Source organism: Arachis hypogaea, chromosome 15 (genome assembly GCF_003086295.3).
Source record: "Arachis hypogaea cultivar Tifrunner chromosome 15, arahy.Tifrunner.gnm2.J5K5, whole genome shotgun sequence".
NCBI classification, from domain to species: domain Eukaryota; kingdom Viridiplantae; phylum Streptophyta; class Magnoliopsida; order Fabales; family Fabaceae; genus Arachis; species Arachis hypogaea.
In genome coordinates, this window is record NC_092050.1 from 18,646,412 (window position 1) to 18,718,500 (window position 72,089).

At 33.1% G+C, this 72,089-nt stretch overlaps 6 protein-coding genes, 2 long non-coding RNA genes and 1 pseudogene across 11 annotated transcripts in view; 5 read left to right on the forward strand and 4 right to left on the reverse strand.

Annotated features, from left to right (window-relative positions):
* LOC112749801 (4-coumarate--CoA ligase 2) overlaps positions 1-882 on the reverse strand; it is a 5,207-nt gene extending 4,325 nt beyond the window's left edge. The window contains exon 1 of the mRNA XM_025798192.3: positions 1-882. This exon is cut by the window's left edge and continues 571 nt beyond it. Within this exon, the coding sequence (XP_025653977.1) occupies positions 1-512 (512 nt within the window). The 5' untranslated portion in view covers positions 513-882.
* A 3,932-nt stretch (positions 883-4,814) lies between these two features.
* LOC140179477 (uncharacterized) lies at positions 4,815-7,150 on the forward strand. The gene is made up of 4 exons (XR_011872952.1): positions 4,815-4,993; positions 5,086-5,140; positions 5,229-5,357; positions 6,860-7,150. It is a non-coding gene; the product is annotated as an uncharacterized lncRNA (long non-coding RNA).
* A 296-nt stretch (positions 7,151-7,446) lies between these two features.
* Positions 7,447-7,875, reverse strand: LOC112746912 (uncharacterized). The gene has a single exon (XM_025795027.2). The coding sequence runs from the start codon at positions 7,800-7,802 to the stop codon at positions 7,617-7,619; it is 186 nt and encodes a 61-aa protein (XP_025650812.1). The 5' UTR covers positions 7,803-7,875; the 3' UTR covers positions 7,447-7,616.
* Positions 7,876-12,810: 4,935 nt separating this feature from the next.
* On the reverse strand, positions 12,811-14,778 carry LOC140179615 (uncharacterized). The gene is made up of 2 exons (XR_011873207.1): positions 13,714-14,778; positions 12,811-13,349 (listed from the first exon to the last, which is right to left on the reverse strand). It is a non-coding gene; the product is annotated as an uncharacterized lncRNA (long non-coding RNA).
* A 7,533-nt stretch (positions 14,779-22,311) lies between these two features.
* LOC112748034 (protein LPA3-like) lies at positions 22,312-25,698 on the forward strand (annotated as a pseudogene).
* A 426-nt stretch (positions 25,699-26,124) lies between these two features.
* On the reverse strand, positions 26,125-31,470 carry LOC112749803 (putative cyclic nucleotide-gated ion channel 7). 4 transcript variants are annotated; one of them, XM_025798199.3, is made up of 8 exons: positions 31,261-31,470; positions 30,724-30,878; positions 29,697-30,276; positions 29,346-29,558; positions 28,615-28,916; positions 28,089-28,200; positions 27,129-27,365; positions 26,125-27,006 (listed from the first exon to the last, which is right to left on the reverse strand). In XM_025798199.3, exons 2-8 carry the CDS (start codon positions 30,780-30,782, stop codon positions 26,290-26,292), a joined length of 2,220 nt encoding a protein of 739 aa, XP_025653984.1. In that variant the 5' UTR covers positions 30,783-30,878; positions 31,261-31,470; the 3' UTR covers positions 26,125-26,289. The 4 variants fall into 4 exon arrangements, with proteins under 4 accessions (XP_025653984.1, XP_072074899.1, XP_072074900.1 ...); XM_072218798.1 differs by lacking the exon at positions 31,261-31,470 and having other exon boundaries at positions 30,724-30,908; XM_072218799.1 differs by lacking the exons at positions 30,724-30,878; positions 31,261-31,470 and adding an exon at positions 30,621-30,721.
* Positions 31,471-32,957: 1,487 nt separating this feature from the next.
* On the forward strand, positions 32,958-38,641 carry LOC112749804 (probable fucosyltransferase 8). The gene is made up of 5 exons (XM_025798200.3): positions 32,958-33,223; positions 33,822-34,133; positions 34,696-34,756; positions 36,621-37,528; positions 37,837-38,641. Exons 2-5 carry the CDS (start codon positions 33,843-33,845, stop codon positions 38,449-38,451), a joined length of 1,875 nt encoding a protein of 624 aa, XP_025653985.1. The 5' UTR covers positions 32,958-33,223; positions 33,822-33,842; the 3' UTR covers positions 38,452-38,641.
* A 1,836-nt stretch (positions 38,642-40,477) lies between these two features.
* On the forward strand, positions 40,478-53,286 carry LOC112749808 (uncharacterized). Its single transcript, XM_072217780.1, has 8 exons — positions 40,478-40,592; positions 41,666-41,721; positions 50,112-50,472; positions 50,678-50,879; positions 51,020-51,085; positions 51,189-51,300; positions 51,836-52,008; positions 52,965-53,286. Exons 1-4 carry the CDS (start codon positions 40,478-40,480, stop codon positions 50,845-50,847), a joined length of 702 nt encoding a protein of 233 aa, XP_072073881.1. The 3' UTR covers positions 50,848-50,879; positions 51,020-51,085; positions 51,189-51,300; positions 51,836-52,008; positions 52,965-53,286.
* A 17,017-nt stretch (positions 53,287-70,303) lies between these two features.
* The window catches only part of LOC112749805 (cyanidin 3-O-galactoside 2''-O-xylosyltransferase FGGT1), a 1,795-nt gene continuing 9 nt past the window's right edge, over positions 70,304-72,089 (forward strand). The window contains exon 1 of the mRNA XM_025798201.2: positions 70,304-72,089. This exon is cut by the window's right edge and continues 9 nt beyond it. Coding sequence (XP_025653986.1) covers positions 70,528-71,928 — 1,401 coding nt within the window. The 5' untranslated portion in view covers positions 70,304-70,527 and the 3' untranslated portion in view covers positions 71,929-72,089.

The following is a 72,089-nucleotide window of genomic DNA, read 5'->3' on the forward strand; positions in this document are numbered from 1 at the left end:
GCGGAATCGCTGTCTCGGAGCTTGTCAACGTACATTGCCTGCGTGATGACGAGCTTGGCCTTGGAGGCGGTGATCTGCTTGAAGATCTCGGCGGGAGTGTAGAACGGGTTGGCGGTGGTGGCGACAGCGCCGATCATGGAGGCGGCGATGAAGGAGAAGACAAACTCCGCTGAGTTCTGGAGGAGGATCATGATGACATCGCCCTTGGTAATTCCGATGGCGGACATGCCGGCGGCTAGTCTCCGGGAGGCGTGGTATGTTTCGCCGTAGGTGTAGGTTTTTCCGGCGGAACCGACGATGAGACATGGACGGTCAGAGATTTCATTGAGTCTTTGGAAGCAGAAAGAGTGGAGAGGAAGGTGGTTGGAGAGGGGTATATCGGGTAATTTAGACTTGAAGATGTGGACATTTTGGGGAGAAGAATTGGGTTGTTGGGTTGGGTCAGCCGTCCTTTGCTGCTGCTGTTGTTGTTGGGTTTGGGTGCTGTCAAGAGAAGGAGCTACTGACAACATGGTGTGTTAATTTGTTATTGCAACAATGAGAGAGAAAAGGAGAGAGGAAGTAGTGAAATAAACGAGTATAGGTGTATGTATATGAATATGAATAAGAATAAAAGTGTTGAAGAGCAGAGAAGGGTGTTAGGTGAGAATGAGTGATGGCACAAGCTAAGAGAAGAGAAGAGAAGAGAAGAGAAGGAGACGTAAGTAGACGAGGGAATGGAGATGGGGCAGCCACGCTACCATTTGTTGTTCAATATTGGCGCACACACACCCCTACCTACCCCCTTTTCCCTGTCTTTTTCTCTCTCACTCCCCTCCCCATCTACTTCCAGATTTCAAGTTCTCAACTACCTCCCCTAGGGGTGTCAAACTATCAATATGAATTAAGTTTCTCTTATTATAGTATGTAATCAAAATTTATTATTATTATTATTATTATTATAATAAAGTTGATAGATATTAAACTCATATTTTTTTATTTTTATAATTTTAACAAGAATTTTATTATAATTTTATTATTTTTAATTTTAATATAAATTTAATTTAATTTTTTTATTTTATCAATATATTTATAAATTATAAAATAATTAAATATTTTTTGATTAAAAAATTAATTTATTGTAGTTCAAGTTGAATAGAGACGACTCTAAAATTTTAGAGTATGAATAGAATTAAAATTAAAAAGTTTTCAATCGACAAATAAATAAAATTAAATTTTAAAAATAATTTAAATTTACGGATAAAATTAGAGTGGAATTTAAATTCTACCTTATATCAATTTTTTCTCTCCTTCCACTCCAAATCATTTCTCATCTTTATTACTAATTCAATAAATATTTCTTGAATTTATTTCTATAAATAAATAAAAATATAAAGTGAAAAAGTAAAAAAATAATATTATTAGAATAATCTTTTTTTTTTAATGATAGGTTCTAATCCGTACTCAAATAATTTAGAAACAACGTTATACCTCGAAACTATTAGGTCAAAGTCGGCATAACTAATCCAAAGAGAAAGATCCGCGATATACTTTTATACTGGCCGCAGGAATCTCGGAAGCACAATGGATGGATACTTGATGCATTTTCGAGATAAATTCCAATGCAGACGACCTATATAAGCGTGTGGGGGGTTTTCACCCACATGAAGGGGAGACTGTGTACTTATATTCTTTTAATGAAGGATTAATGTTGCAAATCTTCAAACAATAAAATTTACCTACATCCCTGGATATCAAAAATCTGATTTGAGTCCATTTCATTTAGAGTTGCCATTGTGGTCATCAGAGAGTGATTCAGATTTCAGAACTTTTTCTTTTAGTCATAGTTTATTATTTGGTAGATTTTATATCTTGAATAATTTGATTGTACTTTACTGTAGATTTACATGTATTATCATATGATACGATGTAGTAAATAAATGATGAGAAAGGACCAAATCTTTTTGAGTTGTATTTCGCCTACTTATTTTTTCATGTAGAAAAGACGACATTAAACATAAGATTAGGTGACTACTTAATTAAGATTTATTGAGGGATAAATGATAAATAATTATTAGATATTTTTATTTTATATTAAGTTCTCATTTTAATTTTACACAAGTATCAAGACAATCATTGTATTTAATTGAAAATATAAACAATCAAAAGATAAAGACAAAATTATCCTAAATTCTATCTTTTAAATTTTTCTTCATATCTAATATTAGAAGATATAATATATAAAAAATAATTGATGACTTCTTGAAGTTAGAAAATGATACTTTATTTGTAACAAAACTAAAAATAAAAAGAAATTGAAGGAATAGATCACAACTGATTTTTTTTAATAAGTGCTTTTGGAATTATACATTAAAAAGAAAACTTGATTTTGTCATCGATATTTATTTCAGAGATAACAAGATGAGATCTCTTAAATATGGTCTTCTAGAAACCAAAATACCAAACGGAAGCTACTCCAGAACCCTAGTCCAAGTGAAGAGTGAGGCAAGTCACTAACTGTTGAGGAATGATTCCGAAGCTCTAATGTTTTTGTGCCCATATGTTACCTTTATTCCTATTGGACAAGTTAATTATCGGCCGTCACCACCTTAACTTTATGCGAGTGATCTCGTGTTGAGGAATGATTCCGAGACTCTAATGTTTTTGTGCCTATATGTCACCTTTTTTTCTATTGGATAAATTGATTATCGGTCGTCACCACCATAACTTTATGCGAGTGATCTCGGAAGTATCGCCAGTTGCCGCCTTAACTTTATGCAAGTGATCTCGAAAGTATCACTAGTCGCCGCCTTAACTTTATGAGAGTGCCACCTTAACTTTATGCGAGTGATCTCGAAAATATTGCCAGTCGCCGCCTTAACTTTATGAGAGTGATCTCGAAGGAAAACCCGTACCGTGAGATTAAATGTGAAGAGTATTTGGGTTTGTTGTGTGGTACTTAGGATGAGGAGTTGTTCAATCCATCTGACAAAAAAAAAATTTGCAAGTGATACGTTTCATGGTAATTTCAGTTCCACGTTTTGGTCCATGCCCAAGGTCCCATGTGCTCTGTTTCATCCAATTTGTGATTCCAGATTTACATTAAACTATCATGTTTCCACAAAGGGGTAAACATGGGATAGATAGTAGAAAACACTAGAGACAAAAATTGAGTTATTCTTATTTTAAAATGCATAGTATACCAAAGAGACTTGAAAGCTTAAACTATGACCCTATGACTATGAGACATAAATGCTTCACCCATTCATTTCCTTGACTTTCATCACCTTGTAACTTTATGCGAGTGATCTCGGGAGAATACGGCGGTATGAGATTAGTATTTGCAGAAAGATAAAGGCTAAAAACTACTAGATACAAATGAAGACAGATTTAAGATATTTTTGTCCTTGGCACTTTAGAAAAATATCTTCACACGTCACCACGAGTGACAAGCACCATATGAATGGCATTCAAGAACCATCTAAAATTATACAATAGAGTGGTTGGTAACTGTTGAGAGATGGTTGTGAAACTAGACAATTTTATTCTCAAGTTTTCTTAATTCGTGCCTTCTTGAAACTTCATGCAAGTGATCCCCACAATTGAGTTCACGCCGTCTTGAGACTTCATGCCGGCAATCCCAGAGGGAATTTCGTAACCAGTAACATAAGATTAATGCTTCAACAAATTTAAATCTGCAAGCTAGCTAGTGTTCGCCAACAGATTTTGGCCAAAATTATCACACACACTCGTATGGTTTAATTTTGATGCACTATCAAAAATAAAAAGTTTGAACAGGTGTTCAAGTTTCTCTTGTCAAATCATTTGAAGTGTTTTGAGTGAATCACCCAATACCTTGAAAATCTTACCAATAGAAATATGTGGTTGAATGGCAATGTAAGACTCGTACACTGAACTAATGAAAAGAAAAATGACATATTCAATTCTGATATTACTTTATGTTCTGTCTTTAGAATAGAGCCTCTAAATGCTTGAGGTATTTTTACATGCCACCACAAGTAAAAAGGAAATATCCTAATAACACTCTAAAGCTTAACTAAGAATGCATATCAATCAATGAACCGAGAGATGGTTGTAACTTAAATATTCAGCCACCATGTTTCCTTAATTCTTGCAGTCTTGTAAGTTCATGGGGATGATTTCAAAGGAAATTCCAAGTTGCTTTAAAAAATATATATATCTAAGCTCATTTGTTAGATGAAGCAGACAAACGACACATCTAATGGGAATGTTTATTAACGATACATAGATAGACACACCAGGAGATAATGTGAATTATTACAACTATAGGTGCATCAACATGACTAAATATATAGTTAATATTATTCCCAAAAGTGTTTTATCTTTGTGTCAAAATTGTGCACCAACAATGGAACTGTATAATTAACAAGCCACAATAAGATGATGACTATATCAAGAATAGGTAAAGTACCATTAAAATTTATAGGCATAAAATTCCAGGTATATTACATAATTCTGACGACCTTAAAAACAGATTTCTTGTCCAGTCCCAAAATCTATTCAAGATTAATGAATGAGTATATTATACATTTCTTTAATTTGTAATTTCTATAAACCCTGGTTAAATTAGTAGATAATTAGTCAATAAATTAGTTTTTAATAAGGAGGATTAGAAATGCGAATATTATATCAAATTAGGGTAGAGCTCATCAAAACGAGAATTTTGACACTAATTTCGAAGAAAACGGTTTAAGATTGGGCCGAACAGGCCGAACCGATTGAACCGGGCCCAAACCGGGCCGTAGATCCAACCGAACCAATATATTAAATGAACCCAAGCCCTTCTCTCCCTCATTTCAGCAGAAAATGAAGCAGAAGGCTTCCAGGGGAGAAGAGCGACGAAAGTTTCCCGAACCTTTACGGTGAATTTCAAAATCCCGTAATTCCTCCGTTCGAGCTCCGATCGCCGCACCGTTTGCGGCCATACGTTCACCGCGTCGAGCTCTACATTTCTACTGGAACAATTTCATTGGTAAGCTACTAAACACCCCCATCCACTCCTTTCCCCCAATTTTCACTAAATTAAGTGGAGGTATTGAATTTCTTTGCTTTTTGATGTTTTAGGATCCAATTAGCTTGAGAAAAATGTTCACTCTTGCTTATGTGAAGCTTGGGTAAGGTGAGGATACGATAATTCTATTTTATTTTTATTGAATTTGAGCTTTGAGTATTAAATTGGATATATATGTGTTATGAATGTGTATTAGGTTGTGAATAAATAATTGGAGCTTGAAATTGTAAATATTGGAACTTGGAGGAAGCAGATTAGTTGAGTTTTGAGGGGCTGCCTTAGTTTTGAATAAATAGCTTTGGTCGTTACGTGGAAATCGGCCAAGGTATGGTTTAGGTTTCTTGCATTTAATATATAATGTTCTGTGAAAACTTAGGCTAGATAACCATAGGATAAGTTGGAATGCAGGTGTATGTTTAATGTTTAGTAATTTGTCGATGAATATATTTGGTTGAAGTTTATTGGATAATTAGTTATTAATTTTGGATGGTGAATGTTGTTATGTTAATTTGGAGAGAATTATGGTTGAATGTTATTGTTGATGAACATGGTTGGTTTGGTGCTTGTTGATTAACTAATGATTTGGTAAATTATTGATTTGAGGTATAACTATTGTGGAGGTTGTTGTGATAATGAGGTATTTTGTGTTAGAAGCCTAGGATTAGTGAACTATGATCTTTAGTTAAATTTTGATTGTTGGATTTGAATATTGTATGAGTATAATTGTTGATCTAAGGTAGATTTATTGTGGTGACTGTTATGATGATGAGGAAGGGTATGTTGAATTAAAAAAAAAGCAGGTTTGGACCCAAAAAGGGTGGAAAAGTCCGAGTTTTAGAGGAGATGTTGTCGAAATTTTATAAAATTTAGAGATTTTGTTTATATGATTATTTAAAAATATTTAGATTCAAAGGTTATATGGTTTGATTTAGAGTTATTAAGAAAATGAGCATGTTTTAATTTTGATTTATTTAGAAAAGAATGAATTATATTTTGAATTGGAACTATTGATGGACGGAATGGGAGGTGTGATAATGAAGGATAATGATTGAATATGATTGACGTATAATGATGAATGAGATGCGATTGAGAATGATGTGGATGTTGATGAATTATAATTGAATTATTTATATGGCTTATGAATTTGAATAATTTGAGATATGAGATTCCCTGGATCAAGTGCCGTGGCTTGCCACCACGTGTACCAGGTTGAAAACGCGATACTCTGTTGACCCTACGACGTAAGTGTGACCGGACACTATATAAATTCTCGGGAATGTTACCCCCATTGAGCAATATTGATTATTTGAGAAAAAGCTATGCATAGACTCTTGGGGATGCACGTCGGGGGACAGTCTAAGGACAATTCAGACTTGTCGGGTTGGCTAGATAACCGACAGATGAGCCTCATCAGCTATAGGACAGGCATGCATCATATGCATATTACTTGAATTACTTGCTTGTGTATTAACTGTGTGTGCCTAAATGTACTCGCCATGTTAAACGTATATTTGTTACCTGCAGTACTTGTAACCTTCTTGTGCATGCCTTTGTCTGTTTAGTTATCTGTGAAAATGCATGATGGAGTTGGAGGTATGGAGGAATGGCAGAATGGGATTTAGATTTAAGGTTAAGTTAAGTTAGGTTTAAATATCCTTAGTAAACCACCTTTTATGGCTTCTGTTAATACTTTAAGCTCTATAATCTGGGTGTCGGCGTTCTAGGATTGCCTCTGGCATTTCCAGGACCTTATATATTATGTGTGTGGCACCTTTACCATACTGAGAACCTCCAGTTCTCATTCCATACTATGTTGTTGTTTTTCAGATGCAGGTCGAGAGGCATCTCGTTAGGCGTCTGGACCCTTGAAGCGAAGTGGTTACAGGGTTATTTTGTTATGCTATGATGTGTATATATGTACTTGGTTTTCTCTCCGCATAACTTGTTCTTTTGATCCTCCTAGAGGTTTATAGAGAGGCAAGATTGTGTATATATATTTTTTGGTTTTGGGATATGTATGTATATATGTGTAAATATTCTCCGGCCAGTCTTGACTTTGCAGGCTGAGTTAGGAGCTTGTTATTTTGTATCTTTGTCATTCTATTCCTACTTCTGTCATCTTATGTTTAGTAGTTATGATTTTCTTAGCACGCAAGTCAACTCGTTCCTTGAGCGTTGCGCTTTTATTTTGCGATTTTTATTCCCTCTATTCTTCAAGGCTCCTAGCATATTATAATTCTTCTGCTATTATATATACTCATTTTATTTTAGAGGTCGTAATACCACATCACCTCTGTTTTACGACTTAAGCGTAAAGCTTTGTGTGGTAGGATGTTACAATTTCAATGTAGGATTCCAAACATGGAAGACAAAGGAAAGATAACACTTCCCATTAAAAGAGTGAAAAAAGCTCTTATAAATGCTAAGAAATATCCTCTAACACCCTTCCATTCATTTCGATATACCATATACTTTTGTTAACAAATTTATTTGACCCTAAATATCATTGAGGAAAACAAAACAAAGAAGAGATTATCATCACAGCAATATGAACCTGATTCTGGAGTAGCGCCATATAGGGGAACTAATCGTAGTTATCATCATCAAAACCCTTCTTCTTAGGCTTGCGATATGTTTCCTCAACTTGCTTTGCCTTGTGCAAGGTAGTGTCAATTAGCTTGGTAATGTTAGGAACTTGATAATTTTGAGCCACATAAATGCCACAGACTGTCCCTGCTATGAATGAGAAGCAACTCCTGATTATACCCATCAGTACCGGCTCAAGCGATTTTCTGCTGTTTAAATATCCAATATCTACAAAAATCACTGCCAGAAATCGCCATATCAGATACAATGTCCAAAACAGACTCACTTTTGTTTTTCCAAAATACATTTACACTAATAAAGCATACAATTCAATTCAGAAAAGAATTCCAAAATCTTTACAAAAAAGTAAAGCCGTCGATTGCAACTCATGATACCATCTGAATTTTACCTACACGCTTTAATATTAGAGGTTCAAATCCTGAAGTTGCTTGGTGAGATTTTCACCTTATAATTACCTATTACCCCAAAATTTCATGATCATCTTTTCAAACCAAGGTAATAATATTTATTTTTCTTTAAAATAAAGTGTATTTAGGCAATGTTTATACTATATACACCAAATCACAAATACAATGTCCATAATATTAGACCTGTGTAAAACACAATATAGAAGAGATGCTCTTTGAATCCCTATCTTCCCAAATAACCCTTCTATTTGCATAAATTGAAATGATTTATCAAGTATGAAATTCGACTGTACCAGAACATCTTTTTCTTTTCAACTTTCACTCAATCCGAAAAATAAGAAAAATTATACTGTACAATGACTGAAAAAACAAAATAAGGAACAAAGAAAAAACCGTACCGTAGCTGAGGATATTGAGTTGGATTTGAAAACTTGGGCGAAATTCCAAAACCCTAAAGGCGATGAAGGGAAGAAAGATAGTGACGGAAAACTTATGCACCGCCCTGTGAATCCCTGAATGAATTTCTGATAGTCTGATTTGATTTTCAACTTGTTTCGAAACGCACCGTTTTAGAACTTTTTATTTTTAAGAAAAATATAAGTAACAAACAACATTTTTGAATAATGTGTGAACAATGTAAATTAACATGGTTAAAAGAGCAAATTATAGTTTTAAATTTAATTAGTAGTATTAAAATAGGATGTAGTGTATTTTTATTTGATTGGTGATTGTTCATGTTCAAAATAGTTATTGTTTACCTAGCACTCTCTTTTTTTTAATATTGAGATTATGGTGGTGTTTTTAAATAACATGAAGAGTTGGCGTATTTTTTTTTGTATGGATGATCACAAATTTAAAGCGTGAATTTTAATTTCTTTTTTTTATACCACAAATCTGAGGGTGATTTGTGGTTTTATTTTTTTTTTTAAAAAAATACAAATTTGTGGTTTATAATTTTTTTTCACAAAGCTGACTCACCGATTTGTTTATCCCTTAAAAAAAGCTTCAGTTCACACAAATTTGAGAATCAGATTTTTCTATTATCCCAAATCTAATCCTAAGTTTTGTTTTCAAAACAAAACTGATCCTTCAATTTGTGAATTTCAATTTTTTTAAAAAAATTATCTCCATATCTATAAAAAACAATATTTTTTTACAATTGAGCATAATACATTTTAAATTTCCATAACTAAAAAAATTACCCACCGTTTTAATCGTGTAACGGTCAAAAAGTCAAAACTATTTTTGCTTGCGGTGCACGTTACTATACATGTGGCCAAGTTTGGTTCATGGTATGCCAACTTATCGGGGGTGCACTATAATATCTTTTCTATGCTTGATCACCCATGCTCCATCAGCGTCAAGATCACTTTTTCTTTTATTTATTTATTTTTTATAAAGTATATCTTTAATTATGGAAATACAATATATTTTATGATTGGTGGTTCATAACTTCATATTGCGACTTATTTTATTATGGTGAAAACTCATGTGCAGTTAACTTCACGTGAATTTGATAGTTGAAAACCATTAAATAATTTGACTGATTTAACTATATTTTTCAACTTTACGTAAAGTTGACTGTATCTGAATTTCTACCTTTAGTTATTTTGTACCAATGAATACCTTAACTGTATAGAGAAATTCTAATTGTCAACCGATTAAATAATAATCACAAAATTAACTAGACATTATAACTTAACTTTAACCTTAAGAGACATCATTGATTTATAATTCTTAAACCAAACTTAAAAATTAAAATATATAAAATGTACAATTCTCATTTGAAATACCAATAAAAAAAGGTAAATAAATATACACCTACAATATTACAAAAGAAGAAAAGAAAATGAACCTACAAGCTAGATAAGAAATTAAGAATTAATGAACTACACCATCACCCAACTTCACTCCATGGTAATAATTCTTGCATTCAAACATATGTGGGAAAGAAGTAGCAAAATGTTCTTTGGGGTTTCAACTACACTGATGCTAAGGTAGAAAATGGTAATAAGGCTTAGGTGATAAGTCCCTAAGACAAAATTATCCCAAATTCGATCCTCAAAATTTTTCTTTCTATCTAATAATAGAAGATATAATATATAAAAAATAATTGATGAATTCTTGAAGTAAGAAAATGATACTTTATTTGTTACAAAACTAAAAATGAAAGAAATTGAAGGAATAGGTTACAAGTGATTTTTTTATTAGCTGCTTTTGGAATAATACATTAAAAAGAAAATTTGATTTTGTCATCGATATTTATTTCAGCGATAATAAGATCAGTTCTCTTAAATGTGGTCTTCTAGAAACCAAAATATCAAACGAAAGGTATTCCAGAACCCTAGTCCAAGTGAAAAGTGAGGCAAGTCATGACACCATCTGAATTTTACCTACATGCTTCAATATTAGAGGTTCAAATCCTAAAGTTGCTTGATGAGATTTTTACCTTATAATCACCTATTACCCCAAAATTTCATGATCATCTTTTCAAACCAAGGTAATAATATTTATTTTTTTTAAAAAATAAAGTGTATTTAGGCAATGTCTATACTATATACACCAAATCACAAATACAATGTCCAGAATCTTAGCCATATGTAAAACAGAATACAGAAGCAATGCTCTTTGAATCCCTATCTTCCCAAATAACCGTTCTATTTGCATAAATTGAAATGATTTATCAAGCATGAAATTTGACTATACCAGAACATCTTTTTCTTTTCAACTTTCACTCAATCCGAAAAATAAGAAAAATTATACTGTACAATGACTGAAAAAACAAAATAAGGAACAAAGAAAAAACTGTACCGTAGCTGAGGATATTGAGTTGAATTTGAAAACTTGGGCGAAATTCCGAAACCCTAAAGGCGATGAAGGGAAGAAACATAGTGATGGAAAACTTATGCACTGCCCTGTGAATCCCTGAGTGAATCTCTGATAGTCTGATTTGATTTTCAACTTGTTTCGAAACGCACCGTTTTAGAACTTTTTATTTTTAATATTGAGATTGTGGTGGTGTTTTTAAATAATGTGGAGAGTTGGTATATTTTTTTTTAGTACTGTTAGGGAGTCAATGGTCTAAGTGTACAATGTATACAATGGGCTAAATCTTTGACCCAATATGAATAAAATGAACATTACCTATACTATTTAGAATAACCATTCGGGTATGGAGATAATAAACATCTCATGTCACATTGTCATGAAATCACTCATCCCAAAAACTTAAGCTTTATTTTGGGATTCACCAAAGATCGAATTCTTGATCTCTCGGCTCTAGAGCTTTGATACCATATTATGAAATCACTCATCCCAAAAGCTTAAGCTAATAGGAAAAGATAACACTAATGATTATATCTCTAATACTGAATCGAACATCTCTAAACCCCATTGTACACATTGTACAAATATTCTATTGGCTCCCTATACTTTCTCATTTTTTTTTTGTATGATGGTCACAAATCTGAAGGTGATTTGTGATTTTATTTTTTTTAAAAAAATATATAAATTTGGGGTTTATAATTTTTTTTAACAAAACTGACTCCCCAATTTGCATATCCCTTAAAAAGAACTTCAGTCCACACAAATCTAAGACTCAGATTTCTCTATTACCCCAAATCTAACCCTAAGTTTTGTTTCCAAAACAAAATTGATCCTTCGATTTGTGAATTTCAATTTAAAAAAAAATTATCTCCATATCCATAAAAAACACAATATTTTTTTAGAATTGAGCATAACACATTTTAAACTTCCATAACTAAAAAAATTATCCACCGTTTTAATCGTGTAACGGTCAAAAAGTCAAAACTATTTTTGCTTGCGGTGTACGTTACTATACACGTGGCCAAGTTTGGTTCAAGGTGTGCCAACTTATCGGGGGTGCACTATAATACATTTTCTCTGCTTGATCACCCATGCTCCATCAGCATCAAGATCACTTTTTTATTTATTTATTTAGTTTTTATAAATTATATCTTTAATTATGGAAATACAATATATTTTATGACTGGTGGTTCATAACTTCATATTGCGACTTATTTTATTATGGTGAAAAGTCATGTGCAGTCAATTTTACGTGAAGTTGATAATTGAAAGCTATTAAATAATTTGATTGGTTTGACTATATTTTTGAACTTCACATAAAGTTGACTGCATCTGAATTTCTACCTTTAATTATTTTGTACCAATGAATACCTTAACTGTATAGAGAAATTCTAATTGTCAACCGATTAAATAATAAACACAAAATTAACTAGACATCATAGCTTAACTTTAACCTTAAGAGACATCATTGGTTCATAATTCTTAAACCAAACTTAAAAATTAAAATATATAAAATGTACAATTCTCAATTGAAATACCAACAAAAAAAAAGGTAAATAAATATACACCTACAATATTACAAAAGAAGAAAAGAAAATGAACCTACAAGCTAGATAAGAAATTAAGAATTAATGAACACCATCACCCAACTTCACTCCAAGGTAACAATCCTTGCATTCAAACATATGTGGGAAAGAAGTAGCAAAATGTTCTTTGGGGTTTCCACTACACTGATGCTGAGGTGGAAAATGGTAACAAGGTGGAAAATGGTAACAAGGCTCATGTGCAAGTCCCTAACACAAAATTATCCCAAATTCTATTCTCTAAATTTTTCTTTCTATCTAATAATAGAAGATATAATATATAAAAAATAATTGATGAATTCTTGAAATTAGAAAATGATACTTTATTTGTTACAAAACTAAAAATGAAAAGAAATTGAAGGAATAGATCATAAGTGATTTTTTTTATTCAGTGCTTTTGGAATCATACATTGAAAAGAAAATTTGATTTTGTCATCGATATTTATTTCAGAAATAATAAGATGAGGTCTCTTAAATGTGGTCTTCTAGAAACCAAAATACCAAACGAAAGGTATTTCAGAACCTTAGTCCAAGTGAAGAGTGAGGCAAAAACCCTAGTCCAAGTAAAGAGTGAGGCAAGTCACTAACCGTTGAGGAATGATTCCGAAGCTCTAATGTTTTTGTGTCTATATGTCACCTTTTTTTCTATTAGACAAGTTGATTATCGGCCGTTACCACCTTAACTTTATGCGAGTGATCTCGAAAATATTGCCAGTCCCCACCTTAACTTTATGAGATTGACCTTAACTTTATGCGAGTGATCTCGAAAGTATCGCCAGTCCCCACCTTAACTTTATGAGAGTGATCTCGGAGGAAAACCCATACCGTGAGATTAAATGTGAAGAGTGTTGGGTTTGTTGTGTGGTACTTTGGATTGGAGGTTGTTCAATCCATCTAACAAAAAAATAAAAAGTTTGCAAGTGTTACGTTTTATGGTAATTTCAGTTCCAGGTTATGCCCCATGCCAAAAGTCCCATGTTCTCTGTTTCATCCAATTTGTGATTCCAGATTTACCTTAAACTATCATGTTTCCACAAAGGGGTAAACATGGGATAGTCAGCAGAAAACACTAGAGACAAAAATTGAGTTATTCTTATTTTAAAATGCATAGTATACCAAAGACACTTGAAAGCTTAAACTATGACCCTATGACTATGAGGCATAAATGCTTCACCCCTTGATTTCCATGACTTTCATCACCTTGTAACTTTATGCGAGTGATATCAGGGAAATAATGCGACATGAGATTAGTACTTACAGAAATGCTTCACCCTTTGATTTTCGTGATTTTCATCACCTTGTAACTTTATGCGAGTGATATCGGGAGAATATTGCGGCATGAGATTAGTACTTGTAGAAATGCTTCACCCCTAGAGGCATAAATGCTTCACCTCTTGATTTCCGTGACTTTCATCACCTTGTAACTTTATGCGAGTGATATCAGGAGAATACTACAGCATGAGATTAGTACTTGATTTTCACCTACTTATTTTTTCATGTAAAGAAGAATACATTAAACATAAGATTATGTTACTACTTAATTAAGATTTATCGAGGGACAAATGATAAATAATTATTAGATATTTCCATTTCATATTAAGTGTCTCATTTTAATTTTACACAAGTATTAAGACAATCATTATATTTTATTGAAAGTATAAACAATCAAAAGAAAAAGACAAAATTATCCTAAATTCTATCTTCTAAATTCCCCTTTCTATTTAATAATAGAAGATATCATATATAAAAATTAATTGATGACTTCTTGAAGTTAGAAAATGATACTTTATTTGTAACAAAACTAAAAATGAAAAGAAATGATCACAAGTGATTTTTTTAATAAGTGCTTTTGGAATCATACATTAAAAAGAAAACTTGATTTTGTCATGGATATTTATTTCAAAGATAACAAAATAAGGTCTCTTAAATGTGGTCTTCTAGAAACCAAAATACCAAAGGGAAGGTATTCCAGAACCCTAGTCCAAGTGAAGAGTGAAGCAAATCACTAACCGTTGAGGAATGATTCCGAGACTCTAATGTTTTTGTACCCATATGTCAACTTTTTTTCTATTGGACAAGTTGATTATCGGCCGTCGTCACCTTAACTTTATGCGAGTGATCTCGGAAGTATCACTAGTCACCACCTTAACTTTATGAGAATGATCTCGGAGAAAAACCCGTACCGTGAGATTAAATGTGAAGAGCGTTTGGATTTGTTGTGTGGTACTTAGGATCGGGAGTTTTTCAATCCATCTGACAAAAAAAAAAGTTTGCAAATGCTACATTTCATGATAATTTCAGTTCCAGGTTTTGGCCCATGCCCAAGGTCCCATGTGCTCTGTTTCATCCAATTAGTGATTCCAGATTTACCTTAAACTATCATGTTTCCACAAAGGGGGTAAACATGGGATAGACAAAGAGAAAACACTAGAGACAAAAATTGAGTTATTCTTATTTTAAAATGCATAGTATGCCAAAGACACTTATGACCCTATGACTGAGGCATAAATGCTTCGCCCCTTCATTTCCTTGACTTTCATCACCTTGTAACTTTATAGGAGTGATTTTGGGGGAATACTGCGGCATGAGATTAGTACTTGCAAAAAGATAAAGGCTAAAAACTACTAGATACAAATGAAGACAGATTTAAGATATTTTTGTCCTTGGCACTTTGGAAAAATATCTTCACACGTCACCACGAGTGACAAGCAGCATATGAATGGCATTCAAGAACCATCTAAAATTATACAATAGAGGTTGGTAACTGTTGAGAGATTGTTATGAAACTAGACAATTTTGTTCTCAAGTTTCCTTAATTCGTGCCTTCTTGAAATTTCATGCAAGTGATCCCCACATTCGAGTTCACACCGTCTTGAGACTTCATGCCGGCAATCCCGGAGGGAATTCCGTAACCCGTAACATAAGATTAATGCTTCAACAAATTTAAACCTGCAACCTAGCTAGTGTTCGCCAACAGATTTTGGCCAAAATTATCACACACACTCGTATGGTTTAATTTTGATGCACTATCAAAAATAAAAAGTTTGAACAGGTGTTCAAGTTTGTCTTGCCAAATCATTTGAAGTGTTTTGAGTGAATCACCCAATACCTTGAAAATCTTACCAATAGAAATATGTGGTTGAATGGCAATGTAAGACTCTTACACTGAACTCATAAAAATTAAGTTCAAAATGAAAAGAAAAATAACATATTCAATTCTGATATTACTTTATGTTCTGTCTTTAGAATAGAGCCTCTAAATGCTTGAGGTATTTTTACATGCCACCACAAGTAAAAAGGAGATATCCTAATAACACTCTAAAGCTTAACTAAGAATGCACATCAATCAATGAACCGAGAGATGTTTGTAACTTAAATATTCAGCCACCATGTTTCCTTAATTCTTGCAGTCTTGTAATTTCATGGGGATGATTTCAGAGGAAATTCCAAGTTGCTTTAAAAAAGATATGTATCTAAGATCATTTGTTAGATGAAACAGGCGGACGACACATCTAATGGGAATGTTTATTAACATTACATAGATAGACACACCATGAGATAATGTGAATTATTACAACTATAGGTGCATCAACATAACTAAATATATAGTTAATATTATTTGCAAAAGTGTTTTATCTTGGTGTCAAAATTGTGCACCAACAATGGAACTGTATAATTAACAAGCCATAATAAGATGATGACTATATCAAGAATAGGTAAAGTACCATTAAAATTTATAGGCATAAAACTCCAGGTATATTACATAATTCTGACGACCTTAAAAACAGATTTCTTGCCCAGTCCCAAAATCTATTCAAGATTAATGAATGAGTATATTATACATTTCTTTAATTTGTAATTTCAATGTAAGATTCCAAACATGAGAGACAAAGGAAAGATAACATTTCCCATTAAAAAGAGTGAAAAAAGCTCTTATAAATGCTAAGAAATCTCCTCTAACACTCTTCCATTCATTTCGCTATACCATATACTTTTGTTAACAAAATTTATTTGACCCTATATATCATTGAGGAAAACAAAACAAAGAAGAGATTATCATCACAGCAATATGAACCTGATTTTGGAGTAGCGCCATATAGGGGAACTAATCGTAGTTATCATCATCAGAACCCTTCTTCTTAGGCTTGCGATATGTTTCCTCAACTTGCTTTGCCTTGTGCAAGGTAGTGTCAATTAGCTTGGTAATGTTAGGAACTTGATAATTTTGAGCCACATAAATGCCACAGACTGTCCCTGCTATGAATGAGAAGCAACTCCTGATTATACCCATCAGTACCGGCTCGAGCGATTTCCTGCTGTTTAAATATCCAATATCTGCAAGAATCACTGCCAGAAATCGCCATATCAGATACAATGTCCAAAACAGACTCATTTTTGTTTCTCCAAAGTACATTTACACTAATAAAGCATACAATTCAATTCAGAAAAGAACCCCAACATCTTTACAAAAAAGTAAAGCCGTTGATTGCAACTCATAACACCATCTGAATTTTACCTACACGCTTCAATATTAGAGGTTCAAATCCTGAAGTTGCTTTGTGAGATTTTCACCTTATAATTACCTATTAACAAAACACCTAAACTATCATCCATCAAAATTTAACAAAACCATTCACCATAAGTTCCATACTAATTGGACAAGGACAAACCACAAATGTTTTAGTCCATGCCAACATTGTTTCAACTTCCAAGCATGTACTTCATGGCCGCAAAGGGTCTTCATGGATGCTCTAATCTCAGTTGACAACAAAACCACCACAGCTATATTCCAATACAAAGGCATCTCAAACACTGATCCCTTCTCTTCCTCAACTTCAACTTCCTGCCAGAAATGACTCATCTTTTGCACAGAGTCTCAACAAAAAACTCAGAAGCCTAAACTCTGATCAATACCCTACTCTTGTTCCTCTCAAAGTTGATAGAAACCTCGTCTACACTATTGGTTTAGGCATGAATCCTTGCCCTACGTGTGTCAATGGAACAACACTAGTTGTTTCATTGAACAAAATTTCAGAAAATTATGAACAAAATTAACTCAGCAAACTCCACAAACTCCACAGTAAAACTTAAATCAGTAAACAATAACCTCAGAAAATCCAGCTAATCAGAAAATCAATTTGAAACAAATAACAAGTATTATCAGAAATCAATTGCTAAACCCTAAACCAGCAAGCAGACGCCGAGGAGATGGCTATGAAGTGCGAAACTGTGAACAAAAAATTACTTACCGGCGGCGAGGTGGAAGGCGAGCAACGGCGATGACAGAGGACGCGACACCGGCGAACAGAGAGAAGGCGAGCACGGCGATGACAACGATGCGTGGGGGCTGCGGTGGCTGCGGGATGCTGTGGCGGCGGGATGCTGTGGCGGCGGGCTGCCGTGGCTGCGCGATTGGGGGCTGCGGTGGCTTCTATGGTTCTCAGAGAAGAGAGGAGAGGAGATGCGATTGTGAAGAAGAAGAACAAATGGGGGCTGCGTTTGATTTAGGGTTGACTGCTTCAGTTTTGCCGTTTTGTGTTTTTCCTATTTATTTTTTTTTAATTTAAGTGACAAAACGGTGCATTTAGGAGGGTGTATTTCCAAACGAAAACTCTCTAAAAAATCGGACGGTTTTACCGGTTCATCGGTTAACCGCCGGTTCAACCATTTTTTATTGGTTTTTTGTCAGACAGTTTCTAAGCTTGTTCGGACTGGCTAGCTGACCAATTTTCGGTTAAATCGGTCGGTCCAATTCGGTTTTCAGAACCATGGTATTTAGGCAATGTCTATACTATATAAACTAAATCACAAATACAATGACCATAATCTTAGCCCTATGTAAAACAGAATATAGAAGAGATGCTCTTTGAATCCCTATCTTCCCAAATAACCCTTCCATTTGCATAAATTGAAATAATTTATCAAGCATGAAAAGTATGAAATTCGACTGTACCAGAACATCTTTTTCTTTTCAACTTTCACTCAATCCCAAAAATAAGAAAAATTATACTGTACAATGACTGAACAAACAAAACAAGGAACAAAGAAAAAATCGTACAGTAGCTGAGGATATTGAATTGAATTTGAAAACTTGGGCGAAATTCGGAAATGGATCCTCTCCAATTTTTTCAACACTTGACAAAATACAGTGCAATCTCTCACCTTTGATTTTAATAGTGGGACCAGAAATAAATAAGAGAGAGAATGTGGTGAATGGTTAGATTAAACACTGCACACCATCCAGTTTTTTATTCACTGGAGAGGATCCACTCCCGCGAAATTCCAAAACCCTAAATGCGATGAAGGGAAGAAAGATAGTGACAGAAAAGTTATGCACCGCCCTGTGAATCCCTGAGTGAATCTCTGATAGTCTGATTCAAAACGCACCGTTTTAATCGTGTAATGGTCAAAGGTCAAAACTATTTTTGCTTACGACCCACGTTACTACTATACACTTGGCCAAGTTTGGTTCATGGTGTGCCAACTTATCGGAGGTGCACTATAATACCTTCTCTCTGCTTGACCACCCATGCTCCATCAGCGTAAAGATCACTTTTTCTTTTATTTATTTATTTTTTTATGAATTATATCTTTAATTATGGAAATACAATATATTTTATGATTACTTGATTAGTGGTTCATATGGCGACTTATTTTATTATGGTGAAAATCTAAGTACAATCAACTTCTTGATAGTTGAAAGTCATTAAATAATTGGGAGTCACTTTGATAAAGACGTTTAAAACATCTTTTTGTAAAGATATTTTCTAATAATTAAAATTTAACACATATAATCGATTAAATCGTATTATTTTTGTTAAAATTAGGCCAAACAAATTAATTTGACCGAAAAAATAATGAATTAAATCTTGAACTTGTCTAAATTAATATTATTTTCTATAAAAAATTACTACAATACTCTTATTATAGAAAATGACTAAAAAATATTTTAATAAAAGTATTTTAATCATTTTCTATAATAAAAGTATTGTAGTCATTTTTTATAAAAAATAATATTAATTTAGACCGATTCAAAATTTGATTCATTATTTTTCTTGGTCAAATTAATTTGTGGGCCTAATTTTTATCAAATTTGTTGATGCTGGTAATTTTTATTGATGATCGAATGTGCTGTTGTTGGTAAATCTTCTCCTAAATATACAGAAAAGTAGGTTTTCAACCAAATTCTTTTTGGTTAAGTGTCAGCATATCTTTGTTTGTCACCATATCTATTAGAAGCTCAAACTCTATTTTCTATTTCTGCCATTACTGAACAATAAAGTGACCTCAGTTACAGTTACAGTTACTCTAACACTTCTGATTTTGTTAAGGTAATGGCGTTTTTGCAACGAATCCGAAACAACAAGCTCAAAACAGCTTTCACCCAATTAAAGACCATAGATGTTACATGTGGCTTCCCCATTCTTCATCCATCAATTCCATTCCAAAACCAGGCACTCTTCGGATTCCGCAGCCCTATTGGGCATTCCATGACACACCTCCTCTCGTTTCTAGTAGCGTGAGGTTTTTCGCTGCTCCCATTCAGGTAAATTTTCAAGCATTTGTCTATGCTGGAGGTTATTGTCGAAGCTGTTGTCTTGAATCTTAACAGTGATTGGAATTGGGTTGCTTTTATTAGTTTTGCTATCCATGGTGGGGAGTTTTTAGGTTGATTATTGACTTGTTTCATGGCTGATCAATGTGGGGGGATGTCATTTTTCTGCGTTGTACTTGTGGAGGGTTTTGAATTTTGGTAGCATAGGCCGGGTTATGTTGTGATGGAGTGGGCATTAATGGTTAAATGGTAGTGGTCTTGGATTTGATGATGTCAGTTGATACATTTTGGGATTTCAGTTTCAGAGTAAGTGGAAGAAGGAAGAAGAGGACTCCATTGAAGGGCGACGATTGAATGACCAAATCAAAGCTCAATATGTTAGGCTTGTATTTGACGATGGTACAAATTTCTCATGCTAATGAATGGGGATTTGGTTGTTTTATTTTGTTTTGTTATTATCATATTGGACAGCATTGCATATGTATGTTGAATTTCAAGTCTTACCATCATTCATCTTTTCTTATTCTTAATTGCTTAAATTGAGGAATGTTGATTTATTTTTCATAATGGTTATGCTGCACTAGCTCATTACTATGGGGCTTGCAGTTTAGCTGTTTTGTTTTATCTTTTATGAATGGTAATATGTTTTGGAGTCATACACTCATGCTTAGATGATAGATATCCATGGATCTGCTGTGGATGGAAACATACCAATTAGATATATGTCTGCTTGAAAGATCATCTTTATTTTCTATTTATGACAATATGAAATTCACAGGGAATCATTCAATAATATCAAGGTTTGAAGCACTTGATCGTGCCAGGAAGCTCAAACTTGATTTGGTTGAGGTGATTATTTTTAGTTTATTATTTTCTTTTAGAGTCTTTTCCATTTAACTGATATTTCGATATACTTGCATACTATAGGTGTTGAGTTGAAGTAGGTTACATAATTTGAATGAAAATGTTTACTGAAGGGTTTATTGTTTTTCTGCTATCCTGGGGTCTTTCCAGTGATTATGTCATAATCTGGATTTTGGTAAAGAGTGTGATCATTTTCACCCCCCACCAACAGCATATCCTTGATATTTGGGGCATGTTGTGACCAGTAATAATTTATATACCCATGTGTCATATCTGTCAACTTTGACGCACTAACATTTTTATAGAAATATGAATTAAGAAAGTTACATGAATTACATGAGGTATGACATTTATTATATGAGTGCTTGGTCATGTATTACAGGTTCAGAGGAATGGTAATCCACCTGTTGTAAAAATAATGGACTACCACAAGGAAACATATAAGAAACAAGAAAAGGAAAAGGAGCGTGCTAAAAGCAAGGTGCATTATGCAATGGATTTATGTTTTCAATTTGCTTGTGTAGTTTCTGTAAATTGCTTTTGGTTGGAATTGGATATGAGATTTTTTATTTTCTTTTGATCTTTTGAATTTTCGGTCATACACTAAAACATATGAATCTTTAATTAGCAAATTACTGGTGCTTGAGCTACACTGTACCGTGAAAATGTCAGCAATATGCTCATTCTGCTTTTAAGGCGTGCTTAATGAGTTGCCAAAGACAAATCTTTATGATATGCACTATTGTTAATCAGTTTTCTAACAAATGCAGTCTGAACTGACATTGCGAAAAGGAGAATGTAAGGAAGTGCGGTTTTCTGGAAAAACTGTAAGTGTTTTTTTTTCTCCACTTCATCCTTCCTTTTATTTTTTATTTATCCTTTACATATTTAAGCAAGCTTATTTCTTTCAAATCAAAATTATTTGCTGTAGGTCAAATCTGTTAAACATGTATTTTGACTATGTTCCCATTTATAGGCTTGCTGCAATCGGCTTTAAGGCATGCAAATAATCTAGATGGATACATATAGTTTGTTTTTTTTTTTTGGGGGGGCGGGGGGTTTCAATTATTGGGTGTAAGCTTTTTGTATTCTGACTGTGTTCTTGTTGTATCTGGAAGTACAGAGCCTTGAAAAGGATTAAAGAAGTTTGATATTGAATTTTCTGTTGACATTTTCAGGAAATGAAAGACCTGAAGATGAAAGCAGATATGGTTAAAAAGTTGATGGAGAAAGGATATCGTGTGAAGGTACTCTCTTTTTTTCATATATGGAATATGCACTCTGGTTTTGGATTAGGTTACTGCTTAAGGCTTGTGTTTAGGTTCTAGGTTTGAGAAATAATAAAAGAACAAAAAAGAGATAATCTAATAAGATCTTGCTCTTTATCACATCAAATATCACATTAGTCAGTTGCATTAATGACTGAGGATAATAATGATGGCGAAGAAGACATTGACGACGAGGGCAATGGTGATGATGGCTAGGTTAGAGTGCACTTGGTTTCCCTTAACTCGGTTAGGTTAGTACTTACGTGAGTTACTAAGTTTGGGATAGTTTAAGAGAAAATCACCTGTATGTGGTAACTCTAGAGTCATTATTACCATTAGAATAAAACAGTGGTCTAGCATAGTTATGTGTCTGACCAAAAACAAATAGCTTAGTGTGGAGAGTAGATTCTTGACGTTTTTATATGTTTATGACACTGCATAACAACCTTTGAAGCTGTGTTAAAAAAAAAAATAGAGGATTACTGTTATATATTCAGGGAAAAAATGCTTATAACATTTGCGAGTTAGAATTTTGGAAATGGTTTAGTTTCTTGTTAGGACACTAGATACTATTATTATCTTCTTTTCCTATTTTGTTAACCTATAACTCTTCAGGATTCCAATTAACAATTGAGCTTTTAGGTGTGGCTTTTATTGCTGTAATTCTCTTCCTGACTTTGTTCTCTTGGGTTGTGTATGCAGGCCCTTGCCCAGTAACATAAGTTCTTATAAGGTACTATTCTTTGCTATCATGAAACAAATGTTATCAAGTGACTAATGTTTGTCAGTTTTGGTCCTTCATTATATGTAGCTGCAACTTTTCCATTGTAGTGCTATTAGTGATAGTTGAGAGTGCCTTAACTTGTCAACTTTTACTTCGTCTTCATTAGTACTTAGCTTCAGATTCTTAGATGCACTTGTGGATATTGTCACAATCAATAACATAACATTTTAAGATATGGCGCACGGCTAACTTGAATTCTGATCTAAAATGACATTTTACTTATTATTGATTGTGAGCACAGTTCATGTGTGTCGACATATAAGTCCGTTTAGTTGATTTTCATGTCTATGCTTTATGTTAGGCTAACATCAATTTCATGCTTCAAGAGGCATTGTTCTAATTCACGGTTACTTGACCTTTATGAGGCATGCGTCTCAAAGCATTGCACATAATTGTCTCAAATTCCTAAATATTTCAAGGGATCTTCAGATGAGTTCATTGATGCCAACATTCAACTCGCATTGGCTGTTGTGAAAAAGCTCCAGGAGAAACAGGAGACCCGAGCTTGCTTAGTAAGAAGACGCATTATTTTCGTCCCATCCTTACTTAGAAGAAATATTTATTTTCATGAATAAATTTTTACCTTCTGTTTTTCTGGAGAAGATCTTATGATATATGTTCCCGGTTGTAGGTCTTCCCTGATAAACCAGAAAAGCGCAGAGCCTCCGAGTTGTTCAAATCAGCTCTGGATTCGGTAATGAAAATACACTTATTATGATTTTTTCCCATCTTTCTCATGGATTTATCTTATTTTCCTGCATCTTTCTTATTTTGAAGTGTCATTTTTGTTGTGCATTCAGATTGATGGCATTACCATTGGTTCCTTAGATGATGTCCCTGCTGGACCTATGACTTCATTTTTCCGATCCGTTAGGAACACCCTTGATTTTGATTTTGAAGATGAAAATGAAGGCTTATTCTTTGGGGAAAATGGCATTAGGATATTGTACTAAGTCAATAATTTTTTCCAAATTATCATGTTCGAAACTTAGGGATGAGAGAATGTATCAAAAATTCAAAATTAATAATAATGCATGATGACTTGATACCTGAACTGCAGATAGATGGAAGTCTAATGAGCCTCCATCACTCTACATATTCCTTAACTGCAGTATGCGTGAACTTGCAAATATAGAGAAGTATGTGGTATGGTGTCTCTGCCTTTTGAATGTTTCTTGAACCTCTTTTCACTTTTAATATTTGATGTGCTTATGAAATTTCGCTATTCCTTATTTGCATTGGCTTGTTGTTGGCTTATTCATTCAGAAAATATTTAGTTTTTTTCTTTGGTGATAATATGCAATGGAATATAAAGCTTGAATCCTTTCATTTGATTTTGGGACAGCATGTAACACTCTTTTTTGTATACTATTTTCTTCCAACTCTAGATTTTGTTGGCCTTTGTTGGCTGTATAAGCAATTCTTAATTATTAGCTATTGAACAGGTTATATTTCTGACTTGTTTCATGTAGGTGGCAGTTACTTTAATGTATTTTATATATTGTTACCCGTTGAATTTTGCAGGAAAAATTTGCTGTGTGCCTGTGTCTACACTAACACTTCTATTTAATCTTGAACTAGACACACTACAGTATATCCTCTTTATATATACATGTTGCGGTGCTAAATCCATAATTTTAATATAATTATTTTTGACAGAAAGTTAGTATTGCATTTACAGTGCTGATTTAGGCCTTTTGGGCTTCCCTCCCAAAGATTTGCATTACCGCTTCCTTTCACAATTTACTCCATTATTCTACATTAGAATCAAAGAGTATTCAAAGGTGCCTCTTCTTTATTGAATTGTTTTTACCTGATCATTTTCTCAAATAATTGGTATTGATTGTTTTCTTTTTATGTTTTTAAGACAGTTGCAATAGCACCTTATATTGTCAATTACAGTGGAGCAGTGTTCCGCCAGTATCCAGGTATGGCTATATGGTATTTTGATCTTAGTATATAACTGGTGCACAAAATTGTTACTTCATGGTTTGTGGTTCAGGTCCTTGGCAGGTGATGCTTAAGCAAGCAGATGGTTCTTACACTTGCATAGCGGAAAGCGCAACCCGCTTCACCCTTGGTGAAGTAAATACATGATCTTCAACTCTTTTCACTTTTTAAACTGTAAACACTTTGTTATTAACTTTTAAACTGATGTAGGCCAAAGAAGAGTTGTTGAGTCTTGGGACTTCAAGAAGAGGAGGGAAGCTCTCCAGAATTTCTTCGAAGAGGCTACAAGGTGTTCTATTTTGTTAGTTTATCAGTCTATGTTTTTGTTTATGCTTGTTGCTTGTTTGTTGGCGTGTCTCTTATTCACAGATAAGGCCATAAGGGTGCTTTTCTTCAGCTTATTTTGCCAAAATACTGTATAAGAAAGCCAGGTTTCACATATTTGGATAAAATTTAGAAATAATCAGGATTTTGCCAGTTTTAAGCTTTTTTATTTTGTTGGAGCTGAAGATAGTAGCTTATAAGAAAATCAAATTTTAGTTTTTTCAATTATAAAGAAACTTTTGTCAAACATGCCTGAAATCTTTTACCTGCCTCATTTGATATTGCAGGCAAGCACATGGTTGGAAGAAGATTTTGATTTGGAAGCATCTTCTGCATGGAGGAGCTGATCACTACACTGTAAAACTACTATAAGAGATTCTCTCTGTTTTTTTTTTTTAAATTTAAATGTAAGTTTTATGTAATATTCCCAATTTTCTGTTCAGTTTGAAACCAATGTGACCCATTTGTGGCATTTATAGTTGAATTGTTGCAAACAAATATCAGATGGAATTTCCAAACCCAATTGTATCAAATCAAATTGTGGGAATCCACCAAGGTATATCAGCAATTAGTTTGATAAAAGATTAAAGAAACCCATCATATCCCTGAAAAGACCATTAATCTCTCTATCTTGCGGAATTGATTTGGAACCTCTCATACTTAGAATAAAATAGTTTGCTCTAACCAGATCATGTTTGCTTCAAACATGAGAGGATTTAACTATGTAGTCCCATAGTTTGATTTGCTAACATGCATAATAAATAGATGATGATTTGAAATGTAATTGTATTTATGCAATCTGCACAAGCAATACTATAGTCTTCATTTCTTGTGACTATCACCATTTAAACTTTTTATCTTTTGTTTATAATTATGACAAGAACTTGATATTGCCATATTAGTTGTAACGTTTCTCCTCTGATATACTAGGAAGCCTAAGCTTATATTGGTGCAGATTTTTTGCCAAAATTTTACATGCCAGACTTTGTTAGCTAACATGTTTACAGCACTTTACAAATGCAAGAAGTCTTACACTGAGAGACTGCAATTGGTCCTCGTTTCTACAAACAGAAAAGAAAAAGATAGAGGTCACTTTGGACCATAATGACTGAAGTCAGGTTCAGATGGTTTTTGAATTCTTCCTAGACTAGTGGAACTACCTGCTTCACGAAGCCTATGACCGTGAAGTACATTCGCGGCAAAGCGTGAAGCATACATGGTTGTGGCAAAGCTAGATGAACTTGAGGAACGTTTAACCAAGGCCTTTGCAGAATCACCACCACTGTCATCAGAATCATAATAATACTCTTCCTCCTGCCTTCTTTGCATGGTGTGTTTCCTCCTCATATACCTCCTCCACGCGGCTTGAATGTAGATAGCGGCCCATGTCCTCCATTGCTGTGAGTAGAACCTGAAGGTATGCTGAACCTGCCTACTATGAATGTATCTAAACTGCGAAGCGACAAACTTAAGCTCCTCGGCTTCCAATGCGAATGCCTCGACCTCATTTATGGCCTTCACTGTCCTAGTAGATGATGGCAAGTTTGCTGCAGCTTTTGGATCTAGTGCCCATGTTAGTAGCTCCTCACCACAGAAGTCTCCTTCTTTGAGAAGCCCTCTGTTAAAGAATCCACTCCTTCCACCATCTGTGGTGACACTCTCTAGGCGTCCACGGATGATGAAGAGCATCTCGTTGACAGGGTCTCCTTCCCTAACTATGTCAGTGCCCTCTGTGTACAGAGTAGGTTTCAGTCGCTCGCATATAGCATCGAGCAGGCGTTCCTCCATGTTAGCAAAGAGAGGAACCTGAGTATACATATCCCATGCACAGGAAGACCAATGAGAAAATGAAGATAAATTCTTAGATTCTGAATTATTTATAACATAACATATCTCAAAAAGCACAAGTTAGTATTCTTAAGACTCACCCTTTTAACCAGATTCAAACAAAGATGCCGTTTGATATCTCTCCTTAAATCTTTTGGAAGGCTCTTCATCAAGCTTTCTTCATCCACGCCTCGGGTATTCAGCCACTTGTATTGATCATAGCGTCTGACTCTTTCCCTTAGTTCTGGAGGAAGCGAGCGATGATGCATCCATAGCTCGGAATCACGTCTTTGGATCCTCATTTCGTCAAGATGAACCGACATTGAGTCAAGGTATGTCTGTTCATTTCCACAATGACACAGATTAGAACTTGCCATGTAAATTTTTTAAAGTACGTTTGATTTTATGACATGAACATGAAATGTTTTAGTGTCCTAAAGCATAAAGATGTTTTGATTCATCTATTGAACATTTCAAAAGATCATCTGCTAACAGTTTAAGTTGAGCAAATAAACACAAACTGCAGCTCCGGTCATTTCACATGGAAGAGAAACATAGAATGAGGTTTGTGGTAATTGTGAATGATATGAATGCACACAGATGAAGTACCTGAGTCCAAGAGTGGTTATGATGAAAACTGTAGTGAACTATTTTCTAGGGAACAAAAAAAGTGCATGGAATTGAAATTCCTCCAATTTTGAATTGGATACCAAATATACATAGAATCTTAAATCATATAAAAAACTTGAAACTAATACCGAAGTTTGTAGAGACCATGTAACAGTTACTAAACCCAACTCTGCCTATGTTACATAGCCGGTCCCAATCCCAAGCTCGGATAAAAGAGGAGGGTTGTGCTAGGCCTTTGACAACTAACATAAAACTTTGTCGAATTTTCATGACATAATACAAATGTCGACTTATCAAGTCAAACAAAGGAGTAGGTCAAACTTAAGCCATGTATCTTTTCCAAGGAAAACTAGTTTTATGTCTCACAAATTTGCATAGCAATAAGCATCCTTAATAAATTGAATATCAATAATGCTTGCTGTGTTGTTCACCTGCATGTTTCCAATCAGAAGTGCGAAAAGGATGAGCCCCATAACAGCTATTGCTATGGAAAACCACACCTCTTTACTGTAGGTGCTGGTTGAAAGCCCTTGGCCAATTGTACTGTCAAACACAAAACAGAAGGAAGCTCAAGCTTGTTAAAAATTTGCCAATGCATATTTAAATTGCAATGATTTTCTCCAATGTTAAATTATATTACATATGACATTCCCTTGATTTGTTATGCCTATATGGATATCCCTTAGGTTACTTATTTTAACTTTACAGGGGAGTCCCTACTGAGATTTGGAAAATCTTTAAGATAATACAATTGTAAGTGCATATTTATCCACCATTATTTATTACATTTGACCTTACACTAAGATAACAAGATCATAGGTTCAAACCACGGAGTTAGCCACTAATGCAGGACAATTTGTGCCAAGATGGCGCATATATATACTATCTAAATTTTCTGAATTCGTCATTGCCTACTGCTTTTGCTAGTTATATAGTGTAGGCAGTGCAACAATTTACCTCAGATTTTGAAGGCCCCACCATAAACAGTAACAGAACTTAGGAAAGACTTCAACAGAAGCAACAATACCACTCTTGATTGCTTGAGCAAAGATTCCATAATTGAACTCACCATCAACAAAGCACTTCTTTACAAGAACATCCTCACTGACATTTTTCCAAGCATCAAACCCTGGGATGTGCTTATTGGTACTTCCACAGTACAAGAAATGACTGTTACATCTATTATCTTCAAGACAAACATTGTTCCAACATGTGTCATTGCGTTCTATGGCAAGTAAGTACCAAACGGAGCCAGTTATCTGGAACAAAGTAGAAGAATGTTCTTAGTAAAACTTTTTACACTGTCAGTCTACGACGTATCAATCATTATGCCTATGTTCTTAGTTTATAAAATCCTAAACCTTTTTTTTCTCATAAACAGTTGAAATGTTGCACTTTTGAGTTGAATCCTTGGATTTATGGATGGAATTAGTATGAAAGGACTAATTCGTCACCATTTTTTGAATGGTGAGAGATGAATTCATCATTTTGAAATCTTGGTGGACGACTTTGTCCTCTATATGGTGACAAATTCTTGATTTAGTAGGCTAGTAGTAGAGATTAGTGGTGATACTTTTGGTGATTCTTGCTATAAACAAGACATCTCTAATTAATTAAAAGTACATATGATGATCAAATGAGGACCCTAAAGAATAATAAGAAGGTTCAATCATGCAACATGCACTTACATGACTAGCTAGCATAAACCAAATCAAATAGTAAATGGCTCCAAGCAGTGCATTTTCTGCAAAAACACCAGCTGTCTTTTTAACTTCCGATGCTAATGGAAGAAACCTTAGAAATCTTGGAAAATATTGCAGGATCACAGTTCTCAACAGTGCCGTTTTTGTACTCAATACCTCTGAATGTCTTGTTTTGTATAGATATTTCCACACTATAATCTGCATTAGAAACATGTAGAAAATGAACCATATTGACAAAGCAATTTTCAAATATAACTAAAATCATCATCAACTTGTATTGAAGTTAGAAGTTTTGTTCAGTAGCCCTTGACATTTCAAAAGGCATGGTTTTCAAACCTGTGGCATAGGAAACACAGACATGAAGTCGATAATGAAATATCGCTGTAAATATCTACTGGCAATTTTTGCAGGATCTATGACAAGTTCACCTCTTCCAAACACACGAGATGAAGGCGCGATATAAGCAGTTCGGAACTGAAAGCTTATGCGCAGGAGATAGATAAAATCCAATACAGTCCTCAGTGCTGCTGTAAAATTCGCCAGCGTGCTATCTATGGCGAGGCAGAATGACTTGACGTTGAAGTAAGGGAGATAGAAGAAGAAAGGGTCAACAGCTACTGAAAAAATGCAGAGGATCTCAAAGAACTTGTTCCAATGGAGAAGGTGCTTGTCTTGAGGATCAAACACTTTCTTCTCTGAAACTTTGAGATCTTCAGGGAACACTGCCCAAGTAGTTACACCAGTTTTCAGTGACCTTCCAAATGTTCTGAGTCCTGCTGATCCTTTCTTCACTCCTAGCCTAAAGGATTGTGACGGATTCTTCCTTGCGCGGCCGCCAACATGGAAGATCGATCTTAGCCTATCCATCAAACTTGGTCTGCCTGAGAATGACATGTTAGAATCAAGATCATCCAACCTGCATTATACACTCTATGTTAGCTTCATTATTGGCCTTTGAATGAATTCGTCACAATGACATAGAGATACTAACAAGAGACACAATTTATTTTTTATTTTTTCTTTCATTATTTCTATCAAATTTTGATAATTATATTTTTCTTCCAAAATTTTTTGTACGGAAAAAATAAAGTAAATTAAACTTTCATAAATTTATTCTAGTTTATCACCAAACAAAATATAAGAACACTAATTTTTGTATCTTGTTCTTAATGTCCTGTTCTCAAAATCAAACGCAATGTAAGAGACTATTTTGTATCACTTTTTTTAGGACCAAAATGGTAGCCTACTCTTAATACTTACCTTGTATCATAACCATGATAATCATGAAACTTTTATGTATGTAAGTAACACGTGTGAACATTTGAAGCAATTGTGTCTTTATTGTGTATAAGAATTTGTGTACCTTACAAACTTCTCCCTCTGGCCTCCAATATACTGTGACTTGTAACCAGTGTCAAACATTTTGAGGAAATTACATAGATACCTCGCCAGGAATTGGTGATCTTCCTAGCAGTTTCCTGTCTTGTTATTATACCAGATAGTTTAGTATCCCATTTCCTGCAATGCAGAGAGAAAGAGAAAAAAAAAAGGTAAGCCAAACATGTTGGAAATTTTTTTTATTTAATTCAAAGAAAACTAATTATGAAAAAAAAAAAGGTGACAAATGGTCCTTAGGAAATAATGTAATTGCTTATTCATCCAAGGCTAGAAACCTATCTATCTAATGTTCATTGGGTTGTGTTCTTATTGATTTGATCATCATAATGCTAATTTCTAAGAATGATTTGTTTAATTTTATTTTATTTTTTCCCTTCAAAGATCCCTAATTTCCATGTTCATATTAAAGGAGAGGTATACATAATCATGTAAATACAATGTTGAAATGCACAATTGAAACAACATTAAATTAGGAAGGTTAAAAAAATAGAGGAAGACTTACTTATGAGAATTTTTAAGGCTTTGATCTGAAGAATCAAGAGAGAAATGACATAAGATGCAGATTGATGAATAAAGAAAAGAATGTTTTTGTTTGTGATGACAAAGGAATTGGAATTAAGGTGGTTTGGTTTGGTTTTTGGAGTAGATTTAGGTAGTTTAGACCGTTATGGTAGTTAGGATTATTGTCCCCGCCATGTATGCATGCCATCACAACCATCACACGTGCTATACTATATTTATTTTTCAGATATCACTCAAGTCTTCTTGCTATTTTACTTATGATATCACAATTGTCTTTTTTTAGTCTTCAAATTTTATAAACGTGACTCGTATTAGTCCTTGGGACAATTTCCGGCACAAAAACGTTAATGAAATTCTGACATGGACAACCAAATGTCATGCTCGAACTTGTAAAACGGCATCGTTTTGGTTTTGGTGCTTAAATAGTTCAAAAACGGCGTTGAAACACTTATTTTAAGAAAAAAAGTTTCAATAAATACTACTTACGATGTTTTTTTAGACTATTAGGGTGTCAAAATAAAAATGACGTCGTTTTACAGAATCAACGTGATATTTGGCTATCCACATCAGCGTTCCGTTAACATTTTTGTGTCGAAAATTAATTTATAGACTAATATGAGTCACATTCGCAAAATTTAAGAATTAAATAGAGGCAATTAAAATTTCAGAGACTAAATTGAGGCTTGTATACAAGTTGATGGACTAAATTGCATACAACTTTATCCGGAATTGTAAAAATCTACACATATTATTATTTAAAGAAAATATGTATATAATCATACAGAAATTAAAACCATATCCGATCCTGACTTTTATATAATAACTTACTAGTAGAAAAGATCTCCTTAGATGTAGAGACTTCAAAATGTATAGTATATTGCTCATAATTTTATATGAAAAAAGGTATATTTTTCATAATCAGTTACTATTATTTGTTTGTTATCAATGTATCACATATATTCATGTTGAAATTAAAAATATATTATGAAATTAAAAAGAATGTATAACTATCAAGGATCTCGCAAATTAGGAAAGATCCTATCACCACCAAAAATTTCCGATGAGGCCAAAAAACACGTTGAAAAATTTATAGCCACTAGAACCTTATCCTTTTTCTGAATGTAATATTTTTGTTATTTTCTTATCATTGGAAATCTCCTTTTTTTTATTGTGTTGATTGATGGTCGGATCTTTTGTATTCATTCTCACATAATCCTATTATATTTTTCTTGGAGTAAAATAACAATTATATTCTCAAAAATTTTAATTTTGGACTAATTATTTTTTTTAAATATTAATTAAGTCTTTTGCGATAATAAATGATAGACATGTATGTCTTTTCGTCAATAGATGATGCGAAACGAAATAGGATTGTCTATGCATTTCGTTATTTACAGTGGTGTGTGTATTCCGTTATTAACAAAACCTTCGTTATTTTTTGAGTTTTCATATAACTTTTATTAGCGACTATTTATTTATCATAAATCCTACCAAAACAGGTAGAGTTCGCTCCAAAAATGGTTGATTATCTTTGTGACAATTTTTTATAAATAAATATGTCACTTTATTTTTTTTTTAAGACATTATTAGTCCTCTGTTTATTATAAAATAAATATCAATATATTTGTACTCCTTTCACACTATAGATATCAATTAGATTAAATGTATTGATAATATGATATACTTAATAGCCTTGACTTTTTTAGTGAGGATATGATTCTCAATGAACATTTCAAGAAAGTAATTGATACCTTCTTAAAACACACAATTTGAATTGCTTAGCCTCAAATTATGCTAAGCCTATTCAAAGGGGAAAAAACAAAGAAAAAGTTGAATCTAGAAACTTATGTATTTTAACAAGGTTGTCTCTGATTATACCCCCCAAAAAAATACTGTCTTTGTGGTGCCTCTGTACAGAACCCCTGAATATTTTCTCCCACAAGGTATTTTTTTTTTTTTTAAATTACGGTCACTAGGACTAATCTGGTTTGAGGAGTTGACTTTTTTCCCATCTCTTTATTGTTTATTCTTCTGTTCTGTAAATGTTTTTTTGATGGATCCTCTTATTTGAGAAGCACACTTATGAGTTAGAATCATATAACATATGTGTTTCACTTAGCTTTATAAATATCCTGTAGATAAATTCCTAAGTTTTGAATAATCATAATCGTGTTGATATAGCATAATTCATGATATATAGTTATATACCCTTTGTTTATTTTTCGAATAAATTCCTTACATAATTCAGAATTGAAATGATATACTCAGATTAAAGCTTCAAGAGTCTAGATTAATTCTATGATGTTCTGTTTATTGGATGATGATGATGATAATAATAATAATAATAATAATAATAAAAATGGTAAGATTATTTTATTTATTATTGAATAATGACATAATCATGATCATATATCTAACAAATAAACCATGCTAAATGTAATGATTTTATATGATTTTTTTAATTACAAATAGAATAATAATACTAAATAAAATATATATTCTTATTGTTCTCATATTTTGATTGATTATTATTTTTGGCAGTAAATATCTAATTTAAGGGCCATGGAAATACTTGATGATGCAATTGACAACATGGGGTTGAGTAACAAAAAAGTTTCAAAGCTTCTACTTGTGCTTTTCATAGCTATTCCTTTGGTTTTCATCACAATTGCCTCAATGTGCAAAATCTCAAATAATTTTCTTCCTTTTGAGGGGTTTCAAAAGGTATTATTAGGAGGAAAATATCAGAATAATAATATTATTAGCATGGAATTGGAAGGAAGAGGAATAGTCCAAAATATGACACATGAGAACTTAGGAGGAGGAGGAGAAGAAAAGAATAATACTATTGAGGTAAGCAACATTGTAAAGTTATAATGTCCTTGTTATTTTTTATATATGATTTTAGTTTAAATAAGTTTTAAATTTCTTGCAAATTTATTTATTTATTTTTTAGTTCTTTGTAATTTTTGTCAAATTCTTTTAAAATTTAAGATATTTTATTTTGGTCTCTATTATTTCCTAAATATTTATGTATTTTGTTTTATGGGTTAATATTTACCAAAGCAAGTTAATAGTAGGTCTAAAATAAATTAGACAATAAACTAAACAAAAATATATGAGTTTTAGATAATAAAAAAAACTTAATTTTAACCCAATAATTTCAACCTATATTTTTTATATCATTTTTATTTTTGGATAAAATTTTAGATATTTGAGGATTGGCCTAAGAAAAACAACTACTTATGGCAAAAATAATCATCTAAAAAATGAAATTGGGTGAATAAGTTGTGTGTGAATCAAAATCAAACTCTCTAAAATTATTAATTAGGAATTTTGATGATACTTTTTTTTTATTTTTAACTTGTAATTCATTCTAAAGTCTAATCTAAACTTAATTAATGGCTAAATTAAGGTATTTCAAGGGAAAGTTCAGAATAATTGCACTGCTTCACAAGGAACAGTAATAGGTGGAGGTTAGTTATATGCTTCTTTTTTTTTTTTCTATTTTTTTCAACTTAAGTTTTTTCGTTTTTATTAACCTTAAGTTTTCGTTCATTATTATATATTGTGTTCTTATGAGGTATAATTATAAAGTACATAAAATTTTGTTAAAACTATAGTACATATTAGATAAGGCACAAATTTAAAAATCGAGAAATAATTTATGATTTAAGATTTATAATAAGTGCTCTTATTTAATATTCACAGTAAGTAAATGGAATAGTAGTAACTTAATTATAAAAATTAAAGTACCAAACTAAGTTGTACATGAATTTTAGAATAAACTCTTTTTTTTAACTCTAATTTATAGAGTTGTAATGGCATTTTATCTCCAAGACAAAACAAATAGATAAAGAAAAAAACAAAAATATTAAAATTTTCTATCTTTATTTATATTTTTACAATTAAATAATTTTTATTTGCTATATTTATATTTTTGTCTCAAAAATTAAGACTCATTCTTAATTTTTTTATTAAATAAAAAATATTACACTCGTTATTAATTAAACAAATTTTAATTCTTTATTTTAAATTAAAACTCATAATTTATTATTTTATTTATTACTTCTAATAATAAATCATTTTTAAGAAGTGTTACAAATAATGTCTAAATACTGCTTATACTTATATATGGTATTAGAAAAAGTATAGGGAATCAATATACTATCTGCCAATTTATTACCAACAATAATTAATTATTATATTTTAAATACATGGAGTAAAGTATCGTTTTTGTTCCCAACGTTTGGGGTAAGTCCTATTTGTGTCCCTAACGTTTAAATCATCCTATTTATATCCTTAACGTTTATAAAAGTGATTCAATATTATCCTACTATCAATTATACTAACAATTCAGATTATATTCTTCAATTATTCTCACTTGGATGTATTCATTCTCAATTAGGTCTCACTTGGATGTGGTTGATTTTAATATTATATCCACTATTTGTGTTTAGATTCAATTATGTCCTTAGAAAAGTGAATTATGTAAATGTTGTAGGAATTAGTTTCAACATTTGATGAGCCATTTTTCGGAGTAGATCATCAATTCTATCCCAGATATTTGTATTCTAACTTCAAGAAGAGATTTTTAAAACTCAAACTAAAGCATTCATGATATGTAATTGACGGCAGGATAACATTAAATCACTTTTACAAACGTTAATGATACAAATATGACGATTCAAATGTTAGGGATACAAATAGGATTTACCCTAAACGTTGGGGACAAAAACGATACTTTACTCTAAATACATGTATAAGGAGACACATCTAGAAAATACATCTATATAAAGACACTTCTATTAGACACAGCCATAAAAAAGATATTTTTATTAGACACATCTACAAAGACACTTTCATTAAGTGCATGTTTGGGCGCCATTATTTTGTTAAAAAAAGATCTTTTTTCAATGAAAAAAGATCTTTTTTTATTTTTTAACGTGTTTGGCAAATTTCTAGTAGTAAAAGTAAAAACACTAGTAAAATAAAAAAAAGATCTTTTTTGAGAAGCTGTAATTTACATCTTTTTTTAAAAGATCTTTTTTTCTTAAAAAAAAAGATGTTTTTCATGTAATAAATAAACCAAAAAGTACTTTTATATTGTTATACCCAAACATAATTGATTGATAAAAAGACCTTTTTACATGAGATATCCAAACATAAAATTACTTTTACTTCTCTATAAGATCTTTTAAAAAAAGATAACTCGAAAAAAGATCTTTTCTTAGAAGCTCACCCAAACAAGCCCTAAATACAGTCATAAATAAAAGTTGAGTTGACAGAAGTTGGTAGAGATAACGGGATTGATGATATTATTGTTCTCTAATTTTTCAGGGCCAAAAAATAATACACAAAAACTTCCAACAAATGATTCAAAAAATTCAACCACACATGACAAATTTCTTGATGGACTTTTAGCTTCTGGATTTGATGAATCAACATGCCTAAGCAGGTATCAATCCCATTTATACCGCAAACCTTCTAATCACAAGCCATCTCCATATTTGATATCTAAACTCAGAAACTATGAAGAATTTCACAAAAGATGTGGACCAAACTCTAGAGCTTACAAAATAGCCATGCAAAAAATAACAACCCTAAGTTCTAAAACACATCATCATCAGCATCATCACAATGATAATGTTGATGCTGCAAAGTGCAAATATCTTGTATGGACACCTGCAAATGGACTGGGAAATCGAATGATTAGCATCGCCGCCGCCTTCCTCTTCGCCGTCCTCACAGACAGAGTTCTGTTGGTAAGATTTGAAGCAGATATGAATGGCCTATTCTGTGAACCATTTCATGGGTCAACTTGGATTTTGCCTATGAATTCACCCTTTTGGAACCATGAGAATGTTGAGACATATCAAAGTATAGTGTTAGCTAAGGTGGACAAAGCTAGAAACTTGACATTGGATCAATTGTTATTGCCTTATGTTCTGTTTATTAATCTACAACATACAAAAGAAGATCCTGAAATCTTTTTTCATTGTGATCATAATCAAGAAGCTCTCAAGAAAGTTATTGTCTTGATTGTTCAATCAGATCAGTACTTTGTGCCTTCTCTGTTCATGACTCCATCTTTTAGTCATGATATGAACAAGATGTTCCTGGAAAAGGATGCCGTTTTCCACCACGTCGGCCGGTACCTTTTCCACCCTTCGAACGAGGCGTGGGGACAAATTAGTAAATTCTATGATGCATACTTGGCGAAAGCAGACGAGAGGATTGGACTACAAGTAAGTAGTGACGGATTCAAAAAATTTTGTTACTAAAAGCATAAAAAAAAATAAAATATATTTTTTTACTATTCAATGTATTATTTATGGTGAAAACTCAGATGCAGTCAATTTCACGTGAAATTGATAGTTGAGAGCCGTTAGATAAAAATTTAGTCAAATCAGTAAAATCATCTAACGGTTCTCAGTTATCAATTTCACGTGAAGTCGACTGCACCTGAATTTCCACAATTATTTATAATAGTAACAAATACGAGATTAGTTAAGACTATAAAAATATTTACATATTGCTGATAAAATATTTGTAGATAAGAGTGTTTAGACCCACTTTCACTCCTCAACAAGCAGTTATGGACTTGCTTTTAAGCTGTGCTACAAGTAACAAGATACTTCCGGAGGTCGATACGCGAAATCCAGCCGGCACGACGGCTTCAAATGTGGGGAGAAACAACCATACTCTAAAGGCTGTTGTTGTGGCATCTTTGTATCCAGAGTATGGTGAAAATTTGAGAAGTATGTACCTTAAAGGACCAACTATTACCGGAGAAGTAATAAGAGTTTATCAACCAAGTCATGAAGAAAAGCAAAAGTTTAATGATAATGTGCACAACATAAAGGCATTGGTGGATATGTATCTACTAAGTTTATGTGATGTGTTGGTGACGTCTTCATTGTCTACTTTTGGGTATGTGGCTCAAGGTTTTGGGGGTTTGAAGCCTTGGTTACTCTATGGGTTGGTAAGTAATGAAACACATTTTCCACCTTGTCTTAGGGACTTGTCACCTGAGCCTTGTTACCATTTTCCACCTCAGCGTCAGTGTAATGGGAACCCCAAAGAACATTTTGCTACTTCCTTCCCACATATGTTTGAATGCAAGGATTATTACCGTGGAGTGAAGCTGGGTGATGGTGTAGTTCATTAATTCTTAATTTCTTATCTAGCTTGTAGTTTCATTTTGTTTTCTCTTTTGTAATATTGTAGGTGTATATTTGTTTACCTTTTTTCTTTTGTTGGTATTTCGATTGAGAATTGTACATTTTATATATTTTAATTTTTGAGTTTGGTTTAAGAATTATAAACCAATAATGTCTCTTAAGGTTAAAGTTAAGCTATGATGTCTAGTTAATTTTGTGATTATTATTTAATCGGTTGACGATTAGAATTTTTCTAAAAAGCTCAAGTATTCATCTATTCTTAATATATAAAAGTAGATACATAAGTTTATCACATTACTTTTAAAACATCTTTTTCTTTCCATTAATTCCATGTCAGTAATATTGCTTACTTGGCAAAATTATTTTAAAATTTTATTTGGCTGTTTTTACAAAAAAAAAAATATCCAGAAAATTTATTTTTCACCTGTTTAAACCTATTTACTTCTAAAATATTATCAATAAAAGTTCTCTTTAATAACAAAAACAAAATAATAATACAAGATTTAAGTTTAATTATTCTAAATTGAAGTACAATATAAAAAATTAAAAATAAGATATCATAAAATTCATAAAATAACAAACTAAAATTCATATCACATTAGGGTTTACTTTCTTAAACTATGCTATTTATATGAAATATGTAGATATGCGAATTTGCGGATCAGATCCGCAGATATCACTTCCATATCCGCAATCTGATCTTACGATAGTGCGGATCGGATAATATCCGCAAAATTCGGATCGGATGCGGATAATTACCGCAGATATGTGGATATTATCCGATCCATGCAGCCCTAGGCACACCATGAACCAAACTTGGCCACGTGTATAGTAGTAACGTGAGCCGTAAGCAAAAATAATTTTGACCTTTGACCGTTACGCGATTAAAACGATGCATTTCGAAACAAGTTAAAAATCAAATCAGACTATCAGAGATTCACTCAGGGATTCACAGGGCGGTGCATAAGTTTTCCGTCACTATCTTTCTTCCCTTCATCGCGTTTAGGGTTTCGGAATTTCGCCCAAGTTTTCAAATTCAACTCAATATCCTCATTTACGGTACGATTTTTTCTTTGTTCTTTGTTTTGTTTTTTCAGTCATTGTACAATATAATTTTTCTTATTTTTGGGATTGAGTGAAAGTTGAAAAGAAAAAGATGTTCTGGTACAGTCGAATTTCATACTTTTCATGTTTGATAAATCATTTCAATTTATGCAAACGGAAGGGTTATTTGGGAAGATAGGAATTCAAAGAGCATCTCTTCTGTATTCTGTTTTACACAGGGCTAAGATTCTGGACATTGTATTTGTGATTTGGTGTATATAATATAGACATTGCCTAAATGCACTTTATTTTTAAAAAAAATAAATATTAGGGTAAATTATATTTTTTATCCCTGAAGTTTGACAAAAGTTTCAAAAATACCCCTAAGTTTTATTTTGTTTCAATTTTGTCCTAAAAGTTTTCGATTTGCATCAAATATACCCCGAACGGCTAATTTTTCAAAAAATTTAAGACCAATTCAACAACAATTTCATAAGAACAACCCTCAACACAAGCAAATCAAGCATAGTTTTCATGCATTATTGTTAGATTGGTCTTAATTTTTTTGAAAATTTAGCCGTTGAGGGTATATTTGATGCAAATCGAAAACTTCTACGACAAAATTGAAACAAAATAAAACTTAAGGGTATTTTTAAAATTTTTGCTAAACTTCAGGGACAAAAAATATACTTTACCCTAAATATTATTACCTTGGTTTGAAAAGATGATCATCAAATTTTGGGGTAATAGGTGATTATAAGGTGAAAATCTAAGCAAGTAACTTCAGGATTTGAACCTCTAATATTGAAGCGTGTAGGTAAAATTCAGATGGTGTCATGAGTTGCAATCAACGGCTTTACTTTTTTGTAAAGATGTTGGGATTCTTTTCTGAATTAAATTGTATGCTTTATTAGTGTAAATGTACTTTGGAAAAACAAAAATGAGTCTGTTTTGGACATTGTATCTAATATGGCGATGTCTGGCAGTGATTTTTGCAGATATTGGATATTTAAACAACAGGAAATTGCTCGAGCCGGTACTGATGGGTATAATCAGAAGTTGCTTCTCATTCATAGCAGGGACAGTCTGTGACATTTATGTGGCTCAAAATTATCAAGTTCCTAACATTACCAAGCTAATTGACACTACCTTGCACAAGGCAAAACAAGTTGAGGAAACATATCGCAAGCCTAAGAAGAAGGGTTCTGATGATGATAACTACGATTAGTTCCCCTATATGGCGCTACTCCAGAATCAGGTTCATATTGCTGTGATGATAATTTCTTCTTTGTTTTGTCTTCCTCAATGATATATAGGGTCAAATAAATTTGTTAACAAAAGTATATGGTATATCGAAATGAATGGAAGAGTGTTAGAGGAGATTTCTTAGCATTTATAAGAGCTTTTTTCACTTTTTTTTAATGGGAAATGTTATCTTTCCTTTGTCTCCCATGTTTGGAATCTTACATTGGAATAACAAATTAAAGAAATGTATAATATACCCATTCATTAATCTTGAATAGATTTTGGGACTGGGCAAGAGATCTATTTTTAAGATTGTCAGAATTATGTAATATACCTGGAGTTTTATGCCTATAAATTTTAATGGTACTTTACCTATTCTTGATATAGTCATCATCTTATTGTGGCTTGTTAATTATACAGTTCCATTGTTGGTGCACAATTTTGACACCAAAATAAAACACTTTTGCGAATAATATTAACAATATATTTAGTTGTAATAATTCACATTATCTCATGGTGTGTCTATCTATGTAATGTTTAATAAACATTCCCATTAGATGTGTTGTCTGCCTGTTTCATCTAACAAATGAGCTTAGATATATATCTTTTTTAAAGCAACTTGGAATTTCCTCTGAAATCATCCCCATGAACTTACATGACTGCAAGAATTAAGGAAACATGGTGCCATGGTGGCTGAATATTTAAGTTACAAACATCTCTCGGTTCATTGATTGATGTGCATTCTTAGTTAAGCTTTAGAGTGTTATTAGGATATCTCCTTTTTACTTGTGGTGGCATGTAAAAATACCTCAAGCATTTAGAGGCTCTATTCTAAAGACAGAACATAAAGTAATATTAGAATTGAATATGTCATTTTTCTTTTCATTTTGAACTTAATTTTGATGAGTTCAGTGTACGAGTCTTACATTGCCATTCAACCACATATTTCTATTGGTAAGATTTTCAAGGTATTGGGTGATTCACTCAAAACACTTCAAATGATTTGGCAAGACAAACTTAAACACCTGTTCAAACTTTTTATTTTTGATAGTGTATCAAAATTAAACCATATGAGTTTGTGTGATAATTTTGGCCAAAATCTGTTGGCGAACACTAGCTAGGTTGCAGGTTTAAATTTGTTGAAGCATTAATCTTATGTTACGAGTTACGGAATTCCCTCCGGGATTGCTGGCATGAAGTCTCAAGACGGTGTGAACTCGAATGTGGGGATCACTTGCATAAAATTTCAAGAAGGCACGAGGAAACTTGAGAACAAAATTGTCTAGTTTGATAACAATCTCTCAAAAGTTACCAACCTCTCTATTGTATAATTTTAGATGGTTCTTGAATGCCATTCATATGCTGCTTGTCACTCGTGGTGACGTGTGAAGATATTTTTCTAAAGTGCCAAGGACAAAAATATCTTAAATCTGTCTTCATTTGTATCTAGTAGTTTTTAGCCTTTATCTTTCTGCAAGTACTAATCTCATGCCGCAGTATTCTCCCAAAATCACTCCCATAAAGTTACAAGGTGATGAAAGTCAAGGAAATGAAGGGGTGAAGCATTTATGCCTCAGTCATAGGGTCATAAGTGTCTTTGGTATACTATGCATTTTAAAATAAGAATAACTCAATTTTTGTCTCTAGTGTTTTCTGCTGTCTATCCCATATTTATCCCTTTGTGGAAACATGATAGTTTAAGGTAAAGGCGGTGACTAGCAATACTTTCGAGATCACTCGCATAAAGTTAAGGTGACGACGGCCGATAATCAACTTATCCAATAAGAAAAAAGGTGATATATGGGCACAAAAACATTAGAGCCTCGGAATCATTCCTCAACGGTTAGTGACTTGCCTCACTCTTCACTTGGACTAGGGTTCTGGAATGCCTTTGCTTTGGTATTTTGGTTTCTAGAAGACCACATTTAAGAGACCTCATCTTGTTATCTCTGAAATAAATATCGATGACAAAATCAAGTTTTCTTTTTAATGTATGATTCCAAAAGCACTTATTAAAAAAATCACTTGTGATAATTTCTTTTCATTTTTAGTTTTATTACAAATAAAGGATCATTTTCTAACTTCAAGAAGTCATCAATTAATTTTTATATATTATATCTTCTATTATTAAATAGAAAAGAAAATTTAGAAGATAGAATTTAAGATAATTTTGTCTTTTTCTTTTGATTGTTTATACTTTCAATAAAATATAATGATTGTCTTAATACTTGTGTAAAATTAAAATGAGACACTTAATATGAAATGGAAATATCTAATAATTATTTATCATTTGTCCCTCGATAAATCTTAATTAAGTTGTCACCTAATCTTATGTTTAATGTACTCTTCTCCACATGAAAAAATAAGTAGGTGAAAATCAAGTATTAATCTCATGCCGCAGTATTCCCTTGATATCACTCGCATAAAGTTACAAGGTGATGAAAGTCACGGAAATCAAGGGGTGAAGCATTTATGCCTCAAGGGATGAAGCATTTCTGCAATTACTAATCTCATGCCGCAGTATTCCCCTGATATCACTCGCATAAAGTTACAAGGTGATGAAAGTCAAGGAAATCAAGGGGTGAAGCATTTATGCCTCATAGTCATAGGGTCATAGTTTAAGCTTTCAAATGTCTTTGGTATACTATGCATCTTAAAATAAAAATAACTCAATTTTTGTCTCTAGTGTTTTCTGCTGACTATCCCATGTTTACCCCTTTGTGGAAACATGATATTTTAAGGTAAATCTGGAATCACAAATTGGATGAAACAGAGCACATGGGACCTTGGGCATGGGCCAAAACCTGGAACTAAAATTACCATAAAACGTAATACTTGCAAGCTTTTTTTTTTTGTCAGATGGATTGAACAACCTCCGATCCTAAGTACCACACAACAAACCCAAACACTCTTCACATTTAACCTCACGGTATGGGTTTTCCTTCGAAATCACTCGCATAAAGTTAAGGTCAATCTCATAAAGTTAAGGTGGCGATTGGCGATACTTTCGAGATCACTCGCATAAAGTTAAGGTCAATCTTATAAAGTTAAGACGGCGACTGGCGATACTTTCGAAATCACTCGCATAAAGTTAAGGTGGTGCAACTTGTCCAACAGAAAAAAAGGTGACATATGGGCACAAAAATATTAGAGCCTCGGAATCATTCCTCAACGGTTAGTGACTTGCCTAACTCTTTACTTGGGCTAGGGTTCTTGCCTCACTCTTCACTTGGACTAGGGTTCAGGAATACCTTTCGTTTGGTATTTTAGTTTCTAGAAGACCACATTTAAGAGACCTCATCTTATTATCTCTGAAATAAATATCGATGACAAAATCAAATTTTCTTTTTAATGTATGATTCCAAAAGCACTCAATAAAAAAAATCACTTGTGATCTATTCCTTCAATTTCTTTTCATTTTTAATTTTGTAACAAATAAAGTATCATTTTCTAATTTCAAGAATTCATCAATTATTTTTTATAAATTATATCTTCTATTATTAGATAGAAAGAAAAATTTAGAGGATAGAATTTGGGATAATTTTGTCTTAGGGACTTGTCACCTGAGCCTTGTTACCATTTTCCACCTCAGTATCAGTGTAGTGGGAACTCCAAAGAACATTTTGCTATTTCTTTTCCACATATGTTTGAATGTAAGGATTATTACCGTGGAGTGAAGCTGGGTGATGGTGTAGTGCATTAATTTTAATTTCTTATCTAACTTGTAGTTTCATTTTCTTTTCTTCTTTTGTAATATTGTAGGTGTATATTTATTTACCTTTTTTTGTTGGTATTTCAATTGAGAATTGTACATTTTATATATTTTAATTTTTAAGTTTGGTTTAAGAATTATAAACCAATGATGTCTCTTAAGGTTAAAGTTAAGCTATGATGTCTAGTTAATTTTGTGATTATTATTTAATCGGTTGACAATTAGAATTTTTCTATACAGTTAAGGTATTCATTGGTACAAAATAATTAAAGGTAGAAATTCAGATGCAGTCAATTTTATGTGAAGTTGAAAAATATAGTCAAATCGGTCAAATTATTTAATGGTTTTCAATTATCAACTTCACGTGAAGTTGACTGCACATGACTTTTCATCATAATAAAATAAGTTGCAATATGAAGTTATGAACCACCAATTATAAAATATATTGTATTTCCATAATTAAAGATATAATTTATAAAAACTAAATAAATAAAAGAAAAAGTGATCTTGACGCTGATGGAGCATGGGTGATCAAGCAGAGAAAAGGTATTATAGTGCACCCCCGATAAATTGGCACACCATGAACCAAACTTGGCCACGTGTATAGTAACGTGCACTGCAAGTAAAAATAGTTTTGACTTTTTGACCGTTACACGATTAAAACGGTGGGTAATTTTTTTAGTTATGGAAGTTTAAAATGTGTTATGCTCAACTGTAAAAAAATATTGTGTTTTTTATGGATAAGGAGATAATTTTTTTTTTAAAATTGAAATTCACAAATCGAAGGACCAGTTTTGTTTTGGAAATAAAACTTAGGGTCATATTTGGGATAATAGAGAAATCTGAGTCTCAGATTTGTGTGGACTGAAGTTTTTTTTAAGGAATATGCAAATCGGTCAGTCAATTTTGTTAAAAAAAAAAAATCACAAATCACCTTCAGATTTGTGACCATCCATACCAAAAAAAAAATGAGGAAGTATAGAGAGCCAATGGAATATTTGTACAATGTGTACAACGGGGTTTAGAGATGTTCGATTCAGTATTAGAGATATAACCATTAGTGTTATCTTTTTCTATCAGCTTAAATTTTTGGATGAGTGGTTTCATAACATGGTATCAGAGCTCTAGAGATGGTTATTCTAAATAGTATAGGTAATGTTCATTTTATTCATATTGGGCCAAAGATTTAACCCATTGTATACATTGTACACTTAGACCATTGACTCCTTAGCAGTACTAAAAAAAAATACACCAACTCTCCACATTATTTAAAAACATCACCACAATCTCAATATTAAAAATAAAAAGTTCTAAAACGGTGCGTTTCGAAACAAGTTGAAGATCAAATCAGACTATCAGAGATTCACTCAGGGATTCACAGGGCGGTGCATAAATTTTCCGTTACTATCTTTCTTTCCTTCATCGCGTTTAGGGTTTCGTAATTTCGCCCAAGTTTTCAAATTTAACTCAATATCCTCAGCTACGGTACGGTTTTTTCTTTGTTCCTTGTTTTGTTTTTTCAGTCATTGTACAGTATAATTTTTCTTATTTTTGGGATTGAGTGAAAGTCAAAAAGAAAAAGATGTTCTGGTACAGTCGAATTTCATGCTTTTCATGCTTGATAAACCATTTCAATTTATGCAAATGGAAGGGTTATTTGGGAAGATAGGGATTCAAAGAACATCTCTTCTGTATTCTGTTTTACGTAGGGCTAAGAGGACATTGTATTTGTGATTTGGTTTATATAGTATAGATATTGTCTAAATACACTTTATTTAAAAAAAAAACAAATATTATTATCTTGGTTTGTAAAGATGATCATGAAATTTTGGGATAATAGGTGATTATAAGGTTAAAATCTCACAAGCAACTTCAGGATTTAAACCTCTAATATTGAAGCGTGTAGGTAAAATTCAGATGGTATCATGAGTTGCACTCAAGGGCTTTACTTTTTTGTAAAGATGTTGGGATTTTTTTCTGAATTAAATTGTATGTTTTATTAGTGTAAATGTACTTTGGAGAATAAAAAATGAGCCTGTTTTGGACATTGTATATGATATGGTGATTTCTGGCAGTGATTCTTGCCGATATTGGATATTTAAATAGCAGGAAATCGCTTGAGCCGGTACTGATGGGTATAATAGGAGTTGCTTCTCATTCATAGCAGGGACAGTCTGTGATATTTTTGTAGCTCTAAATTATCAAGTTCCTAACATTACCAAGCTAATTGACACTACCTTGCACAAGGCAAAGCAAGTTGAGAAAATATATCGCAAGCCTAACAAGAAGGGTTTAGGGTTTAGGGTTTCGGATAAGGGTTGTGATGATGATAACTACCACTACAAGAAAATGGAACATTTGTAACAAAAATTTTGTAACAAATTTAAAATTGTTACAAAAAATTATTTTTTTATAACAAAAATTAGTAATTGTTACATAATAATAATGTTTTGTATCAACAATACAATTTGTTACAAAACGTTTTGATATTTTGTAATGACTTGGTTTTTTTTATTACAAATTATATTGACTTTTGCAACGAATCAGTGTTTTGTTGCAAAAATTTATAATATTTTGTAATAAAAGATGAAGTTCTTGCAAAAGTTCAAAATATTTTGTAGCAAAATATCCATTTACTTCAAAAACTCCAATTATTTTGTAACAAAAAATTAATTTGTCATAAAATTCAATATTGTTTGTAACAAATTATTTGTTTGTCACAAAATATAAAAAGTTTTGTAACTATAAAACTTATTTTAAAATGTTAAAATCTTTAAGATAATTTTATTTTATTTCAAAAATTGTATTTTTTTAAAATATTATTTGTATTAATTAATTATTTTTTATAAAAAATTAAAGATTAAATGATTAATTTTTAAAAAGGTATATATTATTTTATATTTTTTATAAAATTAATATATAATTTTTACTAATATTTAAGTCTTAAATGTTAACAAAAAATTAATTTTTTAAATTAAAAAAATTAATTGTTAAACATAAATAAAAATAGTTAAAATTTAAAAATAAAAACAAATATAAAAAGTTAAAACTCTAATTCTAACTCTCACTTTCACTCTTTATTCTGTTGTTCGTCGCGCTTGTCCACTCTCACTATCTTCATGGCTCCACCTCTCACACTTAATGTCACCATTCTTTTCTACTCTAATATAAATTTATAACAAATATTATTTTTTGTTTCATTAACACTCTAATATTTAATATATTTTTACACTTAAAGAATTTTTGAAAAACTCACTTAAAAGCAAAATATAGGGCTCTAATTTTTTTTATCCCTCTACTAATTCTAAACCTACTATAACCCAACACTTATCATTAAATCGGTAAAACTTTCAATTGTTAAAAAATAAATAATAAATTATCTATGATTTATTATAATTATTCATGGTTTTATTTAAAAAAAAATATTTACTAAAAAATAATTAAATTAAAGTTATAAAATTTTAAATTTAAAATTAATTAAAATTTATATAATTTTCATAAATATTTAGATATTTTTTATTTAAAATCTTTAGTAATTTAATTACTACTAATTTTATTAAAAATACTTATTCTGTACCTTAATTTTCATTCGGTGATTGAAAAAGTGAGGGGAAGATTAGCTAATTGGAAAGGAAGGCTTCTAAATAAAGCAGGGAGACTTTGCCAGATCAATTCTGTTGCAGCATCCATTCCTGTCTATCATATGCAGGTATCTTTTTTTTCAAATTGGGTTTGCGATAAATTATCTTCTATGATGAGACAGTTCCTTTGGAAGAGTCAAGTTGATGGTAAAGGTCTTTCTCTTGTTAATTGGAGGACCGTGATCACTCCAAAAAAATTTGGTGGCATGGGTGTTAGAGATCCTGCGTGTGTTAATATATCTTTACTTGGTAAATTGGTGTGGCAACTTTTTCATTGTCAGGACAAGCCTTGGGTTGCTCTATTGAGGGCGAAGTATATGAGGAATGAGGGAGTTTTAGATGGCCCTATCCCTTGCAATGCTTCTCATGTTTGGAAGAGTATCTCAAAGGCTTTTGGTGCTCTTAAGGATGCCTTCTCTTGGTGCGTTGGGTCACTTGATCAATCTTTTTGGTTTGACAATTGGAGTATTGAGGGTCCAATTGCTCAAGATGTCCCTTTTGTACATATATCTGACTCTGATTTAACTATTAGAGACGTTTGGAAAGATGGTCAATGGAATCTTCATGATATTTTCTCTATCATTCCAGAAGATGTCAAACAGCGTTTGAATGCTTATAATCCAGATTTGAATGCTGGAGAGAGTTCGGGTTGGTCGTGGGGTGTGTCATCTTCTAGACTTTACTCAGCTAGGAGTGGGTACAGTTGGCTAGCCAAAAGAAAGTTTGACTGGAATGAGCATGATAATTGGTTGTGGATATGGCGACTGCATATTCCTGAGAAGTACAAGTTCTTGATTTGGCTCAGTCTTCATAATGCTATTCCTACGGCAGAGTTTCGTTTGGGTCGTGGTTTAGCTTTATCTAGCACCTGTCATCGATGTCAGAATGGTTCTGAATCAATTCTTCATTGTCTTCGGGAGTGCCCTAGTGCCAAGGAGGTCTGGAACCTTTTAGGCCTGTATTCAGATAACTCGAATTTACATGATTGGCTCTATAGAGGTGCAAGGAGTGAAAATATTTTTCTTTTCTTTTCGACCATCTGGTGGATTTGGAGAAGCAGGAACCATGACTTATTTAATATAGATGATTCATGGAGTGCTAGTAAAGTGGTGAGTTTGATTCGTAGTTCAGTAAGGGAGTTTCACACTATTTTTGCTATGCATCAATCTCTGTCTCCTCCTTCACTTTGTTTGCATTGGGTTCCACCTCCAGTTTATTCTGTTAAATTGAATTGTGATGCTAGTTGGTTTGCTCCTTCTGGCTATGCTGGTTTTGGTTGTATCATTCGCAATCCTGATGGATGTTGGTTGAAAGGTTGCACTGGGAAAGTCGAAGTGTGCAGTGTTCTTTTTGCTGAATTGTATGCAATTTGGAGAGGCTTACTTCTTGCTTGGGAGAGTGGATTTCGTGAGGTTATTTGTGAAACAGACTGTTTAGAAGCTCTTTTCTTGGTAAACCAAAGAATGCTTGGTAAAGATATTCCGGAATGGAATTTGGCAAAACATATACAGGAGGTTATGAATTGGAATTGGAGAGTCTCTATTCTTTTAATTCAGAGGACTGCAAATAATGTTGCAGATTGTATGGCTAAAGCAGCTGCTTCTGTCGCGGACATTCACTCGAATTGGAGCCAACCATGGAGTGAGTTTCAACAACTAATAGATTTAAATATATCTCTAGCCAATTAATTTGGTTTTATCTCTTTTTTTTCTTTCTTTTCTATTTAGTCACAAAAAAAAATAAAAACCTAACTAACCCTCACCCTCGCCTTTTTTATTTTTTCCCAGCCGCCTCACACACAAACACTCAGACCCTAAACCATACACACACGAAACGGAAAGAAAAGGAAAGAGGGGGGAAGAAGGAGAAGGAAGGAGAGGGGGAAAAGGGGAGACGGCGGCTGTGGATGTCACTGCCACCGTCGCCGCCGTCTTGTCGCTGTCGGGAGAGTAATAACGTGAGGGAAGAGAGAGACGAGCTCGCGAGGGAGTAGCGTCGCTGCCAGTGGAGGGGAGCCTGGCTGTCCTCGTCACTGCCAGCTCCGTCGCCGTCGTCACCATTGGAGCTGCGCGAAGCCGTCGTCGCCGTTGTCACCATCGATGCTTCTCGTTGTCGTTTGTGGGTTGTCGCCTCTTCTGCTTCTGCTGTCACGCTGTCGTCTGCCCCTCTGGACATCGCTGCTTTTGAATCGTGTCCTGTCACTCGGATATGCTGCAAGAAGCTATCAGAAAGTGGCATTGATGAGAAGAAGCACAAACCCTCCACCAGCAATACCGCTGCCTCTAAATCCAAGGACGGAATGGAAGATTACAATTTTGCTATGAAGAGGATGATGAGGAATCCTTATGAGTATCACCACGATCTGGGTTAGTTTCCTCTTTTTTCCCTCTTTGTTAGTTGACTGACAACTGTTTGATATAATAATGGGTTTCCTTTGTTAATTACTTGCATTTTGTATAAGGTGCTAGAAGGAACAGTTAGTGCTGTATTAATTTGGGGCTATTATATAAAATGCATAGCACAGTAATATGATTTCTGCTGCTGATGCAATCTGTGATTGATTTATTTCAGGTTTGAATTACACACTTATAACTGACAATCTCATTGTGGGATCCCAACCACAGAAACATGAAGACATCGATCACCTCAGGAAGGAAGAGGGTGTGACATACATTCTGAATTTGCAGCAAGATAAGGATGTAGAATATTGGGGAAGCCTGCATTTCAGTCAATTTTGTTGAGAAAATAGACTCCCACTCTGAATTTTATGAAAGTATATACAACAATGGCCAACTTATCTTGCATAATGGCATTGTCATGAGATAGAAATTTTAATTTTTCCTATCTGGTTAATACATTGTGAAAAAACATCAACACTTGATGGATTTATATGAATTCATCTTGTTTTTGCAGATCAAGAGTGGTTCCTCCACTGAGTTTCTCAATCATTTCCAAAATTTCCCTGCTTGGGGTCATAGGGTAAGTTAACTATTCCTATATATACCCTTTTCTTTGAGTTGACTATTGGAATTCACCATCATTAAGGCTCTTTTCACCCTTAATTGTTGTGAATTTTTTGCAGATGTTCATCACAGATGCTGGGCTATGCTGGAATTAGTTACAGTAATCCCACTTTCCTCAGCTATCAGTAACCTCATTCCTGCTTTCACCTTCATACTTGCTATCATTTGCAGGTTCCTTTCTCTTTCTCAATTTATGGATTTATTTGACAAAATTCTAACCTGTACAATCATCATTTGCTGCTCAAAGGTGTTTCAAAGAAGAAGAAAAATGAAAACAAAAATGCTCAGAAGATAATAAAAATCAGTCCAAGTCAAATCAAAGTTATCTTATTTTGTATTTATTAATTACAGTTGGAATAAATGATCAATATTACATATATAAGTGATGTAATTAATAATTTCTTTCTGAATCACTATCTTAGTATCTTACCCTATTATCCATTCTTGTTCTGTGTTTTGTTTGTTTTTCACAATGCTATTACTACCACAACTTAAGGATGGAAAAGATAGATGTAAAAACTAGAACAACCCAAGCTAAAATTGTGGGAAGCATAATATCAATAGGAGGTGCATTTATAGTGACATTCACATATGGTTAGAAAACCTTTTTCTGAAAGAGTTGTAAGTTTGTTAAATGCTTTGCTTGCTTTTCTGAGATTGGATTATAATTCATAGCTTGATATATTTTATAAATCTATTTTATTAGGCAATATAGACTTTGATCCAAACTCCTTGCAAAATATTCTACCTAAAGCAGTCTTATCATTGGAATGGACAATCTCAGAGGGAAAATGAAGAGTTTATGTGCATTGTACTGCTGGACTTGGGAGAACACCAGGGGTGGCAATAGCTTATTTGTTCTGATTCTATGACATGAATGTGAGTTCTAAACCTCCACCTATCTTTGATTCAAGAAATGATTATCAAATTTGATATTGTTAAGTGTAATATACGATTAGTTCCCCTATATGGCGCTACTCCAGAATCAGGTTCATATTGCTGTGATGATAATTTCTTCTTTGTTTTGTCTTCCTCAATGATATTTAGGGTCAAATAAATTTGTTAACAAAAGTATATGGTATATCGAAATGAATGGAAGAGTGTTAGAGGAGATTTCTTAGCATTTATAAGAGCTTTTTTCACTTTTTTTTTAATGGGAAATGTTATCTTTCCTTATTAACTATATATTTAGTTATGTTGATGCACCTATAGTTGTAATAATTCACATTATCTCATGGTGTGTCTATCTATGTAATGTTTAATAAACATTCCCATTAGATTTGTCATCTGCCTGTTTCATCTAACAAATGAGCTTAGATATATATCTTTTTTAAAGCAACTTGGAATTTCCTCTGAAATCATCCCCATGAACTTACATGACTGCAAGAATTAAGGAAACATGGTGGCTGAATATTTAAGTTACAAACATCTCTCGGTTCATTGATTGATGTGCATTCTTAGTTAAGCTTTAGAGTGTTATTAGGATATCTCCTTTTTACTTGTGGTGGCATGTAAAAATACCTCAAGCATTTAGAGGCTCTATTCTAAAGACAACATAAAGTAATATCAGAATTGAATGTCATTTTTCTTTTCATTTTGAACTTAATTTTGATGAGTTCAGTGTACGAGTCTTACATTGCCATTCAACCACATATTTCTATTGGTAAGATTTTCAAGGTATTGGGTGATTCACTCAAAACACTTCAAATGATTTGGCAAGACAAACTTGAACACCTGTTCAAACTTTTTATTTTTGATAGTGCATCAAAATTAAACCATACGAGTGTGTGATAATTTTGGCCAAAATCTGTTTGTGAACACTAGCTAGATTGCAGGTTTAAATAGGTTGCAGCTTTAAATTTGTTGAAGCATTAATCTTATGTTACGGGTTACGGAATTCCCTCCGGGATTGCCGGCATGAAGTCTCAAGACGGTGTGAACTCGAATGTGGGGATCACTTGCATGAAGTTTCAAGAAGGCACGAATTAAGGAAACTTGAGAACAAAATTGTCTAGTTTCATAACAATCTCTCAACAGTTACCAACCTCTATTGTATAATTTTAGATGGTTCTTGAATGCCATTCACATTCTGCTTGTCACTCGTGGTGACGTGTGAAGATATTTTTCTAAAGTGCCAAGGACAAAAATATCTTAAAACGGTCTTCATTTATATCTAGTAGTTTTTAGCCTTTATCTTTTTGCAAGTACTAATCTCATGCCGCAGTATTCCCCCGAGATCACTCCCATAAAGTTACAAGGTGATGAAAGTCAAGGAAATGAAGGGGTGAAGCATTTATGCCTCAGTCATAGGGTCATAAGTGTCTTTGGCATACTATGCATTTTAAAATAAGAATAACTCAATTTTTGTCTCTAGTGTTTTTTGCTGTCTATCCCATGTTTACCCCTTTGTGGAAACATGATAGTTTAAGGTAAATCTGGAATCACAATTTGGATGAAACAGATCACTTGGGACCTTGAGCATGGGCCAAAACTTGGAAAAACGTAGCACTTGCAAACTTTTTTTTTTTTTCAGATGGATTGAACAACTCCCGATCTTAAGTACCACACAACAAATCCAAACACTCTTCACATTTAATCTCACGGTACGGTTTTTCTTCGAGATCACTCTCATAAAGTTAAGGCGGTGACTGGTGATACTTCCGAGATCACTCGCATAAAGTTAAGGTGGCACTCTCATAAAATTAAGGTGGCGACTGGGGATACTTCCGAGATCACTCGCATAAAGTTAAGGAGGCACTCTCATAAAGTTAAGGTGGCGACTGGTGATACTTCCGAGATCACTCGCATAAAGTTAAAGTGGCGACGGTCGATAATCAACTTGTCGAATAAGAAAAAAGGTGACATGGGCACAAAAATATTAGAGCCTTAGAATCATTCCTCAAAGGTTAGTGACTTGCCTCACTCTTCACTTGGACTAGGGTTCTGGACTACCTTTCGTTTGGTATTTTGGTTTCTAGAAGACCACATTTAAGAGATCTCATCTTGTTATCTCTAAAATAAATATCGATGATAAAATCAAGTTTTCTTTTTAATGTATGATTCCAAAAACACTTATTAAAAAAAAATCACTTGTGATCTATTCTTTCAATTTCTTTTCATTTTTAGTTTCGTTACAAATAAAGTATTATTTTCTAACTTCAAGAAGTCATCAATTAATTTTATATATTATATCTTCTATCATTAAATAGAACGGAAAATTTAGAAGATAGAATTTAGGATAATTTTGTCTTTCTCTTTTGATTGTTTATATTTTCAATTAAATACAATGATTGTCTTGATACTTGTGTAAAATTAAAATGAGACACTTAATATGAAATGAAAATATCTAATAATTATTTATCATTTGTCCCTCAATAAATCTTAATTAAGTAGTCACCTAATCTTATGTTTAGGTCCCTAAAGTGTTTGGGGTCAGACCGGGTTTTCGGGTCGGACCGGGCTATGCACACCCCTAGATGGTTCTTGAATGTCATTCATATGCTGCTTGTCACTCGTGGTGACGTGTGAAGATATTTTTCTAAAGTGCCAAGGACAAAAATATCTTAAATCTGTTTTCATTTGTATCCAGTAGTTTTTAGCCTTTATCTTTCTGCAAGTACTAATCTCATGCTGCAGTATTCTCCCGAGATCACTCGCATAAAGTTACAAGGTGATAAAAGTCAAGGAAATGAAGGGGTGAAGCATTTATGCCTCATATTCATAGGGTCATAGTTTAAGCTTTCTAACTGTCTTTGGTATACTATGCATTTTAAAATAAGAATAACTCAATTTTTGTCTCTAGTGTTTTCTTTTGTCTATCCTATGTTTACCCTTTTGTGGAAACATGATAGTTTAAGGTAAATCTGGAATCACAAATTGGATGAAACAGAGCACATGGGACCTTGGGCATGGGCCAAAACCTGGAATTGAAATTACCATGAAACGTAGCACTTGCAAACTTTTTTTTTTTTTGGTCAGATGAATTGAACAACACTCGATTCTAAGTACCACACAACAAACCCAAATACTTCACGTTTAATCTCACAGTACAGGTTTTCTTCCGAAATCACTCATAAAGTTAAGGCGGCGACTGGCGTTACTTTCAAGATCACTCGCATAAAGTTAAAGTCAATCTCATAAAGTTAAGACGGCGACTGGTGATACTTTCGAGATCACTCGTATAAAGTTAAGGTGGTGACGGCCGATAATCAACTTGTCCAATAGGACAAAAAGGTGACATATGAGCACAAAAACATTAGAGCCTCGGAATCATTCCTCAGCGGTTAGTGACTTGCCTTACTCTTCACTTGGACTAGGGTTCTTAATACTTTCCGTTTGGTATTTTGGTTTCTAGAAGATCACATTTAAGAGACCTCATCTTGTTATCTCTGAAATAAATATCAATGACAAAATCAAGTTTTCTTTTTAATGTATGATTCCAAAAGCACTTAATAAAAAAATCACTTGTGATCTATTCCTTTAATTTCTTTTCATTTTTAGTTTTGTTACAAATAAAGTATCATTTTCTAACTTCAAGAAGTCAGCAATTATTTTTTATATATTATATCTTCTAATATTAGACAGGAAGAAAAATTTAGAAGATAGACTTTGGGATAATTTTGTCTTTATCTTTTGATGGTTTATACTTTTAATAAAATATAATAATTGTCTTAATACTTGTGTAAAATTAAAATGAGACACTTAATATGAAATGAAAATATCTAATAATTATTTATCATTTGTTCCTCAATAAATCTTAATTAAGTAGTCACCTAATCTTATGTTTAATGCACTCTTCTCTACATGAAAAAATAAGTAGGCGGAATACAACTCAATAAGATTTGGTCCTTTCTCATCATTTGTTTACTACATCGTATCATATGATAATACATGTAAATCTACAGTAAAGTACAATCAAATTATTCAAGACATAAAATCTACCAAGTAACAAACTATGACTAAAAGAAAAAGTTCTGAAATCTACAAGTAACAAACTATGACAAAGAAAAAGTTCTGAAATCTGAATCACTCCTCCGATGACCACAATGGCAACTCCAAATGAAATGGACTCAAATCAGATTTCTGATATCCAGGGATGTAGGTAAATTTCATTGTCTGAAGATTTGCAACATAAATCCCTTCATTAAAAGAGTACAAGTACACAGTCTCCCCTTCATGTGGGTGAAAACCCCCCACACGCTTATAGTAATCAGCACAAAATTCATTTGGCAAAAGTCCTGAGAAATCAACATGGTGTAATAATTCCCAGTCATTCGACACCAACTCCCAAACCTTAATATAATTGTGTCCAATATCAGCAATCCTCAAGTCTCCACAAGAAGTTCCAAGAAAACCAAAGCTCATAATGTTCATTGGGTCAGAATCAACAGGGTAATCAAGTGTCTCACCATTAAGTCCATAAGGATCATAAACAAATATACTAGTCCTACCCATGAAATACAATCCTCCTTCATATGCAAAACTCATTGACCAGTGAGGAGCAAAAGCAAAACCATCATCTAATATCACAGTCTTTTGTCTCCAGTTCCCTGTCTCTGAGGACCAAACATCAACCTCGAATTCATAGTGTATTGCAATGAAGGACTTGATTCTTACCACCCTGAAACACTTCCTAGGATCAAGATAGTTTCTCCTTGAATCCTCTTTAGGGTCATTACAATAATATGGATCACATGTAAAGCCAATAGCATGAAGACACTCCTTCTTCACCTCGAGCGAAGGGAGCTTGAAGGATTCCGTGTTAATGGGGTCATGGAGGAAATAACCATAGCCACTTGTGTACCTGTTGTCACTACACAAGAAAACATTCATGGAACAACCACACACTGTCCCTTTGATGAAAACTTCGGGGGAAATTAGAATCCTTTTGTTCTGATGATCATGTTCTAAATCATCATCGTTATCACTATCATCGTAAGGGTCTGGAGGGAAAGTTAGCATGAGTTGATGTGGTGATAGAAAAACCAAGCTAGCACCATAAAACTTTTGTTGTGTCGCCATGAACTGGCCAATGAAGTGAGAAGTTGAAATCAATTCGAGCCAGCTCTTTGAGACGCATTTGCATATTGTTGTTGATCGAAAAGGGAGCCTTGTGAAGATTTCTGAGAGCAAATCGTTGCATAAATGGGAGATGCTGCTGCTGCTAACAAGTGTTGTTGTGCAACAACTCTTCTTATTAGTATGATTGTTGTTGTTGTTGTTATTGTTGTTGTTACTGACCAAAAATGATAATGATGATGATGATGATGATGATGATGATGATGATGTGATCTGAGACATATTGGTGATAGTGTTCTACATAGAGATAACAAGGATGTTTTACCAGTTCAAATTCAACAGTGGGTTTCCTCAAAGAGCACCGAACCATGGAGTCTGATGGATCAACACTGAAAACAAGGAGTATGTGGATTCTTTGGATCATCTCAAACTCAACAATTATATATATATGAATCATTTATTACGATTATGTTACCTCTTAAAAAGTGTTGTTAAAATTAAAATAACGTTTTTTTATAAAATTATTATAAAATATAGTTTTTAAGGTACTATATAAGTTAAATAACTCTAAATTTTAACTTTTATATTATTTTAGAGTAAACTACCATTTGTACTCACGAAAGTTGAAAACGCTGGCATATTTACCTATAAAAAAAGTAAATTACTATTTGTATCCATAAAATATGAGTTTCATATAACAAAATTATCCAAACACTAAAAAATCACATAAAACCCTAAATTATCCTTATCATCATCTGTATCATCTTTTTCCATCCACCACCACCACCACCACTAACCCCATTCTCTCTCTCTCCTTCCATTTTCTGAGTTCGTTGCCGTCGCCAGAGTCAGTCAACTAGTGGTTGTCTTCTATCCATTTTGAAAAACATTCTCTCTCTCTTTCTCTCTCTTCCCTTCTGTGTTTTGCTTCTCTCTCTGTCTTCTACTTCTTCGAATGGTTGCGTGATGTAGGTTCAGTGGTCTCTAGGTTTGCAGATTGGGAAAGAGCGGGTGGAACCGCGGACTGGACAGGGGCTGGATCGGAGCTCTGTGTCAACGAGAGATGGAGGACTAGCTGGAACGGGTTGAGGCAGCGGTAGCAATCAGGCAGCGGCGGCGGCTCTATGGTTGTGAAAGGCGGCGAAAACAGAAGGCGACGGTGGTCCTAGGCTCGCGGAGGTGAGGCGAGGGGAAGAAGAAGAAAGAGAGAGGGAAATGGTGGAGGATGAAAGAAAGGGGGAAAGGACACTGCGGCAGCGAGTGGAGGTTGGGTGGAACTTGACAGCGCCAGCAACTGTTGAGTGCCGCGGCGGTGGTTATACAAAGGAGCAGAGAAGGGAACAGGGGTGAAAAGGGGCGAGAGAGAGGAAGAAGAGAGGAAATCGAGTGAGGGGGCGACAGCTTGGTGGTCGCCAATGGTGGTGCAGTGGTCTGAGACAATTTGCTTTTTCTATTGTTGTTGTTGTTGTTGTTGCTTTATATGAAGAAGATGATAATGGAGGTATAATGGTGGTGGTGGTGATGGTAGTGATGCAGGAAATGAGGTGGTGGTGCCTTTGAACTCAAAGTTTGGCTCAGGCGAAGACGAGATAGGGAAGGAGAGAATGAGGGGTGGATGATGCGGATGATGATAGGGGTAATTTGGGGGTTTTATGTGATTTTTTAGTGTTTGGATAATTTTATTATATGGAACTCATTTTTTATGGGTACAAATGATAATTTTCTTTTTTATGGGTAGATCAGGGTTTTCAACTTTCGTAGGTAGAAATAGTAGTACTCATTATTTTAACTTTTATATCATTTGTGGAAAATCCTGATCTTCAAATATAATTTTCACACAATGTTTCATTTGAACTATATATTGCATATGTTCTTTTTGGTTTTTTTTTTTATTCTATCACTCTATTTTCATTATTAAATTTATATTTAACATTATGTGTAGTATGAAATTTCGGTTTGAATTTATTCTTTTTACATATAGTTTTATTTTTATATAGCTTGTTATTTTTTTATAATTATTACAAAATATACATGACACATATTTTATATTTGTTTTCTATTTTCACCTATTATATCTTACCCAATAAAACACCAAACACTAAATATATAATAATTTTTTTGGCATTGCCATCAAGATTATTGTAAATTAGAATGCTAAAAGTGCTAGAAAAATAGAACTAATAAAAGAGTAATAAAAGAACCATTTATCTAATCGATTGTAATCTTAGTGATTAGGTTATATAAAATCAACATTCAATATTAAAAGGTATTTATTATCATTGTTATTTTAATATCCATTCTCTTGTGTAAAAAAAAAATTGTATTTTTTGAGTCATTTATCCAAACACTACAACTTTAAAATAAGTACTTTTATAACTAAAAATTTAAATACAAAATAACTTATTTATAAGATATTATTAATAAAAGTTTTTATATTTTAAACTCTTTTTTTCAAAAAATTTATTTAAGTTGTTTACTTAAATTAAGTTTTACTATGTATGTTTGTACAATGATATATGTTGTTTACTACTTTTACAACATATACATTACTTGATTTGATTTACTATTTTTACAATATATATTGATGCAATTTACATTAAAAAAATATAAATTAAATTTATTTAATTCGATTTATATAAAAAGTTGAACAAGACATGCATGTAGGTAATTCAATTTAGGATATTTGTATAATTTTTTTATTTAATTTATCTATGTAAATTACCTTAATAATTAATACCAAGAAATTAATATTTTATGATTTAATATAAAGGGAAGGATGAGTCAAACATGGAAAAGGGAAGGAAGGAGAGGAACAGAATTGATTATTGATAGTTATTATTACAATTTGTTTCCTTCTATTGATTTTTTTATTCTATGTCTATTTAAACTATATTTTTAATTAATTATTATTTAGATATTGTAACAGGTATTGGCACTTTTGGAAACTTTGTAATAAGCAGACAGTGTAAAATTTAATATAGTCTTCGAATCACATTTAGTTTTTTTATAATTATTTACGCGATTAATATGAAAATAAAATTATTTTTACTAATATAGCATTACATAATTAAATGTATATATAAAATTATTTTATATTAATAATATATCAAAGTTAATTTTCTTTAATTATTGCTTATCTTAATTTATATTTTTAACTATTGTTAAAATAATTGAATAATATTATATATAAAGAATGTATAATTGTTATATATATTATATACATAAAATTATAAATATTAAATTAAACAATATCATTTTAGATTATTGTTTTACTAACATCAGAAGAAGCATAAAAGGTTGAAAATTTTCCTTCAATCTAATTAATATTAATAATTATAGCAATCAATGATAATTATCCGTTGGCTTAATCTAAGTATGATTGTAGAAATATTATTTTACTAGGAAATAAATCTTTGCAATCTATTCAGAATTTCAAAACCAACCATTATTTAGTTTGCTTTTAATATACATTATTAAATTTAATAGGTAGGATCTCTTTTTATGCAACATTCATTGAATATATATGTTATTTATTAAAACTAATTTGTGGTTAACATAATAATAAAAGTAAAACAGATTCTTCTGATATGCCTTTTGTCCATAGTAGTCAAATTATCTGAATTGAAATTAATAAATATACGTAAATAAAAAAGGAAAAGGCCGCTGAAAACAAAAAGGTTTTGGTAATGAGAATAACTAAATTCGGTCCAAAAGAATAAAAGTGAAATGGATTGTGTTGATACGTGTTTTTCTCGGCTAATTTTTTTTATATTGATTAAATATATGTGTAATACATTATTATTGGAAGATTAAGTGTTTTTTCTTATATGGTGTTTTATTTAAATCGGACGGTCCGATTTGTTTGGAGAGAAAAATAAACTACAAATCGGAGGGTCTGATTTGTTTGGAAAAAAAAAACTACAAATCGGAGGGTTCGTTTTGTATTTTTTATTTTTTTTATTTTTTAAAATAAAAATCGGACGGTCCGATTTTAACATTAAAATTTTTTTTATTTTCGAAATCACAAATCAGACCATCCGATTTGTGATTGTTTGTTTAAAAAAAAAAATAAAACAAACAAATCGGTGCCTCCGATTTGTACATCCCATACCAATGTGAAACACACCTATGCTCACACCTATGCTCACAGCTTCTTGTTATACACTTCTCTCTCACACATAAAAAATAATAAGCGGTTTTTCTCATGAATCATAATAGTTAAAATATTTGTATTCAAATTAAAAATGTATATAATTAGAAAAAAGAAAAAGGTCATGGTAATTAATAAAAGAGGATTTTCTTCTTTCTTTCATTTTATAATTACGTTAAAAAAAATACATTTTTTATTTAGTAACATATTATCTATCTAAATCAAGGTATGATTTAGTTCACTTATTCTTGATTTGAATTTTTTTATAATTTAAGCTACTTGTATTAGACACTTTAGGAGCAACCTTTCTCCAAACCTTACATTAACAGAAAATGCTTATGCACTGGAATCTGGATTATCCTTTTTTAAGTTTTATCTCCATAATAAATTCTCCTACCCAATTCACTCAAAAGTCAAAACTCTGCCTCATCCTTCATACAAAAGGTAATAAATTTAGGAGTTACTCTTTAAGAGATTAACCCAATCAAAGCATCCATTAAACAAAAGAACTGAGATGACAGTATCTCAAAGTTGAACTTATTGGTAGGCTCTGAAATGAAAAATGACAAAGCCACAGCAAACAATAGCCTGTTCTTAGTGGGTGAAAAACAGGATACATATATCAAAATTTCCATACCCCATCTCTATAGTTAAACATAAATTAAAAAATGTGCTCCTCCAAGCAAAAATTACTAATCTAGATGTTGTAAAAGCCTCAGCTTAATTCAGCTGAGTATGGGGAAGTACACCCATTGACATTGGGTTTGGAACACATTTGCCCATAACTTTGATACAACACTCCTCTGTTTGACGCATAAGATGAGATGCCAACACCTTACCAGGAGTCACGACCGAACGAATTCTGAGGGTTCCCTTCTATGTTTCTACGCATCCCTGCTTGTCCACCTTGTTCTCCAGGGCCTCTTTGAGCATTAGAAAGATCCTGCAGGAGGAATATATTGATTGAAACCTGTATTATTCGATGATGTTTGTTGGTATCGGTTTCTTAGCTCGGCTCTTTGGTATCTATTCTCAGTTGCAGCAGGAGGTGCTTGTGCATGAGATTCAACCTTGTTACCGTCAGCGCGGAGACACCGAATCACTTGTGGTAATGTTTTGGTAATCAGAAGGACAAGCATTATTCCAGTCTCTGCTATTTTTCTCTGCAGCTTCAAACCCATATTTAGTAGAACTGTGCTTCCCATGTTCAATAGAATCACTAGAACTAGTTGTTAATTAAAAGCCATCTCCAAAGCATCTTGAAATTTTCGTGGAGCACCACCACCTTTTTTAGGCTCATATTTGGCATGTCTAACAATCATAAATACATTTTTTTGCCACACTTGGTCCACTTTCCACAACAGTGACATCTTCTATCTGCAAAGATCGTTATGATTTATGAATATAGAATGGAAGGACAAAAAAATAGGAGAGAAATATACATAGTATCTTGTAAAAAAATAATTCAGATTGGAAGTCCCAGCATCATATCAGAGCATTTAGACCGGATAACGCTCCTGTTGTTTCCTGCGTATCACTGCATATTGCCCTGCACTGTTTTAAATGGACAAATAAAAAGGTATCATAAATTTATTTTGTCACATCATCTTTTTTGTTTTGTGATAATATGAGTGCAATAAATATATCTAAAAATCTTATATTGCACTCTAGAACTAAACACATTGAAATTAGATATTATTTTATTAGAGAACATGTACAAAATGGTACTATTGACATTCGATTTGTGAAATTCGAAGAACAACTTGCTGATATTTTCACAAAATCTGTGTGTGAGGACAGATTCTGTTCATTAAGGAACAGCTTGGGAATGATAGATTTAAATGCTGTTGAGAAATTGTGAATTTTCTGATCCTGTTTGTTTTGTCTCGTAAAAAATCAGGAGACAAAATTAAAGACGTAATGAACTGACATTGATACAGGAGGAGATTCACTCTGATATTAATGATCATGGGCCCAACCAAATCTTCCTTGACCATCCATAACTCTAGCCCGTTTTTGTCCTTTTTGAGTTCCTCAAATTTTTAATCATACTTTTGGGAAGTTGTCATATCAAATCTTATAGGAAAGAGTTGTTGTCACATCAAAATCTTTTTCCTTCCCTCATCCCTTGATTCTAGGAGCTAACCTCTCAACTTTTAATTTTAAAAATTCTTTCCTTGGATAACCGCGCCACTTAATGCCCATTACTCACTTAATCTTCTCTCTCCACTCAGCATTAAATGTCCTCATAACCTCCCACCTCTCTCCACTCACTTCGGCCTCTCTTCATCTTCCCTCTCCATTCTCCATTTTTCATAACATGAAAAAGAAGGTTGCACTAAAGAGAAGTAGCCAAACCCTCTCACAAAAAATTCTCCATTATCTTCTACCCCTCAAACACATACCCACATCCACATACACTCTACGTCCTCCTCATCCCCTTCCTCCTACTCAACCGAAACTATGAGAAGAAAGGTTATTGCCCAGAGAACTTCATCTCAAAAGAAGATTGGAAAGGATAAAGAACCAATTGTGGAAGAAGAAGAGGAGTCTCAATCATCCCTGCGTCATTCACCACCAAAGAAAGCAACCCCTCATGCTTCTGGCCGTAGCTCTCAGCGTACCAAAGGCTACGTGCTTCGTAACACCAGGAAATCACCAAATCTGGAATCACTTGATTTCAAGAATAAATTCAACAAAGGTCACTCACACTTTGATCCATGTAGATTTAATTCATGTGCTTCATATGAGTTTCATAATAAAGTCCTGAAGAAGCGTCACTTATGTGCATCCCACATAGCGAACTTGGAATCCCTTGCTGCAAAAGGAATCAACTTGGTCACTCTCTTTGAAAATCTGAAATGGACTCCCTTGTTCACCATTCAGAAACCTGTGTACCCTGCCTTGGTTCGCGAGTTCTATGCGAACATGAGGTTTATTGATGGCACAATCCATTCGTATGTCAAGCGGGTTCACATGTCTCTGAACAGAGAAACAATCAGTGCTGCCTTGGGATATGTTGATGAAGGCGCAGCTGCTTATATGACCGAAAAATGGGACTCGCAAGTGGGGGTCACGTACCAGATTGCCTTGAATCAAACTTGTGAAAACTTCTCTGCTTTGGATGGCACAATTCTGACTCACAAGGCTCTTGGTCCTGAAAGAGCACTTCTTTACAGAATCATCACTCACATTCTGATGCCTCAGAGCGGTTCATACCACAGAATAACTGTTTCTAATACTTTAGTGCTTTTTGCTATTATTACTTCATCTCCTATCTCTTTTGCATATCTCATGGTGAGACACATGTAGGAGTGTGTTAGAAGTAACAAAAAGGCTAATCTTCCCTATGAAATCTTTCTTACATGCATCTTTGAATATTTTAATATTGATCTAACAAATAAGGATGTAGAAAATAAAGTTTTCACAATTAAGGGAGGAGGAGTTTCGGGTTCTATGAAAGGCAACAAAGGAAAACGCTCTGTGCCAACTGCATATTCTGATAGTGATCTTGAAAGCCGCCCAGCCGAGACAGCAAAGGTTGCAGAATCCATCAAGGAGGTCCTCACTAAGTTCTCTAATATGTCAAAATTGATGGTGCAATCCTACAAGACTGCTCGAAAGCAAGCATATGAAAATGAAAAAGCATGGACCAAATGTAAAGAAAGAGTAAATATGATGCTTCAGAATCTTGAAAAAAAAATGGGGGCTGCTGATGAGGATGATGCATCTGGCTCTGAGTATAACTTGTCTGATGATTGATCTATTTGTCTCTTGTTGAATTCTGGTTCTGTTTGGATTATTTTGGTATTTTGTAGGCTGTTGGATACTCTAGACCATTGTTGTTTTGTTAAAACCTTGGATATTCTGGTTCTGGTTCTGTTTTATTACACACCATTGTCATTTGTTCTTTGCAGGTTCCCCATTGATGACAAAAGGAGGAGGAAAAGTTGAAAAAAATTGAAAAAAACAGGGGCCGAAATCATTTTTTATTCATGATCACCCCTGAGCATAAACTCTATGTTCCAATGATTATGATCTATTTTTTTGAAATGTTTGCTGTATTTGGAACTTAGTTATGTTTTGATAATTCCCCTGTGCTCTGATATGTTGAATGAATAATTTTGTTTGATTGACAAATTTTTTTGCTATGTTAAATGATAATTTTTTGTGCTCTGATATGTTTTTCTTGCTATAAACTGATAATTTTTGCTCTAATATGATGGCTGGAAAATATTGTTTATTTAATCAAATGATTTGGTAGCAAATTTTTGGGAATTATCAAATGTGTTTTTGGTTGTTATGTACTTTGTACTCAAGCATTTTGTTATTGAGTAGAAAATCATTTATATGATAACAAATTAGTTTTGCTTATCACTTCACTTCTGCTCATAAATCAAGCTGTTCAACATAATTTAAATATTTTATATGTTGAATACATAGTTGCCTTAAGCTTGATTTTAATAGTTACAGGTAAAGTTTCCCTTGGTAAAATGGCATATATTTAGGGGGAGCTAGGTAACATTTGAAAAGGGGGAGGAACCCTAATCCTAAAAAAGAGTACTTTTTAATCTTTACTCTTTCCATTTCAATTTTTAATAATGTTTGTCATCAAGGGGGAGATTGATGAGTTTGGAAAACTCCAAATTAAATTGATGATAATCGAACATTATTAATATAATTAATTACAAAATTATTGATTTGAGCTTTAATTTCATATTTGCTAATTAATAATTTTGATTATTTGCAAATTTTGTTTTGGGCCAAAAAGAAAGAAAAATTAGCAAGCCCAATGTGAATCTAATATTCAGCCTTGGTTCAAAAATGTTTAAGGTGTTATGGCTGAATCAATATTCTATTAATTGGGCCAGAATGAATGCAAACAAGCCCAAAATAAAGTCTTGGTACAAGACCAAATATGCTTGGTCCGAAAATTGAAAGAAAAGAAAGCAAAGATTGCAATGCTTACAACGGATACCCACTTTCATTATACGGTGGATTTCAAAATTCATTTAACTTGTATTAATTGCCTTGGTAACATGAAAGAGAAAAAGCAAAGTGATTTGATGGCATTAATTGAAGTTTACACGTTACTAGGCAAAAGCATGGGAAGTTGGTTTTAGTTGATTTTATTTTATAACACTCATTACTTCCATAGCTTTGCTTTTCTTTCTACTCTCTCTTCTCTCTCTTCAGAATTCGATCACATCCATCAAGAAAGATGGAAGCACAAACAAGCCATCAGAAGAAAGAAGAAGAAGCTAGGAGCAAGCATGAAGCCATTGTGATGATGGCATCAAGAAAAAGAAAATATGAAGTATGTTGTAGTTGAGATCTTTACCACAAAAGGAAAAATGTGGTGAAGTAATCTCAAGCTCTCCATATTCAAAAATAGAAGAGATCAACTTCGGTCAGAGGAAGAAGATCCCTTGAAAGCATGGCTTGTCTCTACTTTTGATCAACCACCACAGGAGGTAGCTACTGTAACTACGTGGAGGAGGAGGTAGAAGATTAGAGCAGGAGGAGCTGTCAAGCATCAAGGACGCATCAAGGGCTAGGAATCCGTCTTGGGGAGCAAGTCAAGATGGAAGGCCCGGATTGATGAAGCTTGGTGTGAAGGGAAGACACAGAGGTAATTGCATGTTGGGTTTTACATTCGATTTCCTCTCCTCTCTCTCTGGCCGAACCGATTTTTGGGTTGAAGAAGAAGAAGATTAGCTTGGTCCAACAGTTTCAACCGTGGAGGCTTCCCCTTCTATAAATAAGGGAGAACAGCTAGGGCTTAAAGCAAGGAAAAGAGTGAAAGCACAGAGTTCTCTTAGCTACTCAAACTAATAGAAGTTCTTCTCCTTCAATGTGTTTCAAGTTGTATTTTTCTGTTTAGTTTTGTCTGTCTTGAGTCTCATGAAAAAAGACAAACAGTGAGATTTGTATGAAAAAGCCATAGAGCGAAAAAAGGCAGAGTATACAAAATTAAAAAAAAAAGTCATAGATGTCCTTAGAGGTCCTTTGTACATATGTGTTGTGTTTCATGATTCTGTGGGAATCCCCTTACAAGTTGGGTTAGCACTTAGCAGTTGAAAGCTTGGTGGGTTACCAAGTCAAGTTCATGATTGGGTTAGATTCTGGACTTGTCCCAGATAGGAAGGGTAGTTCCTAGGGAGAATTGGTGTATGTAATCATGGTGATTATACTGAAATTCCATCATTGTTTGTGATGGAGACTGGATGTAGGCTGCATTGCACTTAGCAGCTGAACCATGATACATCTTGGTGTGATTCTCTCTCTCTCTTCTACTTCATTTCTGATTCTGCTGCGTAGGAGACAAAACTAAAAAAATATCTCTTGGCTGGTTACGAGACAAAAAGAAAAAGTCTCTTGACTAGGCACGAGACAAAAACAAGAAATATCTCCTCAAGTGTTCTAAAAGACAGCAAGTGTTACTAAGCGAAAAAGGGGCTAAGATTCAACCCCCCTTCTCTTAGCCACTGATAACCATCACTCCATCAGTAGATAATGAAAATACTAAACAATGTGAACAATGAATATATTGGATGTTCAATTCAATAGGTATACAGATGCTTATCCTAATATTAAGATTTAGTTGGATAATTTGGAGGTGTAGTGTGTTTTTACTTTATTGGACCAATTTTAAAACTCGTTCACATTATTCACAAAAATCATTGTTTACCTAGCAAAGTTCATAAAAAAATATGTAAAATTTTGTTAGGAACTTAAGATAATAAAATGATTACATTTTAATAACAAAGTATTTTATCATAAAGATTAAATGAAGTAAAAATAATATATACTTTTAGCATTGATGATTGTAGATTTGTAGTTTCTTTTTCTCTCTGTAATAATAATTTAAATTCTTAACTTTGTTTCGCTAATTCTTAATTGAAAAATATTATTTATAAATGAGTATATATAGAAATGAATGATCGAATTAGCAAACATAAGAGAAATGAACAATGTTGATTGGTAACAATCTAAGCCAATGATTTTATTAAGGGTACGAATAGTACTATTACCGATTATTTGGTAAAAATTAGAAATCTAGTTGACTCACTTTTTGCAATTGGTTATGAGTTACAAGAAATTGATCATATTTAAGCAATTATTGATGAATTGCCTGAAAATTACAGTGGTTATATCACATTTGTTATGTTTTGAATGGGTACTTTTTTCGGTTAGTGAAGCAGAATCTTTCCATTTTACTAATGATGCCTCAAATTTGCTGTTCTCCTCACAAAGCAACTCAGATTCAGATAAACTATTTGTAGGTAATGGTAAAGGCATCTCTTTTCAAAATCAAGGCTTCTCTATTTTAGCTGATAAAAATAATCTTGTTTCTTTTAAATTGTCGAATCTTTTACATGTGCCTGAAATAATTCAAAATCAAGGCTTCTCTATTTTTCTTGTAATTCCAAAGCTATATACAATTGTGATCAGCATGTGTGTTTCAAGATTTGCCGAAGATAACCCTGTCTTTTTTTAGTTTTGGCCTAAACACTGTATTGTTTGTGATCAAGATTCCAGGGACATTCTGCTATAAGGCAAATCTAACAATGAAATTTATGTCTTTGATTAACTTACTATTCCAAAATCTGTTTCTACTAAAAATGATGATAAGAAATGTTTGTTGTTTTCTGTAAATTCTAATAATTGTAATTCTTCATTTTCTTTTGTGAATTATAATACTTGTGCACAACAAAATGACAATAAACTATTTTAGCGGCCTCTTGTAATAAAGACCAAATTGTGAAATGCAATAATAGCAATTCTGACAAGAACATTACTTCTTTAATTTCTTACAAATCTAACTTGAATTCTCTTAATTCCAAATGTATTTATAATTGTGTTCAATTTGTGAATTTAACTGATAAGCACCCATTATGTCTTAATTCTGATTCTGCTATTTCTAAATACAATCATATTACTCCATCATGTTTAGAATCTGACTCTAGTCCTCATTCTTTAAATCATTGCAAATCCAAATTTAATTCTCGTAATTCCAAAGCTATATACAATTGTGATCAGCATGTGAATTTCAATAATAATAATAATAATAACTCATTATGTCTTGTGTCTAAATGTGTTACTACTAGTCTAACTCTTTACAAGTCTGATTCTGGTTTACTTAATATTGATTATTCATCTAAATATGCCTTATTATCTAATAAACAAAATTATAACCCAATTGAACTATGGCATAAAAGACTTGGTCACAAAGCTGTACGTAATGTTATAAGAGTTCTTAATGCATGTGGGAAGTCTGAATATGCCAAAGCTATACTTTTGAACTTGTGTGAATCATGTTCTATATCTAAAATACATGCTATCCTTTCTTGGTCAAATTATGTTTATACATCACCATTAGAACTTTTTTTAATATTTGGGGACCCTCTCCCAACTCCCATCACTTCAAGGTCTGAGTATAGATATATATTTTAGGAAACATTTCAAGTGCATTCGGAGAGTACCGGTGCACCACCGTTAATTTCAATTAATATATATTATATATTTTTTTATAATTTAGATTAATGGTTAAAACAATTGGAACATCAGTACTCTTGATGCACTTAAAATATTTCCTATATTTTATTAGCTTTATTGATGCAAGAGAGTGTTAAGAGTCAACAAGTTTTGTGATTTATAGTCATTAATTAATTATTCTTAATGTTTTTAATGGTATGAAATTACATCTGATGGTATAAAATTACTTATTTTTTTGCTGGTCAAATGCTGACCAAATTTTAATAAAAATATTGACGCTTAGACTTTCTCTTTACAAAATATACATGTATGTAATGTTCGCGCCAATTTTTTTACCTTCAAAAAAATTTAATCTGATAATAATTTTTTTATCCGACAAATTTATTGTCATATTCACCAAAAAATTTATTGATAAACCTGCCACATATACTAATTATAATAATAAATTTAACGGTATTTAATATTTTTTTGTAATGAAATAAAATAAAATGTCTAACAAAATTAATCATTAGAAGTGACAAGGTCATTTTTCAATTAATAAAAGACAAGTTATTATTTTGAGCAATTGCTAAGGTTGGGGTGGAATTTTTTCATTTTACTCAACTTTTAAATATCATACACATTTGGACACATCACCTAATATTTTGGGAGAAAGTTGAAGCACCTCGAAACTCAAAAACCAAATTTGGTTTTATATACTTCTCTGCAATCCACACACAGCACACACGTCAATGGCAGCCATGGAAGAAGCATCTCCTCCTCCTCCAATACACATAGCCATATTTCCATGGTTTGCCATGGGACACTACACCCCATTGCTTCACTTCTCAAACAAACTTGCAAAGAGAGGCCACAGAATCTCCTTCTTCGTCCCGAGAACAACAATCTCAAAGCTTCAACACCTAAACCTTCACCCACACCTCATCACCTTCATCCCCATCACTGTTCCTCACGTCCATGGCCTTCCTCGTGAAGCTGAAACTACTTCTGACGTCCCCTTCTCTCTTTTTCCTCTGATCGCCACAGCCATGGATCAAACAGAGAACGACATCGAGCTTCTCCTTCAAGAGCTAAACCCGAAGATCGTGTTCTTCGATTTCCAACACTGGCTACCCAACATAACTCGAAAACTCGGCATCAAATCCATGCAATACTGGATCCTCTATCCGTTTGCAATGGCCTACTTTGATAAAGGACCAAGACAGAGACAGAGTCAAGGGAATGATTTAACGGAATCTGATCTCATGAAACCTCCACCAGGGTTTCCCGATTCATCGGTGAAGCTTCATGCACACGAGCTTCGCTTCGTAGCTTCCACAATGAAATGGGAATTCGGAAGCGGTGTTCCGATATATGATCGGTTCAGAATTGGAAGAGAGTTAGCAGATGCAATTGGGTTCAAAGGTTGCAGAGAAATCGATGGTCCGTACACTGATTTCTTGGAGAATTTTTACAAGAAGCCATGCTTGCTTTCGGGGCCTCTCTTGCCAGAGCCATCAAACATTGCTTTAGAAGAGAAATGGAAATCATGGCTTGATCGATTCAAACCCGGTTCAGTGGTTTATTGTGCTTTTGGAAGCGAAACCCCTTTGCAACAAAGCCAGTTTCAAGAACTGTTGCTTGGTCTTGAACTAACCGGTTTTCCGTTTCTTGCAGCATCTAAGCCACCGGTTGGGTTTGATTCCATTGAAGAAGCATTACCAGAAGGATTTAAAGAAAGAGTTGAGGAAAGAGGAGTTGTGTACGGTGGATGGGTGCAGCAACAATTGGTTTTGGAGCACCCTTCTGTTGGGTGCTTCATAACACACTGTGGTTCAGCTTCCATAACGGAGGCTCTTGTGAACACGTGTCAGATTGTGCTGCTGCCACGTTTGGGAGCTGATCATGTTATGAATGCAAGAATGATGAGTATGGAGTTGAAGGTTGGAATTGAAATTGAGAAAGGTGAGGAAGATGGGTTGTTTACAAAAGAGAGTGTGTTCAAAGCTGTTAAGATTGTGATGGATGATGAGAGTGAAGTTGGAAGAGAGGTGAGAGAAAATCATAGCAAGGTTAAGAATTTCTTATTAAGCAAAGATTTTGAGACTTCTTGCCTTGATAGTTTTTGTCGCAAGCTTCAAGATATTTTGTGATTTTCTGTGTTTTTCTTCTAGTGGGAGCAATAAGTTGTGTGTAGAAGAAATGAAAAAAAAAAAAAAGAGTGAAAATGGGAAAAAAAAAAAGAGAAATGTTAGATAAACAATAACTATCTTGAATAATATGAATAATTATCAATCAAATAAAAATATATTAT

Coding starts and splice junctions, on each gene's coding strand:
- LOC112746912 (XM_025795027.2), bottom strand. CDS start 7,802: ATGGGTATAATCAGGAGTTGCTTCTCATTCATAGCAGGGACAGTCTGT.
- LOC112749804 (XM_025798200.3), top strand. CDS start 33,843: ATGGAAATACTTGATGATGCAATTGACAACATGGGGTTGAGTAACAAA. Junction 34,757..36,620: donor AGGAACAGTAATAGGTGGAG/GTTAGTTATATG, acceptor CTAATTTTTCAG/GGCCAAAAAATAATACACAA. Junction 37,529..37,836: donor ACGAGAGGATTGGACTACAA/GTAAGTAGTGAC, acceptor AAATATTTGTAG/ATAAGAGTGTTTAGACCCAC.
- LOC112749803 (XM_025798199.3), bottom strand. CDS start 30,782: ATGTTTGACACTGGTTACAAGTCACAGTATATTGGAGGCCAGAGGGAG. Junction 28,917..29,345: donor GGTTTATGCTAGCTAGTCAT/GTAAGTGCATGT, acceptor ACTTTGTTCCAG/ATAACTGGCTCCGTTTGGTA. Junction 27,007..27,128: donor GTTTGAATCTGGTTAAAAGG/GTGAGTCTTAAG, acceptor ATGTATACTCAG/GTTCCTCTCTTTGCTAACAT.
- LOC112749808 (XM_072217780.1), top strand. CDS start 40,478: ATGGCGATGTCTGGCAGTGATTTTTGCAGATATTGGATATTTAAACAA. Junction 40,593..41,665: donor TCTCATTCATAGCAGGGACA/GTCTGTGACATT, acceptor TGATGAGTTCAG/TGTACGAGTCTTACATTGCC. Junction 41,722..50,111: donor CTATTGGTAAGATTTTCAAG/GTATTGGGTGAT, acceptor CGTCGCTGCCAG/TGGAGGGGAGCCTGGCTGTC.